Source organism: Pezoporus wallicus, unplaced genomic scaffold (genome assembly GCF_028554395.1).
Source record: "Pezoporus wallicus isolate ANWC-B61680 ecotype Strahan unplaced genomic scaffold, APGP_CSIRO_Pwel_v1 contig_2871, whole genome shotgun sequence".
Lineage (NCBI taxonomy): Eukaryota > Metazoa > Chordata > Aves > Psittaciformes > Psittacidae > Pezoporus > Pezoporus wallicus.
The window spans coordinates 474219-546000 of record NW_026640775.1 but is presented as its reverse complement, the minus strand read 5'-3'; the positions used below and the strand labels follow the sequence as shown (position 1 = coordinate 546000).

General features: G+C 49.5%; 1 protein-coding gene and 1 long non-coding RNA gene across 2 annotated transcripts; both read right to left on the bottom strand.

The window, feature by feature from the left end:
• Positions 1–16101: 16101 nt before the first annotated feature.
• Positions 16102–20542, bottom strand: ELFN2 (extracellular leucine rich repeat and fibronectin type III domain containing 2). Its single transcript, XM_057420594.1, has one exon. It carries the CDS (start codon positions 20506–20508, stop codon positions 18082–18084), a length of 2427 nt encoding a protein of 808 aa, XP_057276577.1. The 5' UTR covers positions 20509–20542; the 3' UTR covers positions 16102–18081.
• A 373-nt stretch (positions 20543–20915) lies between these two features.
• LOC130605253 (uncharacterized) lies at positions 20916–69531 on the bottom strand. The gene is made up of 3 exons (XR_008973648.1): positions 69038–69531; positions 53037–53217; positions 20916–21129 (listed from the first exon to the last, which is right to left on the bottom strand). It is a non-coding gene; the product is annotated as an uncharacterized LOC130605253 (long non-coding RNA).
• Between the last annotated feature and the right edge of the window lie 2251 nt (positions 69532–71782).

Below are 71782 nucleotides of genomic sequence, written 5' to 3'. Positions count from 1 at the left end.
GTGAGCTCTGATTCAGTAATCACAACAAGTGTTCATTAGTGCCTGCAGGGACATCCTACTTATTAGGAGTGGTCAGCTGGGTATTACACTATGCTCAAGCGGTTCAACAGCCTTTAGCCTCTAGAACTGACCTTGCAATTGACTGCTACACAAGTTGGTGACATTAGTCAGTGTCTCTAAAGGCTCGCGTTGATGATATCATTGCCTTTTGTTAAAAGTTGCTACTCACAGTCTCTCAGTGTAGAATGAAAGCATGATGGTTTTGTTTCTTTAGAATGCTCATGCTGATGGTCTGTCTTCCTTAAGGCTGCCACATACAACCTCATTGTTTTTGTCTAAAGCAAGGGTGGGAGACCTAAAGCCCATGGGCTGGGTATAACTTGCAAGAGCTCATGGATCTGGGACATATCACAGACACTCGGCATGCTTAAAAGACCTGCATCTGGGCAGCACAAGACATGCCCCTGGCACAGTCCAGGGTTTCTATGTATGTCATCACAATTTCAGATCAGTGACAGAGCTCACGAACTTTATTCCTAACCAGCACTGAAATCCACATGCTGTTCTCACTTCGTGCTATTGCTGTGCAGTGATAAGGCAAGTGTGAATTTGTCACCAGCCAAAAGGTGTTGGAAAGAACCTGCTCTCTCCCCAGGAAAGAACAGGCTCATCAGCCCTGCACCAGGGCTTTGCAGCAATGACATCACTTGGGCTGTGAGAAGCTCTGGCAGATGATGTCACATGGTACCTCTGGAAATCTGCAGTGCTGATGCTGTCCCTGGTTTTAAGGGTTAGCACAAATGATGTCAGTCAAGGAGTGAGTCAGAGGCCCAAACACTGGTGTTCAGTGCAACATCACCCACCCGTCTTCAGCTTCTCCTCCAAAACATCTCCCACCGGTACTGTGTGGTGTTTGCCAGCACTGAGTAAACGTTTTGGAAAACACAGGGCATCAAAAACAGCTCTGGAAAACAGAAACTCAACCTTTATATCCCTGAGGGCCTGCAGCTGTGGTGCCATCCCCATATCTAGAGCCTCCCCAGCCCATTACAACTCTAAGCCCCCCAAGTGGCCTCCCAGGAAGAGAGGACGTTGGAGAGGCTCATTTTGGCTCACCCCTCTCCTTCTGCCTGGCTCTCTTGCTCCTGCTCGCACTCATGCTGTAGCTGTCTCGGGCTCTCTCACACAGTCTGTCTCCCTCACACACAGACTCTAACACAAACACAAAGGCTATAGGATCCATGTCTCTCACATATTGTATAAGATCCCTCTCCCTCACACAGTCTCTTTCACACACAGTGTCTCTCTCCCTCACGCTTGTGCTTGCATACACCTCTTTTTCTTCTGTCTCCCTCTCTTTTCGGCATTGGCGGGAGTTTCAGGGAACAAGGCTCTGTCTTATTCACTCTGTTCACAGAGTCACATTGCTCCCTGCTAGTCTGTACCGTTTGTTTTGCTATATTACTACTATTTTCTTTGCTCAGGGCTCAGTTCCCTCCCCTCAAGGAGGAGCTCAAACCCTTATGGCTTAGCAAGAAGTATGTCCCAGTTCTTCGGACTTCCCAAACATGTCTTCACTGGCAGGTGCATGAGGGGTTTGCTTTAGCCCCTGCTCTGTTTGGCTGTATTACTTGTAAGAAAGTGATGCTTCCAGCATGTGACAGATTTATATGAGTCAACCTGAATAGGACTAACAGTTGAACTGCAGTTCAAATACCTGGAAGAACAGCTGACCCCCTTCTTCCTTGTTTCGAGTCTGGATAATCACAGTGGGTACTCATATGCAAATGGGTCATCACACAATTCCTCAATCTTCTGCTTCCTTTTCTTCTCAGCTCATCAATCAGTGCAGGGTAATTGATATTACAACTGGATATTTGTGAAAATAAGAATTCATATTTTAACAGCTGTACTGTTTTAAGTGCACAAATGATGTCAGTGATTTAAGTGTGATGTCTGAAGACTGTAAGAGTGGCAAGGTTTGTAGAGAAGGATCAGCTATGATACAAGCAGAATGAAATGGACAGGGTGTCATGCAGGTCTGGAGGAGATGAATGCAGCGGGCCCGAAGAAGAGCTTGTCCATTTTTACATTTAATTTGGCTGGTCCAAAAAAGGACATTTGTCTCCCTCTATAAACCTTGCTTTGCCAACATGGTTCCAACTTGGCAGGAATCAGAAATGAAGCATCACCACTCTTAGAAGTGCATGTCTCTAAGAAGACAGAGGAATTTCATTTCCATCCTTCCCAGTTGGCATGAACCTTTCCATGACTTCTTATAGACTTGGACCTTCCATAGTGATATTTACACTCCTCCAGCCCTCAGGCACTTCTTTCAGTCACCATAAGTGTTCAAAGTTCACTTAGATTGGCCTTGAAATTATATCAGCTAGCTTCCTTAGCACTTCTGGCTGCATCCCATCAGGGCCCATGGACTTTACGTTATATTCAGTTTGCTGAAGCGTTCTCTGCTGATCTTCTATCCACCAAGGTTAAGTTGTTTCATATATTCCCCTGGACCTGGCATTTCTGAAGGCCAGTCTTGGCAGTAAAGGCTGAGCTGAAGAAGGCACTCAATACTTCAGTCTTTTCCATGTCCTGTCTCACCAGGGCACCTGCTCCATTTAGCAGTGGGACGACATTTTCCAAGTCTTCCTTTTGCCACTTACGTACTTCTGTATTTTTGTCTGCGTTAAGGTTCTAGACATGCGAACTCACCTGGAGGCTTACTTGGAGACTCAGCACTGTGTCCCACAAGCAAGTAGTGCAAAGCATACCTACCATCTGCTCAAGCGAGGATGTGAAGCTGACTTCAAACAAGGTCATTAGCACATCTAGCACAGAGCTACGTCTCCTGGGACCAATCCCACAGGGACTTTCCTATCTCAAGACCTACCTTTGTTCAGAAGGTGCTTTAGGTCATGAAGCCATATGTTTTAGTTCCTTTCTTGTCTATTTTCTGCAATAAAATCCTGATTTCTTTTATCTCACCACCCCCACACACACACATTCCTGTGTCAGCAGCTACTAACATCAGCATTCTCGCCACGAGGCAGATTTTGCTGCTAGGAGTATTCCACTGCCATGCTACCATGGCTCTCTCACATCATCTGATGTGCCTGGCCTTGGTCACAACACCTGCCAAGGTGCTGACCAGGGTAATGGTGAAGATTATGGTGCCCAAGGCATGCCTGTCTCTAGGGCTGCTGTGATTAAAATGGTTGACGAGAAGCTCAAGCTAAATGTAGTTCTTTCTTCTATTTATTTGCCTGATTGCTGCTGTGTACAGTCAAGCTTTTTTTCTACCTGTGCATCCCACTTGCCCTTTCAGTCCATGCTAAATAGTCCTGAATTTTACGCAAGTGCTTGCTTTGTGCTGGGAGAACCATCAACAACAGCTGCAGAAACTCTGTTCTGGAGCTTGAGTCTCCTTGCTGCAATGTTGGGAAGCTTCAAATGCAGCTGTTTTCTCATCAGGTCTGTCAGATGATCTTAGCATCAGGCTAAGAGTAATCGGCATTTCAGACCACTGTGGCAGCCTTGCTGGGTATACCTTGGCACAAGCCTGACAGAGGTTGAATAAGATGTGCAAAAATGCAGAAGAATGGATGGCATGGATCAGCAGGAAGGTCTGCCTCTCCCAGTATTCTGTCTCTGACTGTGTCAGGGCAAGAACAGGGCATGTGCTTTCCTTGTTTTCTTTTCCCTGATACTGGCCACCAGCAGTTTAAAGACTACCAGAGATTCAGTTTAAACACTTTGGTAAGGATTTTCACAAGTTTTTTTCTGTACTATATGTTGTTTCATTGGACTTTCTCTTAACCTGATGCTTGCTCTCACACTGCAAGGAATAGTCCATATTTTTGCCCTGCTTTCCTTCTTCAGACCATTTTGATTTTAGGATTCTCAGTGGAGGAGAAGATGCAGACAGATCTGATCCGTGATGGTGTGGCAGTTTTTCTCCTCCTGTTCCACAAGATATTTCCTTTATTTGGAAGAAAGGTCATGTTCCCTGAGCAGATAGATTTGCCCTGTCTGTCTTGTGGTCACCTGGTGATGATCATACAGAGACCAGAAAACATGTGCCTTCTTCCATGGGGTCTTTTTCTTGCCTGAGACCCTAGCAATGGTGGAGTAGCCATAAGGCTGCCTCATCTGGAGGATGAGAAACCCTGTCATGGCTTTCTGCAGGCAGTATTTTTGGCAAGACCCTCCTAGATGTGCGCTGTCCAAGGAACTATGGAGCAGACGCAAGGAATCCCTTCTGTCCAGATTGTTCCAGGTGGTGTCAGCAGAACCTAGGAGAAGGAGCTGACCCATAAGGAGAGTCCCCCTCCTCATTTATAACATCAGGTGGGGAGCACATGCTCTCTGTTACACACCAGAGGGGCCGCGCTGCAGCCACAGAGCCTGATCATGGTAAGATCTGATTCCAGACCATCACAAGTTGGCAGCACAGCCATAGCTTCTACATTGCTTGGAGATTCTATGTCCCAGACCATACCACTCAGGTTGGGCTGTGTTATCCTGCCAAAGGAGAGAGATACGGTGCCCTGCAGAGCAAGACCGCACACTCAGAAGGTCTCTGCTAGACGGTACACTTCATTGCTACCACTCTGCCATTGTCCCTTCCCCCATCACCTGTCTATATGCAGCCTCACCCTACATCAGGGCCCAGTGCTGCCTAACCACTGTTACATGAGGTGCTGTCTCAAGCACTGACAAAGCAGATGCCTTTCCACCCTCTGTTCAGCTTGATGGATCCCAACAGAGGCACACAGTGAATTAGCCTGTGACCCAGCTGTAGAACAGCTGGTTCAGCTAGATCAAGAGACATTTTTCTTTTAATTAGACATCTTGTGACTCTCAATGCAGCACTCAGAGACCTTGATTTTCACCAGAGATTTTCCTATTTGCTAGGAATCTGTGGAGTCTCGCTTCAGGGCTCCTGCAAGTGAAGCAAGAAAAAGTCCAGGTTACCCTATCAATGAACAAGCTGCTAAAAATACCAGAATCACATGGGATTAAGCCTGTGCTTGCCATACTCGGAGATACGGTTTGTTTAATAGATCAGTGCAACACAAAGGTCTGAGGGTATCATTGAGATTTTATTTCTCTGTCACCAAAGATGTTCTATGACTGAGCTATTGAGTCAAATTCCTCCTTGTCCTGCTTAGAACCTACAGGTGTGCTGGGCCTGTCCCCTGCTTGTAAGAAGAATATGTGACTTTCTCTGCTTCATTAATTTCTGAGGTGCTATCCCTGCCCAATTCTACTGGACTTCCTCTGTCCTATGGTCTTTGTTAAAAAATTCCCGCCTGTGGGTGATCCCCAGACACTGCAGCAGGTCATCTCTAGGATCAAGGTGTGGGAGAAGTGAGTGACAGTTGAGATAATACAGGAGAGACCAGCAGGACCACCTATACTTCCTGATCGCTCCTGGAAGTACATTCCAGGGGTATTTGGTGTGTCCACCAGGTTCCTATTTCTGATGGTAAAGCATCATGTTAGAATGGGCCTACCCCTGCCCTTCCCACCTCACTATCAAGGCCATTTCTGGAAGAGTCACAAATAGGGTAACTTGGGCAGAGGCATCACCTTAGAAATGACTGAAGCAGTCATTCTTCTTTGTGGGCTACATTTACTTTTTCCTTTCCTCATTTTGAAGGGCTGTATCTTCATTTTATTGCAGCTCCTGTTTAACAGAAGAGCAAGGTTCAGTGTTCAGATTCTCTGTATTTTTTTCCCTAAAATTAAATTTCTTTTCTGATTCAGCCTACAAAGACAAAGCTGTAGGACTGGGAGGGAGCTCTACGTGTGCATGTATGAAAGAGACATCCTAAGGTTGTTTCACACACTCACTGTATCTCAGCTGCCCACCTTCTGTCAACCCCTTTGCAGTCTAGGCTGACCCCACTGCAGTGCATGTCAGGCTGAGAACCTTAGCAGGACTTTCAGTGGCACACTGATGCAGAAACACTCAAAACACAGAGGTGAATACTCCCTCAGACAAGTTTTGCTTTCCTTCATTCCTTTCTGAGCAATGAGCTGGCTTGCTTTTTTTTTTGCCTAATTCATTGGGTTCTTTCCATCCCACATGGTCAATATTTCATTTTTGATTAACAAAGATATTTTTCACATTCTGTTTCCCTGTGGAAAACCACCTTCTTTCAGGTTTGGATGACTCAAGATGTGAAGGAGAGGAAACAGAAAGGGCCGAATGGAGGGAAAGAAATGGAGAAATGGAAAAAGGACAACAGATAGAAGGTGATGAGTGAAGGAAAGTGAAGGAGACATGGAGGAAGTCATGGTTCCCTAAGGAACAGAGAGGTGAGAGACAGTGAAGGAAGGAGGAAAACGGAGAAAACAGGAAAGAAGGAAAGTACGAAAGGAGCAGTGGATGGGAATTACAAGGAAAACACAGTGTGCAGGAAAGGAGGAAAAAGGTGCCTATAAGGTAAAGCAGAGGTGAGAGGAGAACCCATGTCTTGTTCTGACAGTGCTTCAGATGACTAGCTTCTTCTCACAGGTAAGTGGCCAGGCAGAAGAGGTCCAGAAATCTGGTTGCCATTATGTGTTGCTTCTCTCCATCCATCATGCTAATTAGACTTGGGACTTAGTGATGTGGAGAGAAAGTGAGGGAGACAAATCTCTTCCATTTTCCAAAGATGCTTCATGAAGACTATCTATCTGGGTGATAACGGATGTGACTTTCCAAAAGACCCAGAGAAGTCCATTCCTCCCCCAGAGCCAGAAGGGAGTTCTTCAGTTTCTTCAGACCCAGGAGATCCATAACAATATATATCCACAGATGTAGTGACCTAGAGGTTAATACTTTTCTGTGGGAAGACCCTGTAATATGCCAGAGTGATCACTCTAAGGCTTCCTAGCAACAAGACAAGTTTCTTAACCCTCTGAGAGGGCATGGGGGTGAGAGATGCTGTGCTGGAAAAGGCTACCCCTTCAGAGCTTCCCTACATAGCAACAGTCACAAGTAGGAAGAAGAGCTGTCATCTAAACCTCCCCCACAGGCTGGCTAACTTGCCTCTGTCTGTTTCACCTTCAGGCACATTGACTGCACAACAGGAATGGAGAAATTAGTGCCCCCTTCTCCATCAAGAATATGGGTGGGAGTGGGTGATCAATGTCTCCTTATCATCTCCAAAGTCAAACTTCCCAGCACTGGCAGAGTGAAGACTTCTGCAGACAGCAGCTCTGGGGTGATGGGGTCAGCAAAACCTGGAGACTCATCTCTCCCTCTCACACTCCACCACTGGACTGGTGCTTTCTTCCACTGCACACTCAGTCACAGGCAAGTGGATCTTATAGAAGCAGGAAGGACCCATGATGCCGTCCTACAGAAGCAGGCTATGCATGACGGAGCAGGGCTGTCATCTGGCAGCTGTGAGTGGCCAAGTGCCTTTCAGAGGTCACTCAAGCCTTGGTTTCTATGGATGCTGCCCTGTCAAGCTCTACCTTCCAGCTCACCTCCCTGCCACTGAAACCTACACACTCCTATCCCCCAAAGGTACCATTCCCTACAATGGCCCTGAAAGGAGGGCACCATCCTCCTGGAGTATGGTAACATAGCCCTGGAAAGCCTCTAATTAACCCTAATTATCTAATTCATGGCTTCATCCTGGCAGCTCCTGCCAAAGAGGGCTCAACAGACAGTGTCAAAAATACCAATTATCTCCCTGGCTGCCACTTGAGAAGCAGAGAGAAAGAGAAACGAGTGCCACAAGGAGCCTGGTTGATGATGGTGACACAAGACAGAGCCAATGTACAGCAGAGAAACAGAGGCAAAAACTCTCTCCTCATCTTATCAGGACGGGATGAGAAGCTGGGATCTTGTGTGTCTTCTGGCCCAATGCCCCATCTGAGCAAAGCCAAGAGTGAAACACCTTTTCCTCCTGATGAGCAGATACTCTAAGCAGCTACTTTGCTTCATCTGAAGACACCCTTACACAACAGGTAGAGACACTTTGGCCTTTATAGATTTAACCACCTAGGCCTACCACCTGTTTGTCCTGATGAATCCACCCTATGACAGTTTTGCTTGGCTTGGTCATTTTCGTCAGCTGCATCACTGTCCTGTAGCTCTTATTCAATAGCACACGGGCCATTTTGGGCCATTTTTGGTCATTGGGAATCCCCAGTCATCCCCACCCTTAAACTCATCTCTGGATAAACTCCAGATGTTGAAGAATGGAAAGAACAGAGTTGAAGGAAATCCCCAGCTCTGTGTGAGCAGGAAACAGCAGGCAGCTGGAGCAGGCTTGTGCCTATTTGCTCTCAAGTCTGCAGGCAAGCATGGCTCTTCCTCATGCTCCCTGCCTCGCAGTGCTTCTCTTTCCTTCAGCCACTTCATGCCAGAGGTTCTCAGCTCCTCCCATCCTTTCTTCAAGCTCCATCTTGCTATTCAGGTCCTGTTCGTCGCTCGTACTCATGGCAGAGCCTCCACTGCCTTGGACCTGGAGCAAGACAAGTGGGACAAGGCACTGGGCCGGAAAATTGGGTGCAGAATTTGCAATGAATTCTTAATGATGCCCTTTCTGGTGACATATACAGAGAGATGGAGCTGAATGCTTTTTCTTAAGTGTTTCTTATTTAAAAAGTGATGAGGCTTTTGATCCATTTTGCACAGTAGCATTTACTGGGTCCCTGTTTACTTTTGTGTTGCTTGGCAGGAGTCACCATACAGCTCCTCAGACTCAGTTTCAATACTATTCCCTCCTCCTTCAAGGATGCATGTCCCTGTGTAGTTTGGCAATCCCACTGCGAAAGGCATCATATAACTGTTTTGTGAGAGAGACCCCCTCCCAAGGAGCCTAATGAGGGAAAGGAACACACAGATCCCTGTTGAATACCTGGGAAGCCAAGAAACTGAGCAGTTCTGCACCCTGCCATAGTCCCACCAGGAGTGTGGCAGAACCTTGAGTTTGGCTTTTTAGCAGCACCAGTGACACTAACCCATCCTTAATCTTATCTATGTATGGGAACCCATTCCTTGTGTATTTGAGTCCTTCTTCCATCTCTCTTACTCTTTCACTCCCAAATCTTTCACTCTCAGGCTGTTCAGGCTTGCCTTTTCTCACCTTGTGTTTCCTCCAAGGATGAGAAGGGAGATGTACAGGCTGTTCAGTGACATCCTCTGCTCCCCTGCTAAGGATGGGTATGGCCTGTGTGCACTTACATTCCCAAATTCCTGTGAGCTCTGTGTAGATCTCAGTCTGTCCTCTAGCTCTGCATGACTCACACCTTTGTGTTTTAACAGAGAGTCCATCCAAGACCTGGTAAAAGATGTTGGCCTGACCATTGGTTAGCCTGAATAGCTCTCCTTCCCTTGAGTGAAAGACCTTGGGACAAATGTCAGCAGTGTGACCCTCACACCCTCATCCATTGATCGCTTCTCTTCAGAGGTCTCAGTTACTGGCTCCATTGGAGCCAACATTATCTGGAGGTGAGAGATCCCTCCCTTGACTTTCTTAGACTTGGTCTGACCGCTAGGAGTCATGACTGATCAAGGTCCCCAGGCACCTACGCTGCAGAGAGCAGTAGTATCCCTTAATCCGACTTGGATGTTGTAAAAGGCACCAGGATTTGGACAGGAAATCAAGGCTTAGAAAGGGCATTACCTTTTCAGTAGAAACGGGAAAATCCATCTGCCAGGCTGCAATTCCAACAGAGATGCTCTTCCAGTCCTGACAGTCAGTCCAGAAGAGGGCAATGTTGCCCACTTGCCTGTCCATTTCAGTACACGTACGCACGTGCACACACATGCATCTCAGCAGGCCTGTATGATCTCCAGCAGAAGGCTCCGTGGCTACATCAGTTCTTCCTGTGCTGCAGCAAATGTGGCTTGGGTAGTTACTGAACGTCATGGCAGAGAAAAAGAACCACATCAGCATGAACCAACCACAAGACAACATAAAATTGCCTTCCTGCAGCCAGCCTAAAACATGAGGCTGTGCAAGGCTGCACTGTTCTTCTCCATGGATGGGTTGACAGGCTGAGAAAACGGGCTGCTCAGCCTGGAGAAGAGAAGGCTGAGTGGAGACCTCACAGCAGCCTTCCAGTATTTGAAGGGGGCCTATAAGGGTACCAGAGAGGGACTCTTCATCAGGGATTGTAGCAATAGGACAAGGGATAACAGGTTTAAACTTAAACAGGGGAAATTCAGGTTAGATATAAGGAAGAAGTTCTTTACTGATGAGGCACTGGAACAGGATGCCCAAAGGAGTGGTAAATGCTCCATTCCTGACAGTGTTCAAGGTCAGGTTGGACAGAGCCTTGGGCAACACGGTCTAGAGTGAGGTGTCCCTGACCATGGCAGGGAGTTGGAACCAGATGATATTAAGATCCTTTCCAAACAAAACCATTCCATAGAATCATATGATTCTATGATGAGTGGGTGAGCTCATGCTGGTCACCCAGGTCACACCTTATTCACACAGTCCATTGCAGCCTCTTCACTGTCCACAGCATAGCGCAGGACATTTCTCCTGGTCCATGATGCAGCCGTCACAGTCCACCAAGCAGTTTCTGGAGGGAAAGGTCAGTGTGGTTTGCTGCAGGGACTGCGTCAGTTGGACGCAGTCATAGTCAGAGGCGCTTGAGAGAACAACACAGACTCGCAGACGCAGCTCACACCTCATCCCTTCCCTGGACACACACCAGCTCACACAACCTGGTGCAGAGCAGAGGACTCCCAAGGTCTCTGTCTGGAATCATCCAAAGGCTCCTTAAACACAACCACTGCTTAACTTTTTCATAAGAGATCATTTTGGCCCAGAGCACTGACTGCAGTGCCCCCATGTCCCCCCAGCCCAACAGTCCCCACACGGCTTCAGGACATTTGTGATTACTTCAGCCCTCACAGTCTTCCCTTCCCAAAGCTTCCCACTCCACCTAGACAGCATCTGCAAATACATTTTGTCCTTCCTTATCCATGTGACAAAGCAACCAGATGAAATGCAGAGACTGTAGAAACAAAATCGAATTTAGCAACAAAATAAACAGCATGGGGGCACTCAACTGATTAGATTATCCCTCTTCATAATTTATGCATTAATTCCTCCCAAGTTTTGAGGTTCCCTGTCTCAGAAGGCCCATATCCCTGCACTGCAGGGATGCAGATGTCAGGAACACCACCTTGAGCCAATGATACAGCTTTCCACCAAGTACATGAAGCTCAGATTAACCCCAGCAGAGCTCCTTTTCGTTATGCACCATTGTCCATCCCCCAGAGGTGCACAGCCCAGCACCATTCCTTCCCATACTCAATCATTCTTCCTAAGTCCAATGAAGAACATGTCAGACTGTGAAGCATCTGCCTGTAGTAGCATCTGCCCCCAAGGCTGCTCTAAAATGAATTCAAGCATTAATAAGAGTCATCAGCTACTGCAGCATATATATCCAGAAGCTGAAACTCACTGTTGTGACCATATTCACAGCCCCTTAGGACCATTTATTTCTGCCCCCCTGCAACTAGGAGCAGAGGCTCTGAGCTCAGCACACCCCAGAGGGAAGCTCAGAAGCCACAGTTAGACCCACCTGACCAAAGCTGGATGTGCAAGGGCAAAAGAAGAAACCCTCTGAGCCAAGCAGCAGTACCAATCTTGGGAGGAACTGGAAACGACAACAAACAGGAGGCAGAGAAGACATGCGAGGAAATGGCTGCTATGTCACCATACACAAATTGGCCTAATTATGTGTATAAATGCACCAATAACCACGGATTAGCTGTCTGCATTCTTGACTTTAAATATTGATGCTTAAGAAGAGCTGAAATCAGGATATCTGCTGGTGGATTAGGCTACAGATTGCTCAGTCATTACCCATGGCTGAATCACCTGGCTCAGACTGCCTTTCTTCGGAGACCTCTGGAGCTTGGGAGAGGACGCTTCTTACCACCAAGTGGGGACTTGTTGTGTAGGTGATGGGCAAGGAAGCACCGCCCTATGTCATGCCCAGAATGGGGCATCAACTGGGTGCTGGAGGGGACTGGTCTCATGGCAGAACTGAGGACTCAGTAAATATCAGGATGTGTCCAAACAGATAGATATCCAAGGGCAGGGAAACTGTGTTTGGGTGGAGTAGATGGCCACAGGGTGCCTGGGAGAATCCTTCTCCAGTGCCCTGACCCAGCTTTCTCGGTTTTTCCCATAGCCCATTCCCTCCCATCCCTTCTCCTCTACAAGACAAAGCTAGGACAAATGGACTCAGAAGCAGCTTTTCATATTTTTTGTTTGTTGTTTTTTGTTTTTTTTTTGTCATTTTTTGTTTTTTTTTTTTAAATAAGAAATTTATTGCAAATATAGAAATTGATTTTCTCCATACAGGAATCTCCGAGTTGAGGAAAAATGATTTCGTGCCATTCAGTTTTAAAACAGGAAAAGAAAGGAAAAAAGAGGAAAGAAAAGAAAGAAATACAAATCTAAAAGAAGAAAAGAAAGAGGAAGAAAAGAAAGAAAAAAGAAATAGGAGAAGAAGAAAATATAACTTCAACTCAAATTTGTCCATACACAACCAGGGGGGGTCACAGGGTTGTTACGGAAGGAGGAACACCAAAGAGGCCACAAGGAGCCAGTCCCAGCAGCTGCCTCCCAGGCCCTTCCTTATGTTCAAGGGCTGATGCCCCCAGCTCTGTGCCTGGCAGTTGCCTGCCCCTTCCCATCCCCTCACCCCAGGTGCTGTGCTTGTGGATGGACCAGTCGTCCCAGCCCTGGAGGGTCTGGACTGACCCTGATGGCCTCTCCCAAGGTGGAGAGCAGGCCATGGGGGCCGGACAGCCAGGAGCAAGGCCTCACAGTGGCGGTGGTTATTATGGGGAGGGCAAAGGCCAAGCCAAATGCGTGAGGACGGGGCAGACGGACTGGGGATCATGAGGGGCAAGGAGGAGAGGAGGTGCCCACCAGTGGGAGAAGGAGAAGCCGGGCAGAGATTGCCCTCTCTCCACCCTGGGGACAGGGAGTAGGGTTGGGGCAGCCCTGGGGAGAGCTGCACTGGTGGGACTGCACGTGGAGAGCTGTAGAGACATCTCCCCACAGCAAGAGAACTGAAGGGGAGGCAGACCGAGAACATCCCTCACGGTACAAGGCCAAAGTGGCTGGAGGGACGAGGTGTGGGAGTGCATGTGTGTGTGTAGGGGGAAGGCGATGGACGCTCCCCTCGGCCCCTTCTTCACAGAAAGACCCAAACCTACCTGCCCCAGCCAGGGTGGGCAAGGGGCAGCTGAGCTGGGACAGGCTCCCACAGCCCTACAAGAGACCCCACTCAGTGTCCATCCTGCACCAAGCCACCCTCAAGATGCTCCCCCCTGCTCAGATGGTGGGACAGCAGCAGACTGGCTCCAGCAAGAGGACACAGCTCCATGAGGCTTTTCACACATGGAGCTTGTGCAGAAGGAGGTGGTGGTGGTGGAAGGGGTATTCTCCAGGATCCCGGAGGCTGTGTGCCCTTCCAGACACAGCTGAGCTTTCCGATCAGCAACAAGCATGGCAAATATGCATTCGGGGCCTTGGGAGCAGAACCTGCCCATGTGGCTGCTGCCCGCCCTGTCGTGCTGAGCTGTGCCCTACAGAGAAGGGCCACAGCTTCCTCATCATGAAGTCTGCCCAGCTTTTCTCTTCAGGCACTGCTGACTTACTCCCCACCTCCTTGCAGAGAGCCCCCACCCCTGCACTCAACCCTTTCTCTCTCTGGTCCCTTTCTCCTTTACCATCCCGTTTTTACAGTGTGGCCATCTCTTCCCCTGGCCTTTGCAGCCTGTCCTCCTCATCTGTTCCTTGCCTCACGATTTCTTGGTCCCACCACACCTTCCTCACCCTTGTCTGCCCCTTCTCTCTCTTTCTCAGCTCCTTTTCCCCCTTGTCTCCTGCATCTCCCCCTCTTTCCCCAAGGCCCGTATGGCAGAGCCTCCTCCAGGAAGGCAGGCTGATTAGCATTGCAAACATACACAGGCCTCCTCAGCCCAACATAAATCTTCATTTGTCAGTCATGAATATTTCACACCTGCCTCGGGAGGGATTTATTCAGCATGGAAGAGTGGGGAAGGAGGAGAGGAAAATGGCAGCATAAGCTGGGGCAACACCGGCAGGGATGGGGAACAGCTCTGCCCCCATGGTACAGCATGCCTAGGGTCTCACCTTCACTCTTCTGGGTACAGGAACCCAGCCCAGGCTTCCTCCCAAGTCTGCTCCTGGGGGGAAGAGCAGCCAACCTCTTTCCTCACCCTCCATGCTTTCCAGTGAGGTGAACTAAACCCCTGCTTTCCTGCCATGAGTAACCAACCCAGATAAATAAAGTGTGAAAGCGGCTGGTCCTGGTTCTGCCCAATGAATCCACTTTGCCCTGGGAGAAGGCAGAGGTGAGGGACCCTTGCCAAAGCCATAGGGGGCTTAGGAACTTCAGGCAGTCTCTCTATGCTTTTTACTATCACAGAGGTCTTAAAAGTCTCGTCATGCCCTGCCCTCTGCCAGGGCCACCCACAGGAGAGGAGGGGTAGGACAGACTTAATCCAGACCTATGTGTGATCAATGAGAGGAAGGTGGTGGGAGGTCTTCAAGTGATTGCAACCAGCTCCGTATCAAGCTTTCACTGTATCAGAGGTTTCCCTGCAGCTGAAGCACTCCTTGCTCCCCCAAGAATAACCTTGCTTGTAGATCTGGGGAAAGAGCAACCACGGCATGGGGACACTAGTGACCATTTCTCTCATGAGATCTGTCTTGATTGGCCTCACTCCTGTTTCTAAATAATTAGGAGAAATTATGACCACTAGAAAGAGCCAGCATTTGGTATATAACGCATCCCTTTTCACACGCACAACCCTGAAAAGCAGCTGAGAGACCACATTTGGGGTAAGGGGAGGGAGACACTGGAAAGAAAGAGGAATGTTTATGCAGCTGGTTGGGTTGGGTTCTCTTTGGGGTGTGTTCCCTCCCAAACTGGTAGGAGTCTCTCATAAAATCACATCAGGGATGAATGAAAGGAGCAGGGAAAACAGGGACAAGGACAGGAGAGACTTTGGGGGAGGAGGTTAAATTCCAACAAACTGGCACATACACAACAGGTGTTTGCTCAGAAAAATACAGTAAAATTATCATGCAAATAGAACGTTAAATCTGCTTTCCTCCGACAGGGCTGGAGCCACTTTGCTAGCCCTCGTCCCTGGGGAGGGAGCAGGACGAGGAAGAAGGGAGGAGGAAGGAAGGTGAGACACTTTGTTTCCCTTCCTTGCCCTCTTCCTCCCACAGAACAGTCCATCTTGTGCAAACTTCACCCACTGATTTGGAGTGGGGGCTACAATTGGGAGAGAAATGGCTTGTCCCTCCTACCCAGTCTTACTCCCACTGCAGGCAGAAGAAGGGCCTGGTGATAGCTGTATCCCTGACCTTTCTTTTCTGCCTCGTCGGGGTGATGGGGGAAGGGAGAAGAAACCATTAAAGGTTAACACTCCTCCCAAAACTATAGACTGAGCAGAACTGATTACAAGACCATACAGCAGAGAAGCACAGGGAGGGAAGAGGTAGGGAGAGGAACAGCACTCCATCCCCCCACGCCTGTCATTCCCCTTTTCCTGTCCAATTCTGTGCCCCAGCCATTAGTTGTTCCTGCTTGGATGGTTGCCATGCTGGAAGACCACTGGGCCTGCTCCATGTGGTAGCTGGAGAGGTCTCTACTTGCCTAAGCATCACTCACAGCATTTACCTGTCTCGATTTGCTGCATTGTCCCAACATGGAGGGATGGCTGGCAGCAGTGGTGTGATTTCCCTTCATCTTCCTGCACATACACACATTAACAGACATAAACGTGTGCACACACACCCCTTCTTCTGGGTTGGACTGGCAGTCAGTCCTATGAATACTTCAGGGCTCAAGGCAAAATGATGCTTTGACTGTGGGGAAGCAGGCTGACAGTGAAGGAGGCTGAGGGTTGTTACCATCAGCATCCCTACAAGGAAGGAACCCCATGGATCCTCACAGGTTTAGGTCTTGAGGACCACCCCTCTGGTTTTGATACACCAGTCCCTGCCTACTGCTGTTCCTCACTTGCAGAAGATGAAGGCATGTCTCCTGTGGCATAGAAACCAGCTCCTGTGGCATAGAAACCAGCTCTCTCACAGCTGGCAGTGCTACTGCCTGACAGGCTGGTTTACTGTGGGCAGCATGGAAAACCCTCCCAGAGAAGCTCCTACATTCTCATCCTTCTCCCAGGGCCTCCCAGAAAACTGGAGCTTCTCAGGAATACCTCAAAAAGGAAATATCCACTTAGGAAAGGCCAACACAACACAGGCCCTCATCCCCATCCTAATAGAGGCAAACAATTGTCAAGATTTGGGGTGTGCAGCTCATGCAGAGGAGGACCACTGTGCTGCACAAAGATGCACTCAGCAGGCAGCACCCCTGCCTGACAAGAAAACTTCGGGGGAGATGGTGCCAAGATTGTGCTTTGTTGGGCTGCTCAGAAATGGGATGATGTGAAGAGGGCAGCAGGCTCATTCCCAGCTCTGTAGCAGATCTTCTACCCAAGGAACAGAGGTTGGGACCTAGCAAGTGAAACTGGGGTTTTGCCAAGGCATGAAAGGATCCGTAAGTAAAGCTTGTCAGGGCTAAATGTGAGGAGGTGGAAGATTTAGGAGGTGATATGTTGCTCTGACTCTCATGAGGCCCTCTAAATATTCAAAAGGACACTGTCATCCAGAGGCTGGTATGCTCTTCCATCCCAGTACACACCACATGGCTCCACATACAAAGGGAGTTTCTTTAGGAGCCATCCCTCTTGAGCTATTCCCAGGTCCCATGCTCACATCCCTTTTGTTTCCTGTGCTCCTGCCGCAATCCTAGGCTATTTCCTACCCATGCCAGAATGTCCATGGCTTATTCAAGAGGAAGCCGGTTGGGTGCAAGTCAGGTGGGAAGAGCTGCAGAAGGTTCATGTAGAACTTGTTCTACTGAGTTCCTCTCCAGGTGCCTTCCTCATAGTAAGGGAGATATGAACAGAGAGTATCAAACCTACAAGGTAGCAGTAGTTTTGCCTGAGCATAGGTGTGTATGGTGAGGGCAACCTCTGACCTGTGACAATCATGAAAAGATGGGAATCCTTTACACCTCTGAGAGACCAGACCTTCCTGCCTTTTCCTCCACCACTCCTTAAGGACCTGGCTTGCCATACCAAAGAACACATTCATACCCTGCCACCAAATGGCAGAAAACTGTCTCTGAGAAGTCTGGAGAATGCCCATCACTCCAGAACTGCTGGTGCTCATCAGCAACAACGTGGTTTGGGGAGAAGGGGAGGAAGAGCAGCAAGGGCACAGAGTGTGTTGTACGGCAGGTCCTACCTCCCTTGGTCTTTCACACCTCCTCTCCTTTGTCTGAGGAGGATGAAGGTTTACAAAGTATCTAGACTGAAAAGGTGAGCCTAAGGACCCTTAAGCAGAGAAGGGTAAGGAAGGGCAAAGGAAAAGAAGCGAGAGAATGTCTTCCAACAAATCCCATCTATCTTGGAAGGGGACAGGAGAGAAAGAAAAGACTCCACTGCCAAAGGAAATGAAGGAAAATTAGTGATGGAAGATTTGGAAAAGCAGGTGTATCAGGAAGGCAGAGAAGCTTTCTAAACCAAATCCCTTCCTCCCACCCAAAAGGAAAACCATCCCTCAATAGGAACAGAAAGAGCAATAGTTCACAGCTGAGTTTCATGCCCAGTGAGTGTCCATCCCTGCCCTTTCTTTGCCACCGCTGCCACCCCATCCCGGGTCATTCCCACCCACCCACACTCCAGTGCTGTTACCACAGTGTCAGAGCAGGACGCTCCTCCCAACCATCGCAAGCAGAACAATGGTCCCCGTAACACAGTAGAGACAATTCGGCTTGTGTGTGTGTCTGTGTGAGTCAGTGTGTGTGAGAGTTTTCTGCTGCTGTTGTAAACTTTAAGAAACAATTTTGTCAGTTTTGTATTTTCAGGAGTATTTTGTTGGTGGTTTATTTTTCACAGTCAAGTGGCTTTTTTTTTTTTTCTGGTTGTTTGGGGGTGGGGGTCTTGTTTTGTATCGTTTCCTTGGAAAGAGCAAGGGAGAGTCACAGCTTCTGCTGAGCAGAGACTCCTTTCCAGTAATCCAGGATGTCATGCAGATCCTCATCCTTGGCAAACTGAACTTTCTTCCGCAGGGCATGCCCAGCTGCCATGTAAACCTCCTCCCTGTGGTGCTTCTTGTAAGGCCGGAATCGCTCCCAGATCTTGTGGGTGCTCTCTGATGAGTACTCAGGGCTGGAGGAGTAGCCTGAGAAGTAGTGTCTGGGGGAGAGCTGGGAGTACGTGGAGTCTCGCTTGGACCGGGAGAGTGGCTTGAGGAATGACACCCTCTGGCTCAAGGTGTCAGCACTTTCCTCATAGTACAGGGCCGGGAAGGAGTGACGGTGCTCACTGCAATGGTAAGAAGGCTTGACCTCCAAGTGGTGGATGGCGCCTGGGGACACCAAGGGAAGACGATCCAAAGGGCTGTTGAGCGGACTGCCCTTCTCAATGTATTTGGAGTCAGACTTGCTGAGTGGTGGGTGGTCAGGCACATCCAAGCTGAAGACCTTGGCGCTCTTGATGGAGCCACTAGAGGAGACGCTGCAGGTCTTTCTGGCCACGGCAGCATCAGCACTGAGCTGGCGCTGCAAAGGGTGGTGGGAGCTTTCCTTGTAGGGTGGGGAAAGAAAGCTAGGCCGCTCTAGCCCACCCGAGGAACCGGCTGGGATGGACTGGCACTCAAAGGCCATGTCTGAGTCAACACCAGTTCCACCACCCAGGAAGGAGGCTGTGTCCAGCTTGAGGGCATCAATGCAGTTGTTGATGATCTGGTTGACCTTGTCTACCTCCTTTGCTATAGTAGAGATCTCAGCAGCTGAGCCTTGCCCATTATCAAGCTCCCTCAGGTCCTCATCCCTCTGCGTTCGCTCCAGCCCATCCCCACCACCAGTCCGCACCTCAATGTAGTTACCTTTAGTGGTGACTTTAGGAGTCTCCATCCCAGTGTCTATTGACTTTGATGGGGGCAACTTCTCCCCAATCATGGAAGGGATGGAAGACATCCGTGAGACAGGGATGACTGGTGGCTCACCCAGCTTCTGGGAAGGATGGACCATGGTACTAGTATCAATATCTGATCCATAACGCATTTCCAGAATGGTCTTTTTGACATTGAGGGATTTCTGTTTCTCCTCCTGCATCCTCCGCTTCCGCAGGCAGTAGTACACCACCCCCAGGACAATGACCATCCCAAAAAGGCAACCCAGGGTGGTCATGATATAGTGGGTGGTGGTGGAAGTACTGGAAATAGGGTCCTCCCTGCCTTTACTTCGGGTTGCAAAGGTCAGGCAAGTGTGGTTGTAGCGCCTGTTGTTGCGGATGGAGGCCACACAGAAAGTATAATCAGTGTGGGCCTTCAACTTGTTGACAGTGACATATTCCTTCTTGCTCTTCAGTGTTGCTATGTCAGAAACGTAGCTGTTGTTGTATTGGACCAGCACATACATCTTACTGTAGGGCATGGGGATGGTTACCATCAGGATAGCTGAGGTGATGGTGACATCATGGAGCTTGATGCTGGGACTGAAGGAGGAGTCAGTGGTGGAGGAAGCTGGAGGCTTGACTGAGAGGAAGTCCCCAGGGCTGATGGCTGAGCCCTCATCCAGGTCTCTCTGGGAGTCAGGGGTATAAGGGGTGGGGTTGACCCTGGAGAGGGAGGGAATTGTGCCACCTCTGCACATGGACTGGAAGATGGTGATGGCGTTGCGGTTGTGGTGAGGCCTAGGCACCAGGAGTGGGTACCCAGCAAACTCCCGTGGACTCTCACATTGGAGCCGGTCATAGTTCTTGGTGACATTGTTGAAGACCGCCAGCCAGTTAAGAAAGCTGTAGAGGCTACAGTCACAGTTGAAGGGGTTGCCAGCCAGCTCACACACCATCAAATTGCTCAAACTGGTGAAAGTGTTCCCCTCCAGTCGGCTCAGACGGTTAGAAGACAGGTCAATGCTAATCAAGCTGGGGCACTCAGAGAAGGCAGTAGGGGTGACCAGCTCAATAAGGTTGTGCTGCACAAAGAGGAACTGTAGACGCGCCATGCCCCGCAACATACCCTCTGTCAGATTGGTGAGTTTGTTGTAGCCCAGCTGTAAGACCTGGAGGTTCGACTGGCCCATGAAAGCTCCATCCTCAATGTAAGAGATCTCATTCTTGGTCAGGTTCAGATCAGTCAGGTTGCCGAAGCGGTTGAGAGATGAGTACAGCACCACTTTGAGCTTATTCTCGTTCAGACGCAAGTCATGCACCGTGCTGTTGATATGCTGGGGGATGGTCTCATATGGGGGCTGGTTCTGGCTGCAGATGGCCAGCCACACATAACCTTTGTCCCCCTCAATCAGCCAGCAATCACCTCGCACAGTGCCAGGGGAAAACAAGCAGAGCAGGGCAGCTGCCCACAACCCCAGGCACATCATGGTCTGCAGTGGTGCCCTCATCAGGATGGGAAAAAAAAAAAAACCACAACAGAAAACAACCCCAAATGTCAGGATCACAGCAAAAGGAAACTAAGGGCCTGGGCTTTAGCAATTGAAGGGCATGAGCACCCCAGTCTTTGTGTGTGTTGTCACCATTGTTTCTTCTTGCCCCCTGGGTCAAGCCAGGAGCATGGAGCAGGGCGAACACATGCAATCTGCTTTCAGCACACGCAAGAGCTGTGACCGTGAATAATTGGTCTGAAAGGGAACTACCTTGTGCTTTTCTAAACAAAAATTCAGACCGAGGGTAACGAATCTTCTTTGATGCTCATGAATGACTTGCCCACGTTTTCCACTTTTCTCCCTCCCACCCACCCCCCACCCACACCGAACCCACCCCAAAATCAACCCAAGCCCTCCCTCCTCTAGTCTTCCCTCTCCCCTCCACGGTGTGATTTGGAAGAACAACGCAGGGTTGCCTCCTCTGTCGCTCACGCTCCCTCAGTTCTTTCTCCTTCTCTTCCTTCTTCCCCAGATTCACTCCTGAGAAGCTTCAGAGCTTCCGATCAAACATGTCGAAAACAAAAATACAGAGAGGGAAAGAGCAAGTGCACACGAGAGGGATCCATCTGTCACTGGAATCTGGAAAAGAAAGCACAGAGGAGACAAGAAGAGGCATCAGTTGGAGGGGTCTTTGAGATAAGAGAATAGACAGCAAGGCTTCATGAGAAGAGGGAGATGGGGAAGAGACAGCATTTGGGGGGATGCAGGCAAGAGAGGAATGATACTGCCTGCTATGCTGATAAACCTTCGAGAAGGGAACCTTCATGACATATAATCTCATATCAAGGGTATGCAGAAAAGCACCAGGACTGCCTCACGTAATGTGATCAAAGCTAGGGACCTGCAGGAAGGCAACAGTGTTGGGGAAGAAGGGGAAGGGAAAAACGAAGAGGGATGGAGAACATAAGTCTGTTATTTCAGGGGTTCAAAACTCCTATGGTAAAGAGAGGCAAGCCCCAAGCACAAACCAAAGATGCGGATTTCCAGCTGCCTGAAAATGATGTACATGGAATGCATGAAGCAGAGAAAATTTGGACAAGCCTTCCTTCCTGGAAAAAAAAAAAAGAAAAGAACAAAACACTTTTTTGTTTGTTTCCATCCTTCCTTGATGCAAAAGGGATAAATAATTCAAGCCACGTGTAACTATTTGTGCTATAAAAATTGTTCTTGCCTCTTGGTGCATGGATAAGGCTCCTGAGGTGAGTCAGCCCAGCTTCAGCACGCCGGGGGGCAGGGTGTAGGCATTGTGTCAAACACCAGCCTCTCAGCCAGCAATGCAAGCAGTCCTCAGCTGGAGCACATCACCCACCTACCCCCTAGCAAAAAGAGATGCTCTGCTTCCACCTTTGTGCTTTGCCGCCTCTCCTTAGGGCTGTAAACATTGCCCCTTTGAGGGAAAGGACGCCTTGCAGGAATGCCTCAGTGCATTCCTGGGCTCGGGGCAAGCTCCTGTTTCTGGCTGAGAAGGGCAGCCTGGAGCACCCTTCCCTTCAGCTACAGCTTCAAGCCTTCTCCCACTGTGCTGAGACACAAGCCCGGCAGGGGTGTCCTCAGGCAGCACAGAGGAAACAATTTCATATGGCACATAAAACATGCGGGCACTGCACTCTCATTTATTTATTTATTCATTTATTTTGATAGGAAAAGAAATAAAAAACAGAGAAAAGGATTCTTAGTTAATGAAAAACTAAGGTGTCTTCTTGCCCCTTTTATTGTGGGGGGAGGCTGCTCACTAAAGACACTGACAAAGCTCTCTCTGAAAAAGCTGAACCAATTTCTAGCGCAGAGACACAAAGGGCAGAAATAAAATGAAGGAAGATAAATGGAGGAGGAGTGAACCCTTGAGAAACAAGGCTTAGGGCTGTGGAGAAATCTGAGCTGATTTGGGTCTGTGGAATTACCAGGCCAGCTGGATTAAAGGATCAGAGATAGTGTCACAGAGAAACACTTAAATATTTAATAATCCAAAAAGTAAAGCCAAGATGGAAAAAGGGAGGGGGAGAAGAGCTAGACCAATAGAAAAGACAGAGAGAAAGCCTCTGTTCCCCACAGCTCGTCATCTGAGGCCACCAAACTCGTGTCACTTACGGTTGTCATACAATGGCCTCCAGCTGCTGCCTCAGCTTTGCATCAGCCAGCACTGCAGCAGAAAGCAGAGGCTTTTACAGTCTGTTGCTTTGTTTCTCAGCCTTATAATCCAAAGAGAAATAACTTCCTGACATTGTCTCTCCAGATGCATCAGATAGGAGGCACATCTGGCTCTCCACAGGTTGGAACCCACATGCCTCTGATATTTCTCAATGCCAGTCCCACCTTTTCCAGAGGTGACTCCATGCACAGATACAGCCAACCCGCCATACCATCTCTGCCCCTAAAATCTTACCTAACATTTTAGCCAGCATCCATCCCTGAGCATTTTGCTTTAGCCTGTCTGTCTCACCTTGACAAATACAATCACAATACCCAGCTCCATACAGGAACATCGCAGCCCCCTTGGCTTGACCCCTTCTGGTAGAGCAGACTGCTCCAAAAGCTGTGCTGAATTCGTCATTGTCTGCTGTAGCTTGTTCGTGGTGCACAGGACGAAAATCTGAGGACAGGACCACATTCCTCTGCAGCAGCCCCAGTAATCGCTGAGAGCCACCCAATCCCACTCAGGGAGCTGCACTCAGGGAGCACAGAGAGGGCTTGCAAGGGAAGATGTCCTAGGAGCCTGGAGAGGAAGGAGGTGGCAGCGTTAGGGGCTGGGTGGAATGAAGGTGGTGTTTATCCTTGCTATGTATCAAAATCAAAGGGACCATGTAGAGAAGACCTGCTCCCTCTCTACCTTCCACCTTGGCTGTGCAACCTTGCCTCAGCCAGAGGCCAAAGGAAGGGCCAAGCCATTCCTCAAGCCAAACTCATTGGTCTCTTCAGTCCCCAGGGTAGCAATCAACCCCAGCCCAGAGGAGAACCAAGGAAGGGGGACACAAGAGCAGTCGTGGAGAGCCTGGTTTGGAGGGGGTCTGTGGTTACAGGCAAGAGGAACAGTTCGGACATGGGATCTGTTTTATAGGGCAAGTGAAATGTCACCACCCTGGTGAACCGGGCCTACCTTCTGTAGGGTTCCGATAGTCTTCAGTGTAGGCCAAGACAGCACTTAGAACATGCCCTTGGCTCCTGGCCATCCTCACGAATGCAAAAGCATCAAGTAGCGGCATTGTGCCCATAAATGGCTGTACCCTCCTTGGCTGGCACAAAGTCAACCCATCAGCTCCGAGCTCCCAACAATTTCCCTCTGGTTTATTCCCTACTAATGGATGCATCAATGTTATTGGCATTTCTTTGCACCAGAGAGTTTGGAGAAGAGCAGGAGGCCACAGGAATGGTTCCCTTTTTCAGAGGAAAAATGGAGGGAGAAGACCCCCAGATTTGAGTCAGGAGCTGGATGTTCTGATAGCCACAGGCAACCCTTTGGCTTGGGGATCAGGGTGGCACAGAGGGTGACACAGGAGTACAGTCACTAGTTAGATGGCAAGGCACAAGGGCAGCTTAAAATACAACCACTTGAAAGTACGGACAGACTTGATATGAGGGACAGAGACAAGCCGTGGGTTGAGGAGGTGGAAAGACTATGACTGAGAAAGGATACAAGGTCCAGAGGGCACAGTGTAAAAAAGCAACCAGAAAAGATTCATACAGCAGCAGTTTGGGCCTGAAATTCTGACCTTGTCAACCTTGTCCTCCTGGGGCCCAGTTCACTGGGAAAAACAGCACTTAATTCTACCATTTCTTAAACGGTGCTAAGAGCCTCCCATTAGAAATGCATGCATTAAAACCTGCCAAACACTCTTGGCTCCTCTGGGGACACCCCGAAACCAGGCCAAAGCTCCTGCTGCTTTCTTAGGCTTTGTGCTGCAGCTGGGCATCAGCCCTCTTTGAAGCTCAGCGTGCTGCCTGCTCCTGGCAGGCCTGAGGGCACAAACACCATCTCCAAGGGCTCTGCCTCCCAGAATTTCTCTACCCACCTCCCAGAAAAGAGATCTTTCCCAGGGGTGCGTGGTACTGGGGCTGGTGCCTTATTGAAGGGCCTCTCCACATCTGCTGGATAGTTTCTACCATATACGTTGGTCTTATGCATCACTGCAGCTACTTCAAATCACCACCCAGAGATGGCCCTTGCTTTTGTCCCTGGCTACAGTGAAAGGACAGTACCATGGAAGAGCTCACAGCACAGCTGTGGCACTTAAACAACAGCAGCCCCTTCCATCTCAGCCCCACTGCTTCCAGGGGTGCTCTTATTTATCCTAGAAGCAACCATCAAGTCATGCAGCAAAGAATCCGTGGCTGTGCCCAGAAATGCTCCAGAAGGCCTGAGATGTCTGGGACAAAGAGGAAGCCCGATGACCTGTGGATTTGTGACATGGAAGACATGAGAGAAAGAGAGTGTCTTACACTGCAGCTTCTCTGATGTCCACCAAAGGTTGAACTCACACAGCACTCTCTCCTCTAATGGGGCTCTGTGAAGGTTTCTCTCTCATTTTCACTCTTCTCTAATTTATTCTCCTATTTTCATGAAACACAATCCAATCCCAGCCTCTCTGAAATCCACCCCAGCGTTACATTTGTTTGAAATCGGCCCTGTAGCTTCAAAAATCTAGAGGTCAGAGGAGCTGGCTTAGGCAGAAACATAAGAAAGGGGAAAAAGCTGTAAGGCCACCCTAAAAGTCATGCAACAAAAGGTGTTTTCATTTAATTAGCCATACAAAGCCTTCATCCCTTACAGGGGTTAAACTGGTACCAATGCATCCTGCTGAAGGGTGGCCACTCAGCCTTAGAGGCTCTGTGACTTTTAGCAGAGGGCTGTCGCAAGACAGATCTCATGGTTCAACTCTCGACAGGGTCATTTTGCCATATACAAATCCACGGTGCCTGCTGGGAGAAAAATCATCCCTCTGAAAGCCAGGCTGGCCCTCCCACAAGTGGGGAGGAAGCTTACAGATCCCAGACTCCAGCTGTCCCTGACACAAGAAAGCCCAAAGCACTAGGATCCTAGCAGGACACACTGCGGTGAGGGAGCCCACAAACCCACAAAGGATCTTAGGTACTTCTCACAGGAGATGCAAGGATGCTCACAGTGCTCCAATTCCAGCCAGCAACTATGGGCCCCTGCGCAGAGGAAGGGCAGAGGGCTGAAATACAGGCTGTAGACCCATCCCAAGGGTATGCTGCTCTGCAGCCCTGCCCTTTGGCCAGTTCAGGGGATGGGAAGCATTCAGGTGTTAACCTGAAGTCACCATCTGCCACATATATGCACATATATGTGCTCAAGCAAATGCACAACCATTGACTTCAAACCTTTGCTGGACCAAACAGCTTAAAGATTAACCATGAAAAAACCCAACACGGTGCTGAATATGAAAGCCCTGCTCTCCCCTTGCGCCTCCCCAGCAGTGATTAGATGCTTAATTTGTTAGGCAGCAAGAAAGAGAGAATGGGAAAGCTCAGGGGAGAAAAATGAAGCTGCTCAGAAGCATGAAAGGAGAGAGAGAGCTTTAGAAGCGTAAATCTTATTTTAGAGTGATAAATACGGGCAGAAAGGTCTTCATATGCCAGTGGTTCCCTGGCAGGCCAGAGAGCCTCTTTTGTTTTCCAAAGTGAAATTTTATATGAATATGATTATTGAAGATTAAGGGTGATTTGCATCAAGCCAGCTCTACTCAGATGGCTCATGGCAGCATCCCACAGGAGTGTGTGCATGGGGGTATGCTTGGGGAACAGCCTTCTCCAGGTAGAATAGGCTATCAAGAGATTACAGGTTCCATAAAACATACTATCAGCAATAAAGCCACCTTCACCAGTCTCCCTCTAGAGGAAAGAGGGGCCTGGGAAACATGGTTCCCCTTGGTGTCATCTCATGACCCCGGACATGAGGCAGTGGAAAGGCTTAGAAATAACTCTGGTTGGTGATGGAGAGGGACTGTGCGCTCTTATGAGTCTGTAGGGACCTGCCATAGGGAGCACGACAGCAAGACTGGCTCTGCTTGTGCGCATGGAAGGGTATGCATGTGTATGAGTCACGGTAGAGAAAGGGGTAGCAGTTTCGGCTCTGGGGGTGTGAGGTGGAGGGGGAGTATGTGTGGAGGAGTTGCTATAGGTGGATGTAGGGGGCTGGGTGTGGATGTGGGTTAATCACTTTGTGAAGGAGAGAATGAGTGCTGGCTCCTGGAGAGGGGTTGAATTGCCATGGGGAACCAGGCAAGGTGCTGACTGTGAGTGAAAGTGTGTGTGTGCATGTGTGTTTGCATGAAGCAGTCACTGTGGGAGTGAGGAGCCGTAGGGAGCTGGGTGGGAGCGTGGGCTGCAGGTGGGCGTGCGTGGATCACGGGAGACAACCACGGCTGTGCGAGTGTGTGTATGGGAGAAGGGCTGTAGGAAAGGGGTGGGAGCACTTCTGTATGTGTCCCTCAACATGAATCACAGCAGAGAGCAGGGTCTGAGGGCTGGCTCTATGCATGTGCCTGTGGGAAGGAGTTGCTGCGGGGACACGGAATGACCTGTGCTCTGCATGACTGCATGTGTGAGCTTCTGCAGGTAACAGGCCAATAGTGGGGACTCTGGGGACATGGAGGGAGCTGCTTTAGGAAACAAGGATGCAGAGCCAGGATGCACTGGCTCTGTCTGTGCGCAGGGCAATGTCCAGCATGAGGCCAGGAGAAATTCTTGCACTGTATGTGATGTTACTGCAAAGACCTCCATCCTGTAAGGGTCACCGTGATGCCTCTGCTGTCCTGTGCTGGCCTTGCTGCCCTGTTTCCCACAACAGCAGTTCTTGGCTTTCACTGGTCCACAAGCAATTTGAGAGGTGCCCTCACGCAAACAAAGCATACCTCGAGTATATCCAGATGCTAAATGTATCTCCAGCAACCAAGTGGTACCAGTTTGGAGTGCCCCCAAACATGCTACGCTGCAGATAGAGCAGCAAAGGGACATGAAGGGGGTTAGTCCATACGCTACAGCTCACTACTGTCTCTTGCTGGAGGGACTCAGAGAACCTGCAGAATCATATAGGTCCTGGGCTGGCTGAGGGAAGTAATCACTACCCTTACGGTGCACTGGCAGCCAGTTATACTGTGGAGGATAACTCCAGGCCTGCAAACTCCTGCAGGGCACAAACATTGGCATTCCAGTAGCTTCAGTGTGCTCTTGACTTCCAGTACAACTCCAGATTGAAAACTCCAGAGGTCAAGACAATGACAGGGACTGCCCTTGCATGGCCTTCCGAGACAGGGCATCTCTGACAGTCACATGTTGTTATCCCAAGTCATTAGTCTGCAAGATGGGGCAGTCCCTGTGCTCAGCCTTCCGCCAAATGGACAGTCAAACAGAAGAAAAGCTTTTATAGATGGTGGCTCAAATGCAGCAGATGCAGTCCTGGTTTGGTGTAGGGCAAAAGCAGAGGAAAGGTGTAAGGGGACATGGGGAAGCTACTTCAGGTAACCCAAGAGTGAAATGCTGTTGCAGCACAGGCTAATGGGGACACTTCAGCCCCTGAAAGCTCTCCCTCTGGTCAATGCGTGCCTGGATTCACGAAGAGGAGCAGCCTCATGCATTATGTTTCCACATGGCTGTTCCACCTTCACTCCATCCTCCACTCCCAAGCACTGGCACAGCTCAGCCCCGCTGGGGAGGGACCCTCCTCCCAGCCAGCTCGCCTACCTATACTTCAGGCTAAGATCTGACATGCATTTTGACACAGCCGTGCCTCCCCTCTCTTTTCCCCACTACCTTGCCTTGTTTAGAGCCTGTTTTTTTCTTCCATTGCCAAAACACAATGACTGTTATAATTAACAGATTATCTCAGTGCGACAGCTGCAGTCCTTTGAAAATTAGGTTGAATAACAGGATCCTGCCGTATGGTAATTTCTTTTCAACTCTCAAATATTTTCTCTCTCTCACTCTCATTTCTACCTCATTTCTTCTTCTCTTTCTTTCTTTTCTCTCTCCCTTCTCCTACATTTCACCAGCTCCCTGACTGCATGAGTGATAACTTTGGGGTGAGACAGTCTGAAGGGCTCTTTCTCCCTTCATCAGCTGTTTTCATTCCTCTTCTTTTCCTACCACACCTCAAAGAGAGGCAGTGTTTTTAAGTCAGATCATAAGCACGTCGGGAAAAAAATATGCCTTCCACAGGCCATGGTCAGGGGCTCAATAGCTCAGAAACGTTGCTTAGGTGATTGCATGGGAAGGGGAGTAACTGGGATGCAGTAACCAACACTACCTGCAACTTTCCCACGGGGAGCTGAATGCAGCGTTGTGGCTGAGTGGTTAGCATTGAGCTAACCAGGAGCTCTACCTACCCACCTACCCGCCCGCCTTCTTGCTGACTCAGCATCTGCCCCTGACTCACCACTTGCTCACTGAATGTGGACTGGCAGAATTTATACGGCATCCTTCCCTCTCACTAAGGCAGTAGCTCTACCACTTACCACCCCCTCTCCCCATTATCCACCTACATCTGTCTCTCTACCGACTCAATCAACCCAAGCCAGCCAAAAAAGCAGCTTGCTGGAAATTCAGGGTTTCAAAACCAAAATAAGAACTGGTGCTGCTCCCAGCTGGACCCAGATTATGGGCTCTGGAAATCTCCTCCTCCAGGGCTGGGGTTTCTCTGGCCCCTGCTGCACACTAGACTGATCTGTTCAAAGAAGTGGCAGGACTCCTTTGCCTCTGCTTGGGCAGACATGCTAATGCACAGGGTTTCAGGCTGCAAGGATGACCAGCCAGACATGTGGGACAGGTCTGCTGGCATGGCGCCTTGGATTTGGCAACTGAAAGGTTTCAAGTTCAACGTATTCTGGACTCAAGAAATCTGCAGCTTTGTCACTGACTGCACCAGGAGCATTAGTTAATTATTCTCGATGCCTGGCTTGAACTCCTGCAAAATGCTTCGATCCTGTGCTGTTCATTTCAAGCATGTCTGTAATCTATACAGCGTTGTCTTTTACAATTAAACACTGCTTTTTCCTTTATAAAAACAGGGCAGTATTCTTCCACACCACTCATCCATCGCAGCCTAACCCACCTCTGCAGAAGCCAGCACCAGCTGAGTGCTGGGTCTCCTCCTGCCTCCTCATCACAGCCATTTCCTCTCCTCCCATGGAGTTCCACCTCATTTAGTTCCTTAATCCCGATTCAGTAGAATAGAAACACTTTGTCACCATTATTCTGCCAAAAGCCAAGTAGAGTCTTTTAACAAACACTCATCTGTTCCATTGTGTTTCAGCATTCTCCAGGAATGCTCCTCCTCCTTGTCCATGTTCTCTTTCTTTTCATTCTTTGCTACCCTCACCCTGCATTCTCCCTTTGCTTTCACTCCAGGCTTCGTGTTGGCTCGAGGCACTTATAACGCATCTCCTCATTCATTCACTGTCACTTACCCAAATGTTACCTTCAGTTATTAATTCTCCTTTTTTTCTAGTAGCATCCCTCCTCTGGGTGCTCTGTACAGTCCTACTTACGTATCCAATAATAGTATTTTCCCAATGAGTGAGTCATATACCCCTTTGCTGACATTTAGAATTCTCCTTGTTCTTTGAAATACGTTTATTCATTCCCCCTCTCTACAATTATATACGTCTACTCATGATGTTGCATTTCCTGCAGCAGCCATGCAGCAAACAGATCATCCATGCAAATAACAAAATAATTGTCTCTGCTGGTACCTTGTCATTCTCCATTTTAATTATGTAGGACAAAGCTAATTCAAGCTATGAAGCAATCAAAAATAGAGGACAACTTAATTTAAAAAGCACCCTACCCTTTCCTTTGTTCTTGCTCAGTCCAGATTTCAATCTTTTTTTTCTTACCTATTTACTGCTCTGCCTCTTTCAGTGCTGTTAGTAGCAGAGGCTGTGATGGATATTGGGCCTCTGGTTTCCTAGGTGCTGTAAATACCTTCAGTGAGAAACAGACTTTGCTCCAGACTGTTTCCAAGCTGAAGGGACAAAGAAAAGGAGTATCACTCAGCTAATAGGGGCACGTAAATGTCTTACCCACTAACCCAGGTAATAGACACTCCATGACTAGAGAGTGATACCACATCCCCCTAAATCTGTCTCCAGGTAGCCTAGCAAGTAATTCATCTGGCAGTCCCTCCTCATTCCTCACAATAGCCCTTATTCCTTCCCACACGCTTGTTCTTTGCTTCTCTTCTAGTCCTTAGTCACCCTTGCATGTGCCTTATTTTATTTATTCCTTACTACTCTTCTTAATCTGCACAGGCCAAACCCTAAACTCTGTAGTCACCCTGACTCACTTCCTACCCAGAAAAAGCAACAATACAAATCAGTGGGAAAACCTGTGATGTCAGTCTGGACAGAAACTGATACTGCACGAGGACTCCTGCATGATTATTTCTTGCTCTCTTCTCATTCATTCAGGTCTCCATTTATCAACATACTTAAGTATGCACCCAACTGTAAACCTATGCAAGTGCCATTCAGCTTCTCAACTGCTTTATTCTGCAACATCTGTGTTGATGGTTCCCACATCTTCCAAACACAACAGATTCTCCTTCTGTGCTTTCTCTTTGTAACCCACCCACCAACATCTTTAATCTTGCTTTGAGAAATTTAACTTTGCCTTTTTTTTTTTCCTTTGCTTGTTTGGATTTTCTTATTTTCAGAGCTGCCTGGAGACTCCAGATTGTAATTTCACCTCCCTTTTCCTGAGATCACGATGCTGAATAAAACACCAACTTCCCCCTCTGCTCTCCCCTATTCTGAAATACCGAATTGGACCATTGAGGAGAAAAGCTATTGGCTGGGACTGCTGTCTCTGATATTGAAACAGAGCTGGCAGTAATATTTACAAGCTGCTTTGAAAGCTCCAGGGATGGCTTGTGGCCAAAAATGATGGTATCTACTCCTCTTTTTTTTAATGATGTCTTCCTATGACTCAGTCTGGTCCATAAGTCAAAATGAGAATTTTTTTTTTAACCATCCTCCCTTTAAGCAATGAGAACAAGAGCCTAAGAACAGAATGCCATAGCATCACAGACAGGATGGGTTACGTCACGAATAATGCAAGTTGGGGTGTCCTTGGTGGTTTTAAAAGAAGCAGAACAAAAGGCATATGTCCTCTTTACAGAGAAATGAGTCTTGGCAGAGCTAAACCAGCAATTGCCTGAGTTTTCTAAACTCAGTTTGATCTGTAAGCAAAGAAAGAAACATGCGGGAAGCGGGGACACCATGACCTCAAGGGGCTCATGACTACCTGGGCTCAGCAAGGAGCTACCATGCCCTTTATTGTCCACCATTGTACGGAGGCAGAGCCTTGAATAGAGGGGATGGTGTAGGGGGAACTGTGGCAGCTGTTTCCAAGTGGGACTGAGGCAAACCAATGCAGGCTGCCCACACACTCTTACCTCTGCCTCCAGCTATACAGTCTGCAGCAACAAACAGACATTCAAATGGTTGATAAATGAGCAGTTCAGCCGGAGACCACTTAATTTGCTCCTTGCCTCCTTTGCCTGCCAGTAGCAGGGAGAAAATGCATGTTTGGAAATTGGCAGTGGTGCATACAGCATTACCAAGCCGGAGTTTTGCTGACTGCTGTAGATAAAAAAAAGGAGAAGAGAGGAGAAGCAGGGTTCAGGGAGTAGGAGAGAGTCAGGCAAGGAGCAGAAATGAGAGAAATGAGATGGTTTTGTACCCAAGACTAGATACTATGATGATGGGGACATTGGGAATATGATAGATAGCCAGGAAAGGAAGGCAAACAGACAGAGGCAGGCACAGAGAAAGAGACAGAGGCGAAGGAGGGAGGGAGAAGGAAGACAGAGAACCAGAATTAATTTAGGAGGAATATACTGAAAACATAATCTTCTCAACAGAGAGAAAATAGAGAGAGAGAGAGAGAATTAAACAAACAGTGACAGGAAACTGGGAAAGAATAACTTTTTTTTTATGAGCTTGTTAACATTTGTGAAGTTAAGTAACCCTAAATTTATGCCATTAATTTGCATGCATTACATTTTTTTTTCTCTGCTGCCAGTTTATAGTCTCTGTGAAACCTTTAAAAAGTGGCTTTTTTCCTCCTTTTCACTTCACTTGTGTTAATTAAGGCTTGTGATATATGTATATTTTTACACTGCTGCTGTGCTTTAGCATTTAATCATCAAATGGCCCTTTTTGTCTTTGCTCTGTGTTGCTCTTGCCTCTTCTTCTCCTGTCCACACAAACATAAGGAGACCTGGGGGTCCCCCCCCATCCACAATGATCTGTAGGCATGCCTGGAGCCAGACTGGGCTCCCACCAACCATCTTCCTGTGAAATAAGGTGTCTTTCACAACAGGGAGATGTGGGGAGGATTTTCAGCTGCTGAAGAGTTAACAACTCAAATCCATTCAGGCAATCACATTGCCATGCTGAAGCACACTGTATTTACACATTTGCAATCACTGGGGAGCCTTAAAATCGGATTCTCAGGGGAAATCCAAAGCCAAAGAACACAGTGAGATTCCTAATGAAGGCAGTGGTGGCCACGGCTGGGGGAGGCACAAGTGATGGATATGCTATAATCGCCTGCTGGCAGGAAAGGGGATGCAGGTCATCCTCTAGGGCTTTAGTAGCACCTAGAAATATCCAAACTAGGATGCATGTAGAATAGAAAGAGCTGCTGTAGAAAATGCAAGTCCTGCTTCTCCGCTGTTCCCAGGGGACTGCCCCACAGATGTTCCAGGGACAGCCATCCCTCCTGTCCTCCTAAGGACTCTCCTTCCTGGGCAGACAGATCTCTCTCCTAAGCACATCACTGACTTTGGAAGTGCCCAAGGCCAACACAAAGCATAGCTGGTAGAGCCCTTTTGGCAGCTGTCCCAGGGAGCATATTTCTGAGCTCAGCTGGACAGGAGTCTTGGTCCTAAATGTGCTTTGATTGCTTTGCTCTTCTCTAAAGGCTCTGTATCTCCCAGCTGTAAGCAGAGTTTGCTGAAGCAAGAAGTAGGTTGTTAAGTCTGGTTTGGATGCTGTTTGGTCTTTAGTGGAGCTGACGGAACTTGTCTTGTTAAAAGCCAGCTGAGCTGAGACCATGAACACTGAACATTGATTCAGACCTAAACACCTGCCATGGGAGACATCGCAACCAGAGCAGGGAATAAGGATGATTGCTGGTCACAGGAAAGATGACGTTCCTTCATGCCCTATGGAGGAGCTCTGTGATCTCCTTGAGGATCTGACAGGCATATGACAGGTCTCTGGAGGGTCTCTGCTGAACTGGTTGGGAAGGAGGGGTACAGGAGACAGACCAGGTTTTCCACACTGTCACTATTATTTTGCCATATGGGGGTGTTGAGCACCAGAGAGGATATTCTGATTTACTTCCTGGCTTACTGTTGCTGTGGCAACGGGAGAAATACAGGCCAAACCAGGCTGCATCTGCAATGTGGTGGTAATAGGGAGTTTGGGTTCCCATGTGTGTTTGTTTGTTTGTTCAGCTGTTTGCAGGAGCCACATGGTAAAAAAACACTGTCGCGATGAAAAGGGAATAGGGCCCAAATTGTACCCAGACAAATACGCCCTCCTCTCATGCACCAGCAAAACAGTCATGCATGCAGTCATATTCACAGCAAACAGCCTAAGGAACACTAGCACATACACATCATCTCTTCCAATCACACATATACCTCTGGAGCTGGCATTTCCCTGGCTATTCTGCCACTGTCCAAGCAACTGGACTTCTTGTTGTATAGGTATGAAGACCCCATGCATCAGGCACTTTCTAGTAGGGCTCTCGAGTGCAACAAAGAGTCTGAGGCCCACCAGCTTGTGTCAGCGCAAGAATTTCCTTTGCTATCAGGTCCACACACCCCAGTTGCCAAGATGCTAAAGGATCACAAACTGCCCATTGGCTGCTGAGCAAATACTCCCCTCTGAAAACACTCCTCCAGCACATCATAGTGACTAGTTCTTACCTCCCAAGGTGATCAACAAAACAGACTCATCCTCATCCCACCAGTCATATCCCCAGCTGGGAGAGATGGCCTCCATTCCCAACATCAGAGCGAGCCCTCAGGTCACATACATTGGCCTGTTGCAGATGCCCACCTCCAGCTGTGACACCACCTATCTTCTGCCAGCATGATTCCCACCCCAGAAAACAAGCTGTAAAGTGGAGCCTGCTGTGACCAAAGTATTCTTAACTTAAACTGTAGCCTTTGGAGAAAGGCTCAATGTCCAGTCTTTCCAAAGTACTGGCCCCGGAGATCTCCTTTAGATCAAGTGAAAGGAAGAAGAGGATTCTTCAACTACCTTTTACAGCCTCAAAGCTGCTCCCTGTAGAGCTGGAAGCACAGAACAGCCTTACAGAACGCGAAGTTGTTATTCAGTCACACCATGTTCTGTTCTTTATCCCACAGCCCATAACAGGCTGAGGCTAGCAAGGGTGCAGGGGAGAAATAGCCTGATGTCAGGGCAGGAGCATGGTTTGCTTAGGCATAGAGGCCTTGGTGTTCCTGGAATTAAAACTCCTAATAAGCACTGGGACTCCTGTGCTTCAGCTTTTGCAGTGGAGAGGCAAAACCCATGGCAAAGGAGGGCTGAATTTCCTCAGTCAGGCAAGGCTGTGAGGTGGGATGTCTCTATGGGGACAGTGCATGTGGGGCTGAGATCCTGCTAAGGCAAGGGGTGGATCTGAAAGGCTGGTGAATCCATAGCCGGTTGGCTGCTGCTAGTGGTGGCCTAAAGGACATTGAAGGGAAAAAAAAGGGGGGGGGGGAAACAAAGGGGTTAAGGTTGAGCTGGAAAAGAAGAGGTGATGGAGATGAGAGGCTCTGCAGGCATGAAAAGCTTCTACAGAACATTGTGCAGAGAGAATTCCAGCTCAATGGCAACAAGGACAAGCCACAGGGCACATGTGGTGCCTGCATGTGTGCTACAGGAATGCTATGAGCTTGTATAGTGCCTGGGCACCCAGGGCCCTGTGCATGCAGGAGAGACGAGATGGGGCATAGGTTCCCCTCCTTTGACTCTTGGCTGCCTTTTTTCCCATCATTCCTAGGACTCCATCTGGCTCCACTATTTTTACACACATACACAAAGAAGGGAAAATAAACACTTAATTCCTAACCTAATCAGCCCTTCTCTCACTAATTAGCACCCTCTGAGCACATCCACAGGCTGTGAAAGATAACTCTGGGGCCGATAATGACCCCCAACCTGCAACTGCATATGCTGAAGGGTCAGCAGAGCCAAAAGCAAGCCAGGGGGAGGCACGGAGCAGAGCAACCTTTGGCTTTTGTTGTTTTTTCCCCTCAAACCTGGGATGTTGGAAAGGGGTTGTCTCCTTTTTTGCAGGATCCCTTGTATGCATGTGTTTTGTGGTGACAGGGAGAGTGTGTGTGTGTGTGCATGCATGTGTGCTGAGGAGGGGGAAAGATGGAGAGGTTTGGAGGGAGGGGACTGGCGCTGAGCCCAAACCCGAAACACATGCCAATTTGTGCCTCTTGCTGGTGGTAATGAAGGGCTCCGTTCAGGACACGCGGGACAGTAATTAAGGGGCTTCAAAGGCGGCTTTCTGCAGAGTTCTCTCTGAAGGGGGGCTGAGGGGAGGAAGGAGCACAAGAGGGGGGTGTTCTCCACTCAATGGAAGACTTCTGGCTCCTGGCGCTGCTGGGGAAGGCACTTTTTCTTCCTCCCTGTCTCCCATAGCAACTCCTACCCATGAGAGCTAAGAAGGTGCAAGCATCTGGCAGCTCCGGGAGAGCCCTCAACAGTTAGCAGGCAAGGCAGGCTCCCGTACAGAGCATGTGCTGTCGTGGGGAGGGGAAAGCTCCCTCTGAAAGCGGAGGGACACCGTGCTGAAAAGAAGCAAAGATGGACAAGCAGCATGGCAGAAAAAGAGAAGAGAAAGAGCTGGAAGGAGACAGGCAGGGCCTTGGTGTGATTGGTGTGCAAAAGTAGCACCTATAGGAACAGGAGTTGCCCTTAGTCTCCAGGGATCTGCAAGGATAAAGCTCTGGATCACCACAGATCCAGATGATCAGGTTAGATATAAGGAAGAAGTTCTTTACTGTGAGGGTGGTGAGACACTGGAATGGGTTGCCCAAGGAACTGGTAAATTTTCCATCCCTGTCAGGGTTCAAGGCCAGGTTGGACTTGGGCGACATGGTCTAGTGTGAGGTGTCCCTACCCATGGCAGGGGGTTGGAACTAGATCACCTTAAGGTCCTTTCCAACCCTAACTATTCTATGATTCTATGATCTGGATGATCTGCATCTGTGGCTGAGTCTTGTCAACTTCATCCCATTGGGTTATTTCTCATGAAAGGTTGGATGGGGAAAACTTTGTGAAGATGACAATGGCCAGGGCTGAGAATGTGCCTCCAATGTGTCAGTCTGGACACAAGGCTCTGGGCTTAGCTAGGCACTAAAGATAAACAAGCGCTGCATGGGCACCAAAAGAGCTCCAGCCCACTTCCAGGAGCTTCACAGACTTCGGCCCTACAGTCTCTAAGCATTGCAGATTCACTCATAGCTATAGAATTCCCATGTCAAAGGGAAGGAGCCAAGCCACAGAATGGGTGATGTGACTCTGCCATGGCCACCAAAGAGCCTCAGCGCAGCTGTCCTGCTTCTTACCTGGTACTTTACAGAACATCTGCCTGCCCTCCCTCCATGGGAGCAAACATGAAACAGCAGCTCTGGTGGAAAACAGGCCTGTGCTGAGATTGATTAAACGGGGACAGAGTGTGGGAGGAAAGAGAAGAATAAATTGGCAGGGAGCGCAACGGAGAGTTAGTGAGAGACAGGAAGAAAGGATGAGTGAGAAAGATGGTAAGGAAAAGAGAGAATGGAGGGTTATCTACAGATTATATTCAGTGGGCTATGCACCAAGCACACAGAGAAAGTGAGGGAAAGAAAAGAGAGGTGGTATGAGCACATGAGAAGAAGCGCAAAGAGACTTGCAAAGAGACTTACAGAGAGCAAGAGAAACAGCTTGAGAGATAAGCAGTTCTTCACTGATCCTGCATGACAGCATGCTCCCTGCCATCACTCACCATTCTACAAGCTGCTAGAGTGCCCCACAGTTCCCCTCAGCTTCAGAGGGAGGTGCCATCTCTATGCTGTCTCAGCACTACGCCCGTGTCACTTGGACACTGCTGTTTGGGAGTCAGGAGCAATCCTGACATGGGGAACCATGGGTAACACAATATTTAACCGAGGTGAAGCAGCAGTCTAACTGAACTCACCTTGCAGTAGTCCTCTAATGCTCCTCCATAATTGTCCAGATCCTTAGTTTTTCTGACCTTTCTGCCCTCTCCTGTTCACCACCCTCTTATGCACCAGCCCCCACTTAACCGCTTGTTCCAGCTGACCTGCTGCATGTCTCCCGCATTCAGTGTCACCCAGCCAACAGCGCAGTCACCTGCAGCCCGGAGCAGCTCAGCAGAGCTGTGCCTACTGCTGGAGACAAAGAATGGGAAGACTTACCCTGGGAGAAGCACCTGGGGCCAGCCTGGCTGAGGTGTGACTCAGCCGTTGACATCAGCTGTGACATCAGCTCTTGGGCAAATGTCTTCACGTGCTTATCCAGCAATTCTCTTAACTACCTTCTTACTACTGCCCAATCATGACTCTCACTGCCCAGCCTAAGCAGTTTCTGAGAAGAGCTGCTCAGATTGCTAGGCAGACAGAGTCAAAAGAGTTTGGATGCAGAAACACATTATGGTGCTGGAATGGGCCCCACAGCAGGTCTTGCAGCTGCCTGGGCTAAGGAACAGCTGGGGTCTAAATAGGATCTGCAGGGAAAAGAGGTCAGCCTCAAGGAAGTGCACACACAGTCTCAGGTTCAATTTCCAGACACAGCCTTGGAAGGGCTGAGCTCCATCACTGATTCTTGTCTCACACAAGTGTAACAACCACAGCACAGACCAGACAAGTACAAGGCACTCATGCACCCTGCCTTCTTCCATCTCACAGACCACCAACCACTTCCCATCAGATGCTAACAGCTGCTGAAACCTTCCTAAGAAACGTACAAAAGATCTAAATCAAATAGGAGAACAGAGCTGATCACCAATATCTTCTGATCATGGGGGAAAAAACAGCCTCCCCTTCTTTTTCTCCTCCCATCCTTCTACCCTGTGCAATCCGAATTGGATGCTGTGCCAAGGATAGATGAACAGGCAACTACTGAATCACTCCATTAAGTTTGAACTGAATATTAAAAAAAAAAAAAGAACAACCAAAAGAGAGGGAGAGAAAATAAAAGCTGGGATTACAGGCTTAGCAACCATGAGTGCATATTCAGCCTACACTGTTCTCTTTGTGCCTCTGTCACACCGGTAGCCTGCTAAGGGAGTTATACCATTACTAACATGACAGCATTGTCCTACCCAGCCTGGATTAGAAATCCCAGTGGCTGTGTGGAAGGGAAATGTCCCTTGGCAGTGGCAGGCACTTGGCCTCATGATGCCTTCTACTCTCAGCATGCTGGCCAGCCAGGGAGAAGTATTCAATTATCAGACAGGCTCTGCTTTTTCCTAGGCCAGCTTTCCCTTATTGTCTGAGTGCTTTCTCCCTGGCCAGCGATGCTTGAGAAGTCTGTCACGCACGAGAAACTCAAGATGGTCCAGGCAATTCCTGAATCAGGCAGATTTCTCACAGCTGAACCCCAGTAGCTTCCCCATCGGAGCCCTCCCTTCTCCTCCTCACGACTACACAGTCTTCTCCATACAGATAGGCTGCTCAGTCCACAGGGGATGAGTATCTCCTTCACCAACACAAGACCTCCCGCAACTGCCTGGAAAACTGGATCTCCCTGTTCCCTGCTGGGAGCATCAGACGGTTCTGATTCCTTAGTGCTCCTCTGGCCTAAAATCATCTTACAGTCACAGAGCTGAGACTGATTGCCCTCATTACTTTTTCTTCTTAAGCAGGACCCCACCGTTTCTTAAACACATTAAAGATGTTTATGTTGCTCTGATACATTTCTCAAACATTTTCCGTTTCAAGTAATCCCCTTACAAACACTATCCAAAACACCGTAGCAATCAGACCATCCACTCTCTCATCCACTGCTTTTATCCTTGTGATGTCCCTGGGGACTGTGTTTCCTCATTGGGATAATGCTGTTACAGTGTGTCTGGCACAGGTTGGCAAAAAAAAAAAAGGCAGTTTGCAACAATAAATGCATCACCCCTTTCAGGATGCAGAAAGAGGTAAAGGTCATTGCATAACATGGTCTCTCATTGCCCTGGCAGCAGCCAGAATTTCTGCTAATGTGGTCACCAATGCTGGGGGACCAGCTTTGGTACTGCTGAGATAAAATTAAATGATGCTGTGTGAATTGGCTGTGCCAATGCGCAGATCTTCAGAGAAGGAAGGAGGAGCTGGGCTTGGAGTGAGAAAGGCAACGAGATGAGATGAGATGAGAGGAGGAGAGAATTGGGAATGCATTGCCTGGAGGGTGAGGGTCAGGACCAAGAACAGCAGAAGGAGCTGCCTAGGACAGCTGCTCACCCAGATGGTCTCCAGTCTGCAGCCTTCAGATCTTGCCTTAGCTCCAGCCTGTGGCTGGTGCTTGTGGACTCATCTCTGCACATCCCTGTTCTGTAGCCAGTACAGCTACTGGTGGGGCAGGCTCTGCATCACTGCAGGAACAGGGGCAGGGACCATTCCTCATTCACTGTACCCCAGTACTACTTCATTTGTCTCAACCCAAATAGACAAGGGAATAAGCACATTTTTTTTTCTTTCCAGAGCTGCCCCAGGGTTAGTCTACAACATTTTATGGCCCAGTTCTCAGTCTATTTGCATTTTGTATTTTTACTTCAACTGCTGTTTGTTTCCAGGCATTTGGGATGCCTAATGATTTTCAAAGCACTGTTTATTTTAATCCCTCTAATTTATTAATACATTGGTTGGCCTCGAAGTGCTTGGGAAAGAAGAGTAAGGAACTTGTAACCAGTGCTTTGAATAAAGCATCAAACTGTCATAGGATCACATCAAAGCAACAGCAAGCAGCTCACTTTGTTGGCTACATCATGATACAGCCCCATGGGTCCTCCGGTTTAGTGTCATGTTTCCTCATGCATGTCACCTTGCAACACTACCCAGATCACCAGCCCCAACGATGAAGTAAAGAAACAGCAATGCCCAGAGGCAGCTCCTCGTGAAAAGTCTGCCCCTTCTCAGTGTGTTATGAGGATGTAACATGCCACCGTGGTGCAGGTAATATAAACCATGCTGACATCCACGTGGACGTGCAGGCAGTGTGGTAATCTTCCAATAAGTCAAAGGCGCACTTGGTCTCCACTCTCCACTATATTCTCTTCAGCCCAGTGTTCTGTGGTGAGGACAGTTTCACACACAGGGCAGTCTGAAAGATCAGTGAGCATAAACACTGCTAACCATGCAAATGAGAGAGCTTTGAATCCCTGCTAGTCAGTCCCAACAGGAAAATGACAGATTTCCTCAGCACCAGAAAGCAACTGTCAGGTCCTGAACGTCCTAGGGGCTGCCCTCAAATAACTTCTCCTGTCTCCAGGAAAGCAGTGAGTGTGCCCCATCATGTGTTCATGAACCTGCCCTCATCTAAGTCAAGGCCTCAAGACCACTGTTTTTTGTAGCTGACAGTTTCATAACATCCCTACAGCCGCAAAGCCTGTGTGCTTTCAGTGGTCTCACTGGGCTAAAGAGCCCCTTTCTTCCATCTCATACCTGCTAAGAAAGCTCACAGCTGTACAAGTTGTCTCACCCATCGCTACTGTAGCTGCCCTGTGACGTTAGCTGCTCTGTAGCTGCACTGTGACGTTAGCCATGGACCAGCATTTGCCAGGACACACCACTTGGAGAAAGCAGAAGCTTCTCTCTTGTGTAGCAGCATGGCTTCCTGCAAGTGTACATCTTGTGCTAAAGGGCTGAGGTGATTCCACAAACAGCTCTGTGAAAGCAGCCTGAAGTTGCTGCTGGTTGTCATGATGAGTTAGTTGTGCTAGATGTCCTCCAGAAGCACGGTTCTGCCTGGGAATAGACAGTAACTACTGTTTACAGGGGATGAACACATCCTGCCTGAATGAGCTTATTGCAACAGCCAGCACGGCTGTCTGGCAAGGAGAGGGGCACCTGCACCAATGTCCTCTTTGCACTTGTGAATAAACCAACGGAAACAGAGGTGCCTCAAGAAAGACAGTGGGACAGAAGCTCTTTCCCCCAGGATGCAGCAAGGACAAAAAAGCTTGTAAACCCTGTGTACCCATTCAAAGGCAGGCCCTGCACACCCAGCAGCGCAAGTGCAATACATTTGCAGGACTAGTATACCCTCAGCAGTGGCAGGTTGGACACCATCCTAGAATAAGAGGTCACAGCAATAGATTTACTCCCTTCCTCACCACAGATGAAGCCTGCACCTCCAAGTGTAGCTCCAGTTCCTGCCTGGACATCACTGCTGATTTCTCACTGCCACAGTCCAAAACACCATATTAATGTGTTTGTTTCTAAATCCTACTTAAAAGCCCCTCTCCTCTCCAGGATGCAAGTCCCAGATGACAAATGGGAGCCCAAGGACAAGGGCTGTCTGCCACAATAACTGCTCGCTCCCCGCCGCTTCACGGGTGCCAGCCTGCCAGCAGAGCATCCTCCCTCCCCGCCTTCCCTCCTTGACTCCCTGCACTCCCACCGCCTCCTGCCAGCACAAGAGGGCCCCCTGGGGAGGCATTGAGACTGCTCACTCTCTGTCCTAGCCGTTTCCTCGCTCCCATCTCCTCCTCCCCCTGTGTGGAGGGTGGCATCTACCCACTCACTGGGAGGGACATCAGAGACATCCTGCTTGCCCTACCCCTGGTACTCGATACCTTCTTTTGAGGGCACTGTCAACCACTCCAGCAGCCTTTCCCTCCCACCCAGCCGCTCAGAGTCAACAGACAGCGACCCATGCTGTACAGGAAGAAGATGGAAGGAATGAATCCCAGCTCACTGCTCTATGTTGTGGAAAGGGCATCATCTTCACCTGACAAAGAAAGGGTAATTCTGCACTTGGCTTGCCTGTGAGCACTTAGTTGATAAAGTCAGGTCATTGCCTGCCCTGGCAAGGCACCTTGCTCTCCCTCCTGCCCATCTTCCCTGGGGCAGGGTGCTCCCTGCTTTAGCAAAGCCCGATCTCCTAGCCAGCTCTCCTAGGCTTCCAGGGGAGATAAAGATCTTTGAAGCAGGATTTGAATTGAGTCCTCAGCTTGATGATGTCCCACTTAAGAGAAAGCCAGAGTAAATTAACCCTGATCTCTGCTCTCAACAAGATGCACCAACAAATGATGAGGACTTTGGAGAGGAATAACAGAGGGACAGCAGACAAATTGGCCCTCATAGCCTTCTTGAGAGGAGCATAATGAGCTCATGTACTTAAGGCCAAAACCCTTCTCACTCTCCCTGTAGGTCTCATGTCTTCTCTTCTATTGCCTCTATGATCCCTCAGCAAGGAGCACAGCCTTGGCAAACCAGTCCCAGCAGGAAAAGTCTACAAAAGGCCATTCCTCCCTGCCCCCCCCCCCCATGATCATGCCTCTCTTATCTGAGAGCACAGGCAAGGGCCACCTGGCCCTAGGATGCTTTCTCCAGCAGTGACAAAGATGGAAGCCTTGGTGAAAGGAACAGAACCTGGCCAGCATATAGTGACACCTCCCCAGGTTGCTCTCTCAGACAAGTTGATGTGGGTGGATTTTGTGAGTTGGACAAAATCCACTATGAATTTACTACACCTCACAAAATTCTCCTACAAAGATCTTGCCCATTCTCCCCATTAACTGCACTTTGCAGTCACGCTTCACAGCTACATACCAGGTGCGTTTCTGGTGGGAAGAAAGGAGACAGGAAAAGGCACATCCATGAAAGAGACTGTTTTGCAGTCCTTCCACCTCAGTGTGTCTCTGTAGGCAGGGACCTGAGGACAGGTCTCCCTCCTCCATGCTCCTCAGTAGGAACAAACACACTGGGAAAGGCTAGCAGCACTTGGGTGAGGCATAGGGGTCTTCTTTTCATAAGAGAATGCCAGCCAAAACGAAGAGACCATTACAGTGTTCATTTACATTTGTTGTGTCCCTAAACCTGGCTAATGCAAACCCCCCACTGTGAATGTTCACATGTAGCAGGGTGCACATGCATGTGCTTCCTGGCTGTCAGGGCGCCTGCCCACTGGGGAACCTTCCATGTAAATCAGCTGACAGCTGCTCTTCTGGGATTCCTGGACACCAATAATGTTTTCCCCTTCCTAATCTCCCTGATGTAAATCCATTCACAACGAGTGCCTAGAGACTTTTAATTCCATTGGCATTAAACTCACTAAAACCTCTATTACCAAAAGCTTTTAGGATTTTCCCCAGAATCTACAAGTCAGGTCTGTAACATGACAGAACTCCACCTCTCTAGGGTGTCTGAGAAATTAATTTGTGCTTTCTAAATGCCAGGATCGCTGACTGGACATTCAAAGTATCCCCCTTCCCGTCAGTAAGCTCCATTTGCTGATATACCATGGCCATTCCCAGGTGCTGAGCTGTCTTCTGAAGCATCCGTAACAGTGCGAGAAAAGCTTCCACCCTGTGATATGCAAGAGCAGATTGTCTGTCACAGCAGAGCAGCACCAGAGGTTCACAGATACTGTATTACAAGTGGAAATGGTCTGTTGCAGTGGTCCCTTGGTGCACTTGTAGAGCAAAGGGCTAGCAAATGCATCATAACAGTGATGTTCCTCAAGTGAAAAGGTGGTGTGGTCCCATCTCAGCCCTGCACACAGACAGGTACTGTAAAAGCACAGGGATTATCTGGCTAAACCCCCCTGGAGAGGGTGGCTGGATGCAGACAAGTTAAGGTGGTGAAAGGAGGGTGAAGATAGCTGTGAGTCAGTAAGCGAGGCTTCTAAATGCTATAATACTCCAGAGATGGTGCATTTATCCTTTGGCCCTGAAGGTTCATTGGTTGCTGTAATAGAGCAGAGAGATGCAATCATCTTCCGATCCCAGAGGTCTTTTTAGGTGCTGTAATAGAGTAGTGGTGATCAAGCCGTCTCCAAAGCCCTGGGGTTGCTGGCACACAGCAGGGGTGACGTCAGTGTCTGTCAGCCCCCGCAGCTCCCGGATTCCGGATTCCTGGAGACGTGCTGGAGATGCCTCGTCCACCCCAGAGGTTTGCAGGGGCTGTGACAACGTCAGCTTTGTGACACTGCCAGAATTCCCTCTGGCTTTTAACCCCATGGAAAGGTGCGATGCTGACCCCAGGTCTTTTCACACTGGGATTCCAGCACAGCGGCTCCCACTCTATCCACATCAACTGCCGTGGGTGTAGCTTCGAGCTACCCACCAAAAACAAATCACAGCTCTGAGAATACAAGAATGCTCCCAGATCCAGCAAAGAGTGGCATGCAGAGATGACCCTCAGTGTTTGTTTCCCTGGCTTAAAAACACCTCCGTTGTGCAAGGAATCACTCCACTCACACCTTGTGGGCTGTCCAGGAAGGAGACACACTAATAGCTCTAAATCAAACTCTGTAAACAGGATCAGTTAGCCAAGCTGCTAATAATGACTCCAGCACCCTGTATAATGATCCCAAGAACTGGGACTGTGCTCCTGGGTAGGAAGACTGTAGGACAGAGAGGAGATGTTTATAGACTCAGCTCCTTACACTGAAGAGTAGGAAATAATCAGGTAAGGTTTCAGAGTTTCTATAGGCTCAGGGATTTCCTTTCTTCCTTCAGCCCCAAAAGACTTTTAATTCTGGGTTCCAGGTTGACCTGGCAAATGGAAAGGCTGCAATAACCTGTTATCCTGGTGTTGTTTCCCACATCCATAGCTCAGACAGGAGATGGGAGCATCAGCAATCTCCCAGGAACTTTCTAGCTGAAGTTTCTGTTCTCAGCCAATTTCAGGAGTTTAGGTGGCTTTGCATTTCTCTCTGTGTGTTGTTACATTTTCACTGGAACCGAGTTCAAAGTCAGAGGCCGAAAACCCTGCTTCTTACTATTGAGTTTGACATGGCTATGCCAGTTTATGTTAGGGGAGAATCTGACCCCATTCTTCCCTGAGCTTGAGGATGCTCCTGAATACAAGTGATGCTAGGATGAGTTAGGATATGAAGAGAATTTCAGTGCTCTTGTCCCAGCAGGTGTTATTAAGGTATGCTGCACGCTGGGGACTGACCATTGCAGGTCAGAGAAGTCCACACTGACTCTCATGCAAGACATCACCAGAGTTCGGGGGGGGGGAGTTAAAAAAGCTTCAAAGCAGACAGATGAGGGACAATGTGCTCCTATCTTCATTTTCTTATTTGCTGCTATAGTTTAAAGTTAATATAGACTTTGAAGACTGAACTTCAAGGTTCAGGCTCCCAAACTGTTAGTTAAAGCTCATTTATGCATTCTTGCTCTTCACAAAAATACACAAGCCTGATTATACCTGAATTCTTGGTCCTGACAAAATCTCATGACTTAGAACTCCACAGCCTTGTGAACCTGAATCCTATACATTTTAATTTCACTATGCATTCCCTCACTCCTGTGCCATGAGGAAAGGAAGGACTGGTGTACTCACAAGTCTCACAATTTCATTTCCTTCCAACATCTACTCCCATTCTGCTGTCTGACATGGGCAACTTCTATTATCTCCTCCATCTCTTCACTTGGATGGGCTCAGAGGCTTACTGTCCCACTTAAGAGCCCCTTCAAGTCTCCAGCATCCCTTCGGAAAGAGGCTGAATGCAGTTTGGCATGCAATTCCAAATGAGGCAGCATCGCAGGTGTACCGAGAGCCTCACAGCTCTGTCAGAGTACTCTCTACCCACTGCCTCTGCAGCCAAACAGCTACTTTGCCTGCTCGAGGGCAGCGTGACACAGGTCAGAGCTCTCCAAAGAGCTCCCTGACATTCACCCACACTCCCATTTGGATGATACCCTTCATTCAGGACCTTTGGGGTTATCTGAAGTCATGAGTCTGTTCTGCAACACACATTATTTTGAATGCACCAACACTGAGTTTCGTTTGCCAGAGCACAGCGCGTTCATTTAACTTAGCTCTGCTTCCCCAGCATTTCTCACAGCTCCTTCTGGCCACTGCCAACTCAATAACTTTGTCTCACCTGCAGATTTTTATACCGTATATATATATATATCTCCTCCCACCTTTCCAATTCATTAAACAATACATTAAATCACATGGGATTTAGAAGAGAACTTGGAGGCCATGTTAACCTTTTGCCATGGTGAAACTTGACTGTTTAATCCCCTCATTCTTTCAGTCTCCTACTCAGTTTTTGATCTATGTCAATATTTTGTCTCTCACTGACTACTTGGCTTCTTTAGCAGCTCTTGTGCAGGATCTTTCAAAAGCCTTTTGGAAGTCTAAATACATTATATCAATCGGTTCTTCTTTATCCTCTGCTTTATTGACACGTTCAAAGAGATGTAGGAGATTAGCAAGATGCAGTTTTCTTCTGCCGAACCCGTGCTGGTTAGGCCCTATCAGACCGCAATCCTCCAGATGTCTTCGAGCATCGCTTTTTAATTATCATTCCCACCAGTTCACAAGATACAGATGCAGAGCTTACTGATCTTTTAATTCCCCAGATCATCACTGGGGCCCTTTCTTAAATATAGGTACAACATTTGGTGTTCTCCAGTTCCCTGAATCAGTAGCTTTTCTTTTTTTTCACAAGAGATTGCATATTTTTGTTAGCAGCTCAATCACTTTAAGCTCCTTCCAAACTCTCAGATTTAACCATCTGGACTTGATATCTTATTGTTTGGAGAAAGGGAGGGTGGGGAGAGGCTTTGTGTTTTACTCAGTGGGTTTTGAGTTTTTTTATGATTGGCTTTGTCCCAACACCCATTATTCTACCAGCATGGTTTCCATCAGTTGCTCATCTAAGCAGATATGGGCAAAGAATCTCACAAACACCGTTGGTAGGGACAGCCGATATAAGAGAAATCATGAGAGAATTCAGCTCCCCAGCAACATCCTAAAAATGGAGTTACTGAGTCACTTTAAACACAGGAGGTGACTGGAATTGATCAGTGCAAGTTTTCTTGGATAACTTCCACCCTGTTCTGACCAACCAGGCTACTTTTGCTCATTTGTTTGGGAACTCTTGCTGAAGAGTGATTTCCGTCTTGACCCGAGAAGATTCAAGGCAGGAACGGAGCTAGCTTGATTATATACAGCCTAAAGTGCAATAAAAAGAAAGTGACCTCAGTGCTGGGGGATGCATGAACCTGGGAGGAGATGAAACCCAGCGAGGATGAAAAGAAGTAAATCAGAAGGTGAGCAGAACAATGCTGAGCTGTTAGCTCCATTGATTGCTTTTCAACTGAATCAGCCACAAGACATGAAATGCGATGGGAAATGCTGGGGAACTCAAATAAGTAGCCCCATTATATGAGTGTTTTTGTGCTGGGCTGGTTCCTGATAGCTATCACCATGCTGGCTGGCTTTAAAAGGCATGGGGGTTCAGACGAGGGCACAGTCTGACGGCCCTGATAGGCCACTGACTTCAAGCCACAGGGGGATGTGGAGGAAGCTAAACATGTGCCTGAAGCACCTACAGGTTTCTGTCACAGTGAACACACCACAGCGAACATATGACCGGCTGTGGGTACATGCTCACCTGCAAGCCTGTCTGCAAGACAATGCAGGTAATCCAGCTTCTGGAAATTGCCACACTCACATCAAAAAGACACTAAGAACACCTGCATGAAATCTACCTACCCTGTGACAGACCTGGCATACAGACCTGACAGATACATTCTCAAGTATATTTTCTACAAGTGGTAGAAACTTCCATAAATACCTCTTACCTAACTGCTGCTATTCAGTTCTTAGGGGACATGTTGATGGGGCAGCTGTAGAGAAAAATCTGCCTCGTAGCACGTTGAATTCATTCCCTATGTGAAGTAATGTGACCATAAGCAGTCTAAAGGCAAGTTCTTTGGCTCTAAGACATCACCAACATCCCTCCAGTACAGAGCAAGACAATTCCCAGCAGTGCTGGGCAGCACACTCTGAGAGCAGCACGCTCCAGAGAAGCACACTCACCTATGACTCCACAGGGCTAGGGCCAGGAGGACAGTAGACGTGGGGAGGGCTTCTCCTCCTTATCAAGAGCAGAGAAACAGCCACAGAAGACAGCCACAGAAGACACCTCAGAGCAGGAGCATCTCAGGCTGGTTATTCCCTGTGTTAAGAAGGTGGATGGGAGATGAGTGGTCCCCCATGCAGAGCTGGCTCTCCTGCCACACTCCATGCCTAGTATGAAAATAGTCAGGTAGAGCTCTAGCTTGAAGTGTCTGTGTAAGAGACTTCCACACCACATCGTCACCACAGAGACATGCTGCTTTCTTCTTGCCTCCCTCGCCACCCTTCCCTTCATTTGCTGCTTCTGCCCATTTGCTCTCAATTCTTTCCTCTTTCTCAGTGTCTCCGTCCCCTCTATATTCCTATGTGCCTCAGAATATCCTTTCCCTCCATGATACCTCCCTCCACTACCTGCAGGTCTCTACCTCCAAGAAACAAGGCAGGGCTCACACCTGAAGAAGCACAGCAGGGATGAGATGAGGGAGAAGCTCAGGGGAGGAAGACATCTTCTTCATCTCCTGAGTTAGCCCAACATGACCTCCCAGCCTGTGACCCAGCCCCACACACCAGGAACAACCCTGCTGAAGGTGCCTGCTTGGGTTGGGATGAAGCGGCATGGACACAGATGCTGTGCTACCACACGTGGGCTAAGCCAGGCAGGGAAGTAGCATGAATCCCATCCAGCTGCTCTTCTAGGAAGGCTTTTACTTCTTCTCCCTCTTCTCATGCTTATGGGTCTGTCCCGTGTGTGCATCTTGAGCCTGTCCTCTCTGTGCAGGGGGTACAAGGGGGAGGTAAAATGACAGGTCTGGGGATGGCTGGCCACTAGTCATGGCCTGTACCAGGGTCCCTTTTTCTCCCCTGACACACATACACAGATACGCAGCATGGATGCTTGGGGAGGCCCATCCATGAAGCCTGCCCTTCACTGCTGAATCCCCACTGTTTCCCAAGTGACAAGCCACAAACTCCCTTTCTCCTCCCAAACAAACAGAGGCTTGAGTGAATCGCTGCCTCGGCCCTGGCACGCAGCACCCTAGTCATTACGGATGCTCCTCCAGCATCCAGCCCCCTCTGAACGTCAGCTTGCAGCCATGTCAGCAGAGTTCACAGGCTGCACCTCTTCAAACAGCACCTCTCTGTGCTACCCGAAGCACCATGCAAACGGTAAGCAGCCCTTCACATCCCCCCTCCCCATTCAACTCCTCTCCACCTCTTGTGGTGACACCGTGTCCCACGTAAAGGTAGGGGAAACTGAGGCACAGCACAGTGACCCATGAAAGTTCTTGCTGGGATCAGTGTTCAGGAGTCCTCAGCAACAAATCTTTGTAGGCAGTGTCATCTCTTGCCTTCAACCCCAGAAGTTAATCTTGCTGGGCTTTAAAGTAAAGTTGGCTTCAGACTGCAAAACCTGGTCAGCAAATGCTCCTCCTCATCAGCAGAGGCTTGCAAATGTCCACACACAATCATGACATTAACCACCCCTCATCACCTTCCTGCCCTTTCGCCCCTTCAACTCAATCTCCCTCAGCAACACAAGCACCTGAGTGACCGACCTAGAATAAGTCCCTGCCATAAGAGGAGGGGGTTTTGCTTGTACACTGTCCCACGTGAGCACCTTGCCTTCCATCCATGGTGTAACCTCATTTCCTGTCAACATGATCCTATGAGGAAAGATAACACTTCTCCCAGGCCCCATGCACTGATCATGGGTCTGCGCGATGGTCAGGGCTAGAGAGCAGCATCCTCTTGTTGACACGACACTTCCCTTCCTTTTCAGCATGAAGCCTGTCCTCCTTCCAGCTGGCATCCTCTCATCCCTGCACACATGCTCTCCAGGACAGTGGACAGCCCTTTTCAGTGTGTGACACCAGTGAAAAACCCTTGGGGACAGCCAGGCAGAGACGTGGCCACCAGCCAGAGGACATACTTGTCTCTCTAGGATCTCCCTGGCCCCAGGCTCGTGCTAGGAGAGAAAGAGATACAGAAAGCTGGGTTTCTGCCTTGCCATGCATCACTTCTCAAGACACCTGGGAGACCAGAGCTGTTGTAATTCCTGAAAGGGGAGGGCAGCTGCCTGGTGTGGGGTATGGCTTGCCCCCTGCTAAGACAGTAATTCAACCCTCTTTCAAACCAGCTTTCCCAACAGGAGGGACTCAACCTGGCTGGCTACGGTGTGCAATTGCGTCTGTCAGATTAGCCAAAGCACACGCGATCCGGAGACGTGCCAGATGTGGAAGGACAAACACTTGAGCCATCATCCAGCTAGAGTTGTGCAGACAGATATTACCCAGCTCAACATAAACCTTGCCAGTACAGAGTTAAGCCAACATTGTTTTCTAAACAAATCTAAGCAGCAGAGTGAGTTCATACAGGATCAGCATTTTCTACCACGCAGCAGCAGCAGTTTTGACCCAGTACCAAGCTCCCTAGAGCTGGATTTATTGTCTTGTCCACCCTGAGCCAGTGCCAAAGCCATGTCCTGAGAAGGCTGAGGAATTAAAACAATGCCAAATGGCTATGGAGGCTCCATCAGGGAAGAGTTTGCTTTCTGCAAACTCCCCAGTAAAGGAACTGAGAGCAACTGCACAGTGTTGCTCCCTGCTGGGCCCTGGCCAAGAGGAGCAGTGACACATCAGCATCGCTACAGTCATTCCATCACCTGCAACACACACACACGCTCACGCACTGAAGGGTGTGAACCACAGGGGAAAAGATCACTTCACAGTATTGTCAGCTGGCAGCAGCAATCAGAAACGATCCTGCCAGGGGACATCAGCCCTTCCTGAGGATGCCCAAATCCGCTCCTGCTCCTGCACTGAGGGGTCACAAGGGATGGGAAGTGCTGGAGAGGGAGTGAGGAAGGGGTGCTGTTGAAGGAGGGAGAAACAGTTTATAAGTACCCCCAAAGAGGAAGAACACCGGACAGAAGTTGAAGGCAGCAGTTCAAGTGGAAGGGTAGGTGTCAGGGTAGTCAGAGGGGGCATCAAAGAAGTGAGGGCAGATGACAGGGTACTACCATAGCAGTAGGGAGATGCAGAGGAAGATGCACCCTTCTTGCCAGCGTCACCAGGTGGGACCTGGGCAGGAGAAGAGCAACTCATCACCTCCTTCAGGAGACACCACACCAGCATGCAACAACACAGATCCTACTGTCCCCTTCCCCTTGAAGAAAAGCAGCAGCCCCAAAACCTGACACAGAAACCCCCAGAGCCTGTTCAGAGCCTGAATCCACAGCCTGGCAGGTGCAAACCCTGAAACCTCCCCTCTAAACCCCACTCTCAGCACGCCTTCTGCCTGCCGCCTTGCCAGCAGCTTGTAGCTTTAGGGTCTTATTCTGGGGAAAGGCATCTCCAGGCACGTCCGTGCTCCTCAAGGGCCAGCAGCGCATCTGGGCCTGCCCAGGCGATGGGAGAAACAGCTGCTCCCTGCTCCCATCCCCACGCTGCAGCAGCATCAGCAGCACAGAGACATGCCATAGAACTAGTGCGGCTGATCTTCCTGCCTTCCCAGCAGAGGAGCTGGGAAAGGGGCACTGAGGGCAGCCCCAGGCAGCGGGAGGCCCTTTCAGGTGCTCCCAAGAGCTTTGCGCCCCAAAATGGGTCAGGCTCGGCACAGGGGCCCTCCACTGCCTGTGCAGGGCACACGGTGTTCCCATCTTATGAAACATGCTGTCTCCAGAAGGAAAACATCCCTCCTAGCTGGGCAGGAGCACCAGGGGACAGCAGCTAAGCAGCGACAAAGCGCACGCCCATCACCCCCAAAGCTGTGCCAGGTTGGGCTGGGTATTCAGAGGAGGTACCTGGCTAGGAAATGGAGGCCAGTGCCCTCCGTGGGGAACTGGGATACTCAAAATATCCGTGAGATGAGGAGGGAGGGAGAGCCCGTCCCCTGCACGCCCCACTCCCGGTACTGAGATGCCCACTGCTGCTCTGATGCAAGCTGCATCCCCAGGGGGACTCATTCCAGGGCCGCGGAGCCCAGCCATGCTGCTGGCCAAAGCAGCCGGCTGCTCCGCTGCAGCAGCGTCAGCCCCGCTGCCCCTTCTCCCAGGAAACAGGGGGAGGGCAGGGAAATGCTGTAGGCAGAAGAGCAGACAGGTGTGTGCCAAGGGAGGGATGGGAAAGGAGAGGAAAGCACTCGGGACTGCGCGCAGGGGACCCCTGCTGCTCGGCAAACATCCCCTCCCTGCACAGGCATGCAGAGCTGCAGGGAAAGGGGGTTGGAGAGGGGGAGCAGCTCTCCATAACGACGGGGGGGGGGGGGGGGGGGTCTGATGGATGCCTATATTTTGTTCACAGCTCAGCAGAAACCCCTCTTTTTCCCCTTCCTCACTCCTCTGGGTTAGAAGCAGGGATGGATAAAGGTGCACAGACAGGTGCTGAGGTTGGCTTACCTCGCAGTGCCAGTGCTGGGGATGCCCGGGTGTGCAGGAGGTAAATCCAGGGCTCTGCTCTCCTCGGCAAGTGCTGGGAAAGGCCTCTCTTCAGTCACATCAAGGAGTGGCCTGTGAGTAGGTGCTCCAGCTCACCGCTCGATCGAAGCTGCCATGGATTCATTGCGAACGACTTCGCCTTCTGTGAGGAGAGGAGGAAAGGGGAGGGAAAAAAAAAAGGAGGAAAAAAAAAAAGGGAAAAAAATCACCAGCTTAAGACTTGGAGGGTAGATTCACTTCTTTCTTAGGTTTCCAATGGCAACTGAATATACCACAGATGAAGATCCAGGGTGCATGTGCATGTGAATGTGTGTGTGTGGGAGGGACGGAGAGATGCACAGCTGCTGAGTCCACAGGCAGTGTGGGGTGTGAGCTGCTCAGGGCGTACTGGTGGTGATGGGTACAGACAACTGGACACAGGCAACAGGGCAGACAGACAGATGGAAGCAGATCTAAAGGATGGGAAAAGGATGGGCTGTTTCCTAAGAGCCTGTCTGTCCCACTGCATGCAAACAGGAGACAGCCCCTGGCCCTGTGCAGGGAGAAGGTGAAGTGTGCCTACGCACGTGGCCGCACACATGAAGGCAGGCTGTCTCCTGGCCCTGCTCACATCACTCCCCTGCAACTACACTGTTCACACTCAGACTGCTACACACATGCTGTATGCACACACACCGGCCTTTTCATACCCTCATGCACCACCCTCAAACACCCCCCAAATATTCAGAGTCCTTTCAAGGGGTAAGGTGTTCCTCTTCTTCATGTGCGTCCTGCACTGATGGGGTTGCACAGCTGTATTAACCTGCATACGTGGTGTTTCAGACAACCACCACACAACCACATCAACTCCACCCGGCCTCTTCCACCTCTCACAGCAAAAACATTTATATACAGCACAGCGAATACTGACCACTGCACAACTGCATGCTGGATGTTTGAACATACCTACCACACGAGAACTCCTGACCACTTACATGTAACTGTCACCAAACAGATGCACATCAGTTAATCAGCCCACCTCCATATCAAAGACCAGAAAAAGTGCCCACGTATACACACACACACATACACACCATCTATATCAGCACAAACACTGCAGCAACAAATCACAACACATACATCTGTAAGAAAAGAAAAGCACTTAAAACATATCCGCGCGCTGAGGAACGTAAGTCAGGCAAGCAGCACTAGCTGCCTATCACACACAAATGTACTATGCTTACAAATCGCCTGCAGCATACAAACTGATCGCATCAGATAACTGTTACCCACCTAACTCAGCCCACACAGCAGCATACCATCCTGATGGTAAACGCTAGCCCCAGCACCATCAAACACCAGCCATATTCTGTCACATGGAAAACACAAATACTCATCTACATCCAGCACAGGCAGACAAACACAAGCTACACGTGAAATGCAGCCAGCCAGCATCACTCAATACCCCAAAAATGACATTCTTCAAAGTTATGAAGCTGGAACTCACTTCAGAGGCAGCTGTATTGTTCTATGTACCTGCACGGGTGTGCACTCACACACACACCACTGCCACACCAGCTCTGCTTAAACTGCCTCCATCCCTGAGATCTTCCCCTTTTCTGCACTTTCTAGTTCTCCCCATTCTACCACCTCCCAGCAAAGCCCATGTGTCTGTCTGCTGACACATGTTGCAGCTCCTGGGAGCAAGGTCTCTGGAGCAGAAAGCCTGCAAAAGCATCCACACTCATCCCTTCTCCTTTTCTCCTTTCTTCTGGCATTAGATGTGTATAATTTGCATGCAAAGAAGAGTGCAAGGTCCCACCAGCCCCACGTGCTCTGAAATTGGCTGATGCTGGCATCAGGGGACGTGACTGCAAAACCTAAGCATGGTGAAGAAGTAGATAAACCCTTATGAGAAGCAGAGATTTGACCAGGATGGCACCAACTTCTTCCCAAGCCCCAGGAGAGACAAGGAGATGTGCAAGGTGGGTAAGAAGGAGTGATGGAAGGAGAGGAGTTTGGCCTGGCACCAAGGATGGCACAGCAAGCACTCTGCCAGACTTGTTTAACAAGCACGGTAGTGTCACAGCATGATACTGCTATCAGTGACTGAGAGCGATCAGGGTTCGGCATCAGAACGAGCCTGTGTACTGTGTACTGCTGGAATATGGGAGAGGCATGGGAAAACATAGGGTTGGGGCAGGGGGGGAAGAGCAGCTGATGTGGGTGCAACTGCAGGCATGTGGTGCAGGGGTCTGTAGCTATACTGGGAACAGTGGGTATTGGCACAGGTACAAAAAGAAGAGCCCACAGATACAAAGAGGCTGGCATCAGGATGGATTGGAGGCAGGCAATGCAAGGGTTGCAATCAGGTCTAGCTCCAGCTACACAGAGGAAAAATGGAGGGAGTCCCCCAAGCTCTGTCTGGTGCTATTGGACATAGAGACAGACCTCAGTAACGTGTACACTGCAATAGCCTCTTCCAGGAGCATTCTGCCCTCGCACACATTGTATGCCCAGCACCCTGATCCCACAGCTCTCCGCTGAACACCCCCAGCCCTTCCCCAGTGGATGCAAGTACAACTTCCCCACTGTTACTGAGGCATGCAGACTCTGCTCCCCAAAGCCACCTACTTCAAACCTTCCTCCAGAGCACTCCCACCTTCCCACATATATACCACACACATGCTTATGCGATACCATGGGAGGAGGCTGAAGAAACATGTGGGGAAGCCACCACCAACACCTCAACCCCTCCAAACCAGCCCCTCTTCCTCTCTACCTCCACCACTGGCTTTTCAGAAGTGCTTAGGAGTAAAAATTTCCCCTGTCTCATCTCAACTTGGCCCATGCACCCAGGCAATTTCAGCCTGCTAGGAATGCCTGCTCCTCGGCACTGTGCTCAGTTGTACCTGCATGGCTCTTCCCACAAACATTCATTGTGCATTACAGGAGATGAATAATGCAGGCTGAAAGGGGACAAGTGAGGGAGTCTTTCTGGGGCTCAGCAAGACACGTGTACAAAGCACAGTGGAGATGGAGTTGCCTCATCTGGTCAAAGCTAACTGATGCTGCTGGACCTGGAAAAGCCACCACAGCCTGAGATGCTACTTAGGTTAAAGTGCGGTCATGAAGGCAATCTGAACAGGCTTTTGGACCCAAGATTTCTAATAGGTGCTCAGAGATAACAGAGGTGTCGCTGTGGATAGGCAAGGAAGATCTTCATCTGTGAGATACTTATTACTGAGCTAAGCAGCTCAAGAGAGCCACTAGTGGAAAAGGAACATCATCCTAAACTGACCTCCAAACCATCTGCTCCTGTGCTTCAGGGGCATGGAAGAAGCACCATAACTGGCTAAACAGAAGGAAAAGGAGAGTAAAAGCAAGGCAAACAGAAGCCAAGGGGGATGCGTATGTGTGTTTTCACATGTACATCAGTGTGGCGTTCACCACAGGGATGTGCTTGCCTCACCTTCACATGCCAGTTTTATGCTGGCAAGCAAGGAAACCTGGAAGCCACAAAACCATGAATGTCTGTCAGTATTGCCATGAGTGTGTCCATCTGCATGGGATAATGCTGAAAGGGGGCAACACGGCCAACGTGGTGTCATGTGTGCACATGGGTATGCAGGAATGTGTGGCCTCTGGTGCTGTGCATGTGCCTGCCGTGGGCAATGGAATGCAGGTATTGATGCATGGAACATATATGTGTGTCTGTGTGCAAATATGATTTTTGCTGAAAACATGAGTGCATTTGTGAGATGTCACAGAGAATGATGTGTCCTCTCTGGGTGTCTCATGTGTGTGTCACAGCATTTAAACCTCTGGGCGTGCAACACCAGTGTGTTACTGCACGCCTGCAGAGTGAGCATCCTTGTGGAAGCAACGCTATGGGTACAGCACGATGAGTACTGCACGCACCCCTGGCTGCACACAGGTCTGCAGGGAGGGGATCCCTCTCGGCTGGAACACTCTGTCTGGCTCCTGCGCTGCCTCTCCTCCTGGTCTCTGCTTTTAATTTCTCACCTCCCCTCAGTTCCCCTCGCTCCCTGGCAGCAGTGTACTCTGCCCTAGGAACCAACTCCCACACAACACACAGCATGGGAACTCCTTTCCTTGCAGCTCCCTGGTATCTTTCCCTACCAAGTGCCAGGAAGGAAAGAAAAACCTCACTGGGCAACCTGGACTGGACCTATGTCCTTTCCATGCTCTTGTCACCTATTTACAACCCCATGAACTGCATCACAAACCCACAGACCTGCACCCCCAAACTCTGCACACTACAAACCAGACTCATGGCTTGCATGGGTTGGGTGCACAAATTGAAGTCAGCACAGCTCAAACTCACACCTCTGGAGCCAAAGCAACATGTCTTAGTTGCTCTGACATTGCTCCCTCATCAGAAGGCTGCCTTCAGCCAGATCCCACAGGAACTGAGTAACCTCCAGGCGAGGATCCAAAGCATGGAACCTGCCCACCTGCGGCATCTCCTGAGGCAGTGGGACTTTGGTAAGAAGAAAACCCCAAAGATATTTCTTTATTCCTTTAACCAATTCTGCACATCGTTACTTTCCTCCCAAACACCCTACCCTGAGCTCTGCTTGTTCTGATGCTGATCTAAATCACTCAAATTGAAATAGCAAACAACTGGCCTCCATTTCAGCCTTTGCTTATGCCCTATATCCCACTCAGAACCTATTCCCTTTGGAGGATAAAATTAGCACACAGGCACCAGATGTGAAAGTATGCATGCCTTCCCTGGAAGGCTTCAGGGGCTCCTAGCAAGACCCAGTTTCATCCAGGCCCAGGATCATAGACTTTTGCCTTGAAAATGCAGCCTAACACTGAAGTTTCACCTGTTTTGCTTCAATAACAATCCTGAATCTGTGATATCCCCAAACTTGACCCAACTCTCAACAACTTAGCCTCTAAGCTCAATTTTGCCCCCATTAATTTGTCTCCAGGTTTCTTCTGAACAGAGACCCAGCCTTTCATTTGTCGCTCACCAGCAAGGCAATGCACTCTTTACACACAAGGGTTCTCAGAATCAGATTCCTTCCCTAACATTTTCCCCACACTGTACAAGACAGGGATCTTCCCAGGTTTTTATCCTAGATTCCTGCTCACCACTAACACAGTTTGGGTGCCCTTTTCACTCCTGGAAGTCACAACCAGGAAATACAGCCCATTGTGTTAATATTTAAACACCCACAACATAAAGAATGGGGGCAGCCTCAGGACCTGTTCGTGGTTCTCCCTTGTGCAGCACCACCAGCATCACTACTCCACTTGCCCCAATTCTTTCCTCACCTCGAGGTCTTCCCTTCTGGCCTTGCACCCTCCTAGGCTTCACTAACAGCTCCTGCAGATGCCTTTCCCATGTCCTGCCCTGCAGCCTCATCAGCTTTCCCAGCTGCGCTGGGCCTGTGGTGAGTGAGCGCCTGATTACCATTCAAGCCAGATTCTCATTAGGCAGAAATGCCCCTCCAGGAGATCCATTAACAGTCCATAAGGTTAACTTAATCCAGCCAGTCCTGTGTGGTCTCTGCCCAAATTCCCTATTACATTAACAATCTTGAGCCTTAATTAGCATGTGAGGCAGAGGTGGCATTATTAATGGAGATAATACGGAGCATTAAGAATAAACAGGCCAGGCTGTCTCTCCCCGACCATGCATGCAAATCCTCTTCTACACAGAAACAGCATGAGCTTTCCCCATGGGCAGCACATGCTGAGAGGCTGTAGTGCCCCACACCAAAGACAAGCCCTGGGATGTACGGCCAAGCTGGTGCAGGAGGACAGCAGAGAGGAAATGGGATCCCAGAGAGACCCTTCATCCACTTGGGAGAAGGACTGCCAAGAAGAAGAGGACAATGGGGAGAGGGAAATCCTTACACTGGAGAGGAGCAGTCATGTGCCTGACTAATCAAGCTATCCTGTTGTTCTGGAAGGCTTGGGAAAGCAAGGCCAGATACAAGAATCTGTATTCCCTTGCAACTCCAGTTCACACTGCCATACATGTACACTTAGGCTAAGACAATAGGCGTACACCTTTGAACATGTGTGCAAGGAAGGGGTGTCTGCCTGATGGGGAGCGGACTGTAGCGGCTAACTGCAGCTGGGAAAGATGCTCTTCATGAGTCTCCTTTCTGACCACTGAGCCTTGGTACACTGAGAACGCAGTCCAGGACAGAGGGGGTACAGGTGAAGGAGGGAAGCAGTCATCTGTGGGATCAGAGAACAAACGGGCTGGGGCTCCTCCTCAGCACAGATTCACTGTGTGGTGGGGAAGGGATGGGTCCATGTTGGGTCACAGTTATCAAATCATCTTGGTCAACACAAGTGAAGGGGCAGCCTGCTTCAAACCCCCTCCCATCCCAAGCAGACCCAGCTGCTCCCCTGGGTGAGAGATGGGTGAAACTGGTGCTGCCAGCAGCAGCGAGATGCTGGGGAGGAAGCAAAGGCCATAAACTGGTCAGGGCTGCACAGTGTGCCAGCCAGGCTGTGTGAGGAGAGCTTACATATGGCCTGCTGCCCTTCTGCCATCCCACAAGCTTGACGCTTTCTTCTCAAACACACACTTGCAAAAGCATAAGACAAGCAAGGGGAGGAGGGAAGCAGAAGAAGCCAACCCAAGGAAGCAGTCTAATGACAGCACTTCTTGACTGCTAATTCACACCTCCAGCAGCACCCGGCAGGCTGAGAAGGGAATGGGAAGCTTGCCATGGAGACCTGTGACTGCAGGGAATGGCATCCTGGCTTGTTCCTGAGGCCTGACCCACGCTATTCCAGCTGTACATCACTCTGCTGTGATCGGCACGTCCCTCTAGGCTTTGCAGAGAGGCTTGTGCTGGGTGCAGTTGTCCCTGAAGCACAGAGATATACCCTGTGCATTGGCCCTAAAGCACGCAGCCTGCACTAAGTAGCCTTGCTTAGCCAGGAGTGGTGCTGCAGGCTGAGACTGCTCTCTCCCGGGGCAGCAACAGCGCTGTGCTCAGCATCAGCCCAGCTGCCTTTACTGCCCAGGGGCACAGTGGGCAGCAGGCAAGGAGCTCTCCCACTTAGCAGCACAGCTCCTCCAGGCCCACCAGCCAGCCCCTGCCAAATCCATTTGTCCGATCTTGCGCTTTCTACTAATCCTGTTGAGCCATCCTTTAAGTTGCTCTGAGGCAGAGATAGAAAATACAAGCGATGCCTTGAGAAGCTTCCCCTGACCTTGCTCAATTCAAGATAAAGGGCTTTGATTTAGAAAAATTACAGTGGGGGTCTGTCACTGATCCATCACATGGATTAAAGGAGAACAAACAGAGACACAGGATGCTGCCCGTGTTAGGTGAGCAGACAGCGAAGGGAAGAAAGGTTACAACCAGCATGGGGGAGGAGAGAGAAGAAAGGAAAGGGCAGAAAGTGAGAGGGGAGGCAGAAAAGACACCTTCTCCTTCACCATCTCCACTCTTGACTGCTAGCATACGCGGTGTGAAACAAGAAGTCTCACCACCTTCCTTAGCATGTAAGAAAGAGTGAGGCAGCTGCACTGTCCCTGTGTGTGACCAGGCTGGGAATGGGTTGCTGGGGCTGAAGAGGACTTCCTTGCCCCCTGAGAGGCATCCAGTGGGGAGCAGAGACTGAAATCTCAAGGCATAAATGGCTGCTACAGACATCTCACCTCCACTGTCTCCCCTGATGTTGTTCCTCTCTGCCTTCACCCCTTGCCCCTTCCTTCACACCAGACCTCTCCCCTCATCTCCTCCCCTTGATGCCAGTCCTAGCCTTGGTCACATCTGGCAGCATCTAAGCAGGCTTTCCACACTCACCTCAGTCACCTACTGCCTTTAATCCAAAGCTTACCCAGAACATTGTTTCTCTGTAGGAAATATAACGTCTACCAGGGCACCTTCTTCTTTACCTTCCAATACCACGAGGTTGTTGCACCCCACCAGGGACTTTTTCTTCCCAGCATGAGTTCCCTCCCTCTGAACCTATTGTGCTTGAAGACCACTCACCGATGGTGGCCGATGCTTCATTTTCATTCATCTTTTCTCCATAACCTGGCTGTGGGCCTCAGCTAGCCAGGAAACATGAGAAAATCTTAATTTCAGCCACGGTTTTGTTGCTGTATCTCTCAATCTGCCATAGGAAAGCCTAGCCCTGACCTGGAAGCTTACTCTTGGGTATCTCTTTCAAGTAGGTCAAGATGTTCCTGTGCTGTGCTTAGGCCTGAGTCTCCTCATAGGTGGTCCATGTCTTCTTAAACGCCTCCTTCCACTCTCTTCCACCACCCATTATTACACCAGCAAAACAGCCAAGCCATACTTTCCCCTTGCTTCTACAGACTGTCCCACCATCAACTGTCTTACCTGAATATGCTTCAGTAAGAGCTCAGATCAAATCTCTATCACCTTTCAATGCCCTCACTTGCTGTGTATTGACCACTCCTGCCTCTGCTGACCACCAGCACCCATGGTCAGAGAAGCTATCCTCACATCCTGAGGCCCACTTCAAAATTCCCCTTCCTATTTTCCAAGCCTCCTAGAGTCTTGCCCAGTCCTGTCTTGATGTTCCAAGGGCACACTAAAATGATTCCAGAGATTTTGCCCAGCTTCTTAACCTCCTACAACATGCCACTGCAGCTGACACAGAAGTCTATACCTTTGTGGACTTGGCACAGCTCATAGGTGTGATGTCTCTTCCCATCCACGTCTAGCAATGCCTCATGTCCTTCTGTCACTACAAAGATGAAGTGCTATAGCCAAGAAAGAGGCAGCTGGTATATGCAGAAAGATGAAAGTTGAAGGCCTACTGGAAAAGAGGCAATAGAGGCCATAAAACAAGACAGGTCTATAAAACCACAGATGACACAGGATGGGTAGAGGAGGCATATGTTTAAATATCTCTTCCCACCCAAAAACTGAGGGCCAGAAAGTAGCAGGTTCAAGACAAATGACAGGAGATTTTGCAATGCACACTGAGTGTTTATGCTGCATGACTTCCTACCATGACATGTTCTGGGTGCTAGTGCTTCACCTGATTTCAAAAACTGGCTGGATAAATTCAGAGAAGAAACAAATCCATAGAGATCTAGGAAGTGTGCAACAGATCTGCCATCACAGGGTCCGTCAGCCACACATCACTGGAGGCCAAAAGAGTGCTCAGAAAAAGTACTCCTAGACAGTTGACCTGTCTTTATGCTCTTCCTCTTGCCTCAAACACTGCTAGGGATCTGGAGACCAGAAAGACCTCACACCTGGCTCAGTAGGGTCCTTCTTATACTCCTATGGTTTTCAATAGCCAGGCTGATGCAGAAGTCATGGGCAAATAGTACCTCTGTGTAGCAATATCATTTTGGTACATTTGATCCTATTGGAAGTATTGACAAGGAAACAAACAACAGAGTCCATTCCAAGAAGGACTTTTTTTCCCTCTGCCCTAAAGCTGTAAAGAGATCTGAAGCCATTTAAAGCAGTCATCCTCAGTACAGATCCTTGCTGGGAATAACATCTGTGCTTCATTCCTACCCCTCTCAATACCTAGTTCCAGACTTTTTAAGATCAAATCCCTTTTCCCTGTTGATAAACATGGAGCCCTTTCAGCAGACCATCTGTAACAGGGCCAATGCTCCTGAAGCCCTTTCCATTTCACTGACCTGTCTATCACACTATTAATGGCAACCTCTCCACACTAATCCTTTTATTATGATCTGACTCAATTTTCCTGGCCTGTGACTGCAATGGGGTGAAAAAGGAGGGGTGTTAATCTTTCTGACCTTGTTGTCCCAATTTTGAACCATCTGTAAGCAGGAATTCAGAGGAGGGAAGTCTGATCCTCCTGACCCCACTGTCTCCATGCCAAGCTATCTTTGTCTGGAAAATGGGAACCACTTGCTTTGGTAGGTTCAGCCTGTACCCTCCTAGAAAACTGTTGTGGCAAAGCCCCTTTTCACCTACAGGATCGCTTTCTGGAGTACCTCTTCAGACAGAAAGGATGGAGAGGTGGAAGGAATAACATCCTCCACCTCCATCAGACTCCATTTACTCATTCCTCCTGTACTGCCTCTCTGCTCCCTCAACAACGGTGTGTGCAGGTTCTCCCCAGCGGTGAGATAGGGTATCAATAAAAGGTGAAAGACAATCAAACACCTCTTGGAATTCTCTTGGCAGCGGTGCGTATGAAGAAGAGGCCTTGCAGATCACTCCACCTCCACCACTGTCCATGGTGTTCATGCTCGTTCCCTCCACCCCTCTTCACCACCATGTGTTTCTTTGCTGCAAGCAGTTGCATCTCCATAAACCTGCCAGACTATTCCATAGTCAGTCTGAGCACTTGTACCAGGAAGCTTGCATGTATCCTCAGAGCCAGCCAAATATTCACCTTTTTGCTCAGCCTCATCCCATACTTCTGAGTTTGCCCATCTTTTTCCACATTTAATAATCTCTTCATTTCCTTGGTGTTTACAGTCCTCAAATACTTGTTAACTGTTATAGTATCATCATTTAGTCAAGCTCTACATATTTAGCTCTTTTAATCTCTCCTCATAAGTAAGTCCCTCTAGCCCTTTCATAATTTTTGTTGCTCTTCTTTGAATTCCCTCCAACTTATTTATTCACCCTCCTTCAGCTAGCATAGCACCCAGGATTGAATGCCAGGTTTTTCAGACCGGTCTCAATAAAGCCTTGGAAATATTAATTGGTTCTCCTTGTGCTTCACAGCTTGTTGTTTCTGGATGTACTTGAGTACACAGATGCCAGGAAAGCTAACTCACTTCATACATGTGGCACCAGGTAATACAACTCAAGACTATCTCTTGAAGCACAAGACCTCTGCCCAAGGAGAGGAAGAAGAAGAATCGCAAGAGGTGGGGAGAAGAAGATATATGAACAGGTAGGATGGATGTCCTCCAGCTGAGCATGGCACACAACTACAAACACATACTTAGATTGAGACATCAAGTACTGAGGTTTGGACATCAAGTCCAAGAGATGGAAAAGGTGCTTATACATACCCATACACATGATCACTCCAGATATAAACCAATTACCTGCATCACACACAGGCTCATACACAAATGCACACAGGAACACACGGATACATGGATAACACAGACGAAGCCGAAGAGGAAATGAGCTACACATGCGCACACAGACTTTGTGCACACACAGATGTGACCTGTGCATACAAGAGGAACGGACAAAGCCTAGAAGAAAATGGTTCTCTGCCTGTTTACAACATACATGTTCTCATGCATAAACCAGTGTTCCCAGAGGAAGCACAGCTCATGGAGTCCTCACAGGAACCTAAAATTACACAGGCAACTCTGACCCATCTGGTCTACAGACTGAGTGCATGAGCCATGGAAAGAATGAACACAAACATATGATACCTTGCCTTAAGGCAACTGGTAGCCTGTACCCCATCCTGAGACACAGTCTGCATACCTACAGTGCCTTCCATGGTGATTAGCTTATCACCCAAGCCATTCAGAAGTTAGGAGGGAAGGAAGGAAGGGACTTCCCCATATGCCAGTTGTGGCACTTCGTGACACCCTCTCCAGGTCATGCTACTGATGATCCTTCCTATTTGCTTCCTATCCCTGCTGTCAAACTAACTGACACCCACATGAGTCAAAAGTACCTACAGTTTCTTGCAAACAGTCCTTCCCCTACAGCTTACTGAAACCAGATGGGTGTAACTCTTGTGTGAAAAGCTGAAGATGCACTCCCCGGGGTGACTGTAGACAGGAAGGAATAGACCCAGCACATCAGCTGGGTCAGCACAGGACGATGGATGGGCCTTACCTTCAGCAGTAGGACAAATTCTCCTATGGGGCTTTGATCCTGTGCCTATCTCCATGGTGTCTGGTGCTATGCTATAAGGCACCATGTAGCCGCTGTGTCTACCCAGGGCTGTCTGGGAACCCTAAAGACTCTCTGCAACATCAACATAGTGACCAAACCCATCAAGTTATTCACCTCAGCCTGGCTCTTAATAGCTTGTTTCCCACCCCTTATAATGCTGTGGAAAGAATGACAACTGCCCTTCCCTCCTTCTGTACTTCAGCTGGTCAGTTGGAACTGGGTTTCCTCTTGGCTTATGAGTGTTGAGCAAATGAGGTCATTTCTCCTCAGTGACAGAAAACTGGTCAGTGCGGTCTGTGGGGAAAGCAGTTCATCTCAGGCAATGGCTAGGTACCCCTGAGCTCCAAGGAGACCTGAAGAACTGCTGTAATCCCTTAAAGAGGAGGTCAGGCAACAGCAAAGCAAGCTACCAAGCTGACACCAGCTGGGGAGCACAGGAAAGCCAGGACACAAATGCAGCTGTAACTGCTGCCAGACCATCTAGCCACTGACGCAAACGCTACAGCAGTCCCACAGTCACTGTCACCTCCGAAGTGCCAAGCCTGACCCATATGAGGCTTTAAATACAGCCTTCATCTGGATCACAGCTGACCCAGCAGAGAGAAGGGACTGGAGGTCAGTCATAGCCCTTTGGTCTGCTCCCTGAGCTTTGCACTCTGCCATTCCAGCCCCAAAAAGAGGACTTCACGCCCACACACCCAGTGTAGGAGGTGGCTCCCATCAGCCTGCTTCCCTTCAGTTGGCTGAAATCCATGTCCTCCTTAATCCCTCTTCCCACCTGGAAAGGCATTGAGGAACACTGACCTCTGCCCCCAGAGAACCCCAAATAGAGCTCAACACCCTCCTGTAGCTCAGCATCAGGACCAGCATGAACAATCCCCACCAGCAGAACCTGCAGTGCTACTGAGGATGCTCCAGCTTTCCCCATACCTGCTGGCAGGCTGGGATCCCTCACTGCTCCATGGAGAAGGAAAGCAAAAGCTCCTCCATTCCCAGAAAAGGGGGTATTTTCCTGGAACACCTAACCTGCTCCTGTCCTGCTCTGGTACCCAAGCATGGGTGAGGGCTACAAGTGTGTTTGGGGGACACCACATGCCTCTCCCAGAGCATGGCTCTGCCCATCAGCTCACCAGAGTGTGAGGACAGGGGTGTTCCCTGCATGTCCTCAACCCTCCTTCACACTAATAACAGAAAGAACTTAGCCCAGGTCCACGCTTGGGGAACTGAGGACCCGAGGGGAAAAAACACACTATTTGAGATGAGGGAGAGAGCAGCCAGGGCTCTTCCTCTTAGCAAATGTGCTGATGCTTTCTGACACATCTGCTGACAGCACTGGGAGGTTTCAACAGGCCTGATTTGACCACTAGCTTTTCTCCCAGGTGAGCAGGGCTCTCCACTACTCTTCAACAGAGTTAGATGAGGCAGCTGCACTCTGCCTGAAGCTGCATCTGGCTTCTGATGTGACCCAGGTAGGAATAAACGCCATGGACATCATTGCCGCTATGCTTCCCTCCCCTCTGCTTCCCCCCTGCCTGTGATTTCCACCTTTCTGATTTTAACCACAAGCTGCCCCCCAGCAAAACCTCCACCTCCGTATGCCCCATTTTCCCAAACGCCCTCTCTACCCTCCAAGCAGCTTCTGCTCCACAGTTTAGCTTTGCACCAGCGCGGCGGATCAGGCAGCGTATTCCCAAATACCCACTTTGCCTGGAGCTGGGTGAAGAGAAGGAAAGGCCATTCATTCACAGTTCTTCCTTTGGTGTCATACTTTTTTTTTTGGGGGGGGGGGGGGGGAAGGGGGCAAGGAATGAAAGCAGCTTGCTTGATTCTGACATATCTACATGCTTGTGAGTTGGATGCCCTGAAAGCAAACCACCTCCCAGAGGGAAACAACAGGGTGAGGAGGGTGGCAACTGGGGGGGGGGAGCTGGGGGAGAAAGATTTCTAGGCTGAGGAAATTAGTGGGATGAAAGTGGCTGTTTCTCACCCCTGGCACCACGTCAGCACCCCTCCACTCCCTGCAGCTTCCTCACTGCTGCTGGTACGGTCTGCATAGAGCAGGGAGGCAAAAGGGGAGCTCTATTTAAATATATTAATAATGCATGTTCCATGCACATGAAGCTTCCTTTGAATAGAACATCAGTGATGCTGTCGGGCTGTGCTTCCTGGGACACAGGAGTGTGTGGGGACAGGGCGGGGGATGCAGGTCACCAGAAATGCCCTTCTACCCTGGCACAGTCCCCTTCCTCCCCCTTCACCCCAGCTCCCCACTTCACACACACTCTTCTCCCTCCCACCTCCCAGTGCATGACAAATTCCTTGGCACACAGCATGCAATGCAGCCAGGCTCCCCAGTCCCCTAGGCCCCCTCCAGGGACATGGACCCACCCCCTCTTCTCCCCACTCCACATAATCTTTACCCCTCCCGGCTCCAATCTCAGCAATCCTCTTCCTGCTCCATAGTTTGGTTTATAGCTCCCTACCTCCAGGGTGGGGAGAAGCGCTGTGCTCTCCAGCCTTTAGGGGAAAGGAGGGGGAGCAGCTCCTGAGTCGGGCCTGCACATGGGCACCCACTTTTGTGTGCACACACCAGCCCCCAGCAGCAGACGCTTGTGTGAGCCTACAGTGGGTGCCAACGGACCGCTGGCTGTGCACGGCTGCAAGATGCGCGCGCCCGCAGCGCCTGAGCGATGCTCTTCTCCCCATCACCAACACTTCCTTCCCTGGGTGCTTGCAAGGCTTGCAAGCATATTGTTTGTGCACAGCCACCCCTGCCTCCACACGCACACACATGCAGTATGCACACGTGTGCTCACATGCATGCACAGAGGTAAGGGGGAGCCACACCAGCACACACAGGAGAGGGCATTACACACAGCAGCTCCCAGATATGCTGCCCGCTGCAGCATTAGCAGATTTATGCTGCCTTTACCCAGCCAGATCCAAGCTCTGGAATGGGAACAGCAGCAGCTGTGCACTCCTGCCTGTCCTGGGATGAGAATAGGATGCGTCTGTTCGTCTCTCTCCCCCACCCCCATACCTCCTCCTTCCCCCTCCTCTTGCTCCCATTCATTCATTCAGCTTCTCCTCCCCCATCCCATGCTCCAAAGCAAGAGGATCCTTATGCATAAAAATGTGGGCATGCTTTTTCTGGTAGAAAAAAAAAACAAAATGGTCACACAGACCCCCTGCAAGCAATGCATATAGACATACGTGTGCATTTGAGTAGCTGTCCTGGGCCCCTACATAAATACCCAGCTCCCTCCGCCACCACACGCACACTCACACACCCGACAGACACCACGCAATGACTTTTCTGCAGCCAGTCAGCCTCCCGTCAGAGCAGTGTAAAAGCAGAGCAGAGATTTACTCACTCCCCTGCATCCAAACCAGGCGAATGTTCACACACCACACACAGAGACAACACACACACACACATCACTGTCTGAAAAGGCTCCCTGGCAAAGTTTGCTAAGAGGCAGGGAGCAGGGGGCTGTGGGATGAGGCTGTCTCCTTCTGCGGGCAATAAACCTATATGTCAGTGTATCTCTACCTGTATATGCACATGCATGTATATAATATACATATATAATATACATATATAAGTATACACACACAGAGACACACACATACATACCTATACGTACATATACACATATGCCCTCCTCTTGTGAGGTTTGAGTAGAAGCAGACCAGTCAAACCCAGCTGCGTGCAGCAAGCCCTGATCCTATTCAGCATCCTGATCCTAAGCGAGTTGCACACACACACACACACACACAGAAAGGGGGACCTATCTCCAAGCCTCCCTCCTTCCCATCACCCCGTGTGGGCATCATCTCCCCCTCACCCCAGGCCACTTCCCCATCTCCCATGCACTCACCCCTTGCCTTCATCCTCAGCTCAGAGACAGCCACCCCCCACCCAGAGGGTACATGCATAGGCTGGAGGAGAAAGGCAATCCATCCATCCTGCCTTTCTCCCTTTCTCCCCCCCACCCCGGTCCTCCCCCTCCAATCTCAGCCGCTTCTCCGAGAGGCGACACGGACAACAGGGAGCCGAGGACACGCAAGGCAGCTGCACCAGGACCGCACACAGAAACGTGTCACACACGCACACGCATGCAGACATACCTGGTTCTGGAGGGGCGATTGCTCCCTGCTTCCATACCAGGCATGGCTGAGATGAAGTGCAGGCACAAAAGACCCCTGTCTTTGAGCAACTTGGAGCCCCGCAGGGGTGTGTGCTCTTAAGAGGGGGGGTCCCCCACCTTGTATCAGTCACCCCTGGAACTGCGCTGTCCCCTGCTCCACAGCTGTCTCATTCCCGGCTGCACCTAGGCAGCGCTCCCAGCCACGCACACACGCGAGCACGGCAGCAGCAGTCCGGGGAGGGCACGCACAGCCGGAGGATTTGCTGCCTTCGCCGCATCCGCATCACTGGGGGAAGAAGGCAGTAAGGGCTGTATTGGTATTTAAAACGCAAGTGATTAATTCGCCACAGGCTCGGCTGATAGGGCTCTGGGAGCAGAGCCGGCGCTGCTTCTCCCAGCTGGGAAGGCTGTGACAAGAGAAGGTCCCAGTCTCATAGAGCCAGCTCCGAGCTCTCCTTGACTGCACAGCCACTGCTTGGGTACAGGCAGAAAGGGGTGGGCCTCCACCGGAGACATGAGCACGCATGCAACAGCTGCTGGGGAACTGCATACACACACCGTTTCCTTCCAACAGCTGCTGAACAGCTACACACAACATACAACAGCTTCCCAGGAACACACACAAGCAACAGCTGCTGGGGAATCACAGTCGCGCACACACACAGAGGCTACTGCTTCTCAGAGCCGAGCCACCCGCATGAAAATACAACAGCCTCTAGGAATGATGCAGGTACGAGTAACAGCTTCTGAGGAGCTACACACACACACATATGCATGCAACAGCTGTAGACCTACTGACACAGGTATGTGGGAAACTACAACTCAATATATACCCCTGTGGTGTTTACTAAGAAAACTGACATACAGAAATGCAACAGGAGGTGAGAGAAACCTTTCATCGGCACACAAACACACATGTGACTGCTCTGGGGAGTCTGTCTGTCATATAGCTCCCCCAAATCACCACACACACAAATGCAACAGCTCCTCAGAAATCACCCTCAACCACATTCCCTCAGGTACATGCAACACTCACTGGAAGAGCTTCCACCTCCCCGTGCCCAAACCCACACATGCCTGTGCTGATGGAGATCTTGCCTACAGTCAGAAACAAACATCCATGTGTACCCGGTGCTGGGCAGCCAGACACAGCTCAGCCCCCAGATACTGCACACAGGTCTAGCGGAAGGTGTCCCTGCCTGTGGCATGGGGTTGGAAGTGGAGGAACTTTAAAGTCCCTTCCAACACAAACCACTCTGTGATTCTATGGTTCTCATATGGGCTAGGAAAACACCTTACCAAACACAGAGTGACTCTAAAGAAATGACTGCCCAGCCTGTTCATGGAGAGCACAAACACACGTGACAGTTCGACATAAACAAGGAGGGATGTCTATGTGCAGATGCACAGACCACAACTGAAGGGACATGATGCATCCCTCACACTCACCACAGCTGTGAAGGGACTGCCTGTCTCACTTGGGTATGCTCAGACAAGCAACAGCTGTGCAGGAACTTAGGAACACAGGGCATTGGATGGGAGCTGGCTTTCTGGGATGTGCAATCCAGTCTCCTGCTATTCCAGGCAGCCACACCATAGAATCACAGTCAGAGACGTCTCCAGGTCCATCCTAGCCCTTTGAGACCTCTTGCTCCCTGCTCACAGGCTGTTCTGGCCCCCAGCCATGCTGATGTTAGAAACCTGCCCAACACCTGCATTTACTCATGACCAATTCACACCCACATGTCCTTGTACCAGCTGTCCTTCACAAAGGTATGAATAAAGGTTGCGAGAACAAATGGAAATGCTCCAAAACCTCCACTTGCAGCTGAACAGACACCATCTGCACCCCTGCCTCGCACAGACATATGCAATACATCCAGGTGAAGACATTCCTCCCAGCACAAAGATCAACAGCCTGTAGCAAAAGACACCTAACCCTGCCACCGCAGCACTCACATGCAGGTGGGTACGGACATACAAGCACTTGTAACCTCTGATGGGAAGCTAATGGCTTTCTTCATGCAGTCCAAGAACTGCAGAGGAATTACTCTGCCACAAACCCCCATTGCAATCAGTACTATTATTAAATGTGTTGAATTGTGATGTTCAGTTGCATCACCCATAGCCCACCTCCCCGTCCGGCTAGTTGTGGTGTAAATACAGAACAATGTAACTACCCCTGCATCTATCTGCAGATCTACAGGGGGCACTGAGCTCCTTTGATTCTTCTCTCTGTTGGTAGAGAAATAACCCCATGCAAATCCAAACCCAGCACATATGGGGCTGCTCTCAGCTTCTTCACATGCATACAGCATCCTCACGGATGGGACACCAAGCCCACAGACTGAAGGGGAGGAATGGGGACTGAAACAGCGAGTAGCCCTACAGGAATGAGTTGCCTATGTCAAAACACAAGCAACAAGTGCAAAGGACCCATCTGTAAAACTAGCCCCAGGCATCACATGTATCCATAAGGTATAAACACACAAGGTCAGCCCTGTTGAAAAACAGCACACAGGAAGCTTGCTGTAGCCTCTTTTACTCAAAACCTGCAGACCCAAATGCGAAAGAACACACAGCCACACACACTGTGCTCGGAGACAGGAGGTGAGCAGCTCTGAGGACACTTCTGGATGTTCCCTGAACCATCTGTAGATGTCTGTTCTCACAGATTAAATGCCAGAGCTACTCGCTCCACCTGGGATGGGAGGAGAAGGGAGCT

What these genes read in the sequence shown, in the direction of transcription:
- ELFN2 (XM_057420594.1), bottom strand. Translation starts at nt 20,508, where the DNA reads ATGAGGGCACCACTGCAGACCATGATGTGCCTGGGGTTGTGGGCAGCT.